Consider the following 72,089-nt stretch of genomic DNA (forward strand, 5'->3'; position numbering starts at 1 on the left):
CTTAATGGTGAATGGGATGAACTCTTCTATAAACAGAAATGGAGAATTAAGTAGATTAAAAATCAGAATCCTACAATATGTTGTTTACAAGTAATAAAATTGAAACAAAGAAACATACAATGTAAGGGTGAACGCTAGAACAGAATTTATTATGCTTCAGCTGAAACAAAAAGAAAAAGCAGGGATAGAAATTCTTTTTTTAATTTTTTTTTAATTTTATAATTATAATTTTTGATAGTACATATACATAGCAATTTTTTTTACAACATTATCCCTTGTATTCACTTCTTTTCCAAATTTTCCCCTCTCTCCTTCTACTCCCTCCCCTAGATGACAGGCAAACCCATACATGTTAAATGTGTTACCGTATAAGGGATAGAAATTCTGATCTCAGATAAAGCAAAAGCAAAAATAAATTGAATTAAAAGAGATAAGGGGAAAAAATTACATCTTGCTAAAGGGTACCATAAAGAATGAAGTAGTATCAATACTAAATATATATGCATCAAATGATACAGCATCCAAATTCTTAGAGAAGTTAAGCCAATTACAAAAAAGGGATGCCCAAACTATACTAGTAAGGGACCTCAACCTCTCCTTCTCTTACTTAAATAAATCTAATCACAAATTAAACAACAAAACAAACTAGGGAAGTTAATAGGATTTTAGAAAACTTAGATGGTAGAGTTCTTGAAAAAACTGAGTAGGGATAGAAAGAAATATATCTTTTCCTGAGGAGTACATTGCACCTGCACAAAATTTGACCATGTATTAGGATATTAATACCTCACAGAAAAATGCAGAAATGAAGAAATCATTTATGATTTCTTTTCGGATCACAATGCAATAAAAAAAAATCCATTCAATAAAGGGCCAGGGAAAGACTAAAAATCAATTGGAAAATTAATAATCTAATTCTAAACAATTGGTGGGTCAAACAAGAAATCATAGAAACAATCAATAATTGTATTAAAGATGATAATGAGATAACATAACAAAACCTATAGAATGCAACCAAAGCAGTTCCTTGGAAATTTTTTACATTTTTATATAATTACACAAATAAAATAGAGAAAGGGAAGATCAATTAATTGGACACACAACTTAAAAAGCTAGAAAAACAACAAATTAAAAACATCCTATTAAATAACAAATTAAAATTCTGAAAACCAAAGGACAGAAATTGAAAGGAAGAAAATCATTGAACTAATTAATAAAACTAGAAGTTGGTTTTATGAAAAAAAAAAAAACTTTGGTTAAATTGATTAGGAAAAGGAAAGGGAAAAACCAAATTACTAGCATCAAAAATGAAAAGAGTAAACTTACCACCAATGAAGAAAAAAATTAAAGCAATAATTTATAGCTATTTTACCCAACTGTATGCTAACAAATCTGACAAGCTAATTGAAATGGAAGAATGTCTAAAAATAATTAAATCATACAGATTAATAGAAAAGGAAATAAATTACTTAAATAATTCCATTTAAGAAAAAGAAATTAAACAAGCCATCAATGAAGTCCATAAGGAAAAGTATCCAAGATCAGATGAATTTATTAATGAATTCTACCAAACATTTAAAGAACAATTAATTCCAATGCTATGCAAACTATTTGAGAAAATATTCAAAGAAGTAGTCCATATAAATTCCAACTATGATGCAAATACGATGCTAAAATCTTAACCAGTAAGAACCAAAACAGAAAGAAAATTATATACCTATCTCCTTCATGAATATTCTTGCAAATTTTAAATAAAATATTAGCAAAGATATTTCACCAACTTATTAGCAAGGTAACACACTATTACCAAGTGGGATTAATATTCAGGAATGATTCAATATCAGGAAAACTATTGCCATAATTGACCATATTAATGACAAAACTAACAAATCATACAATAACCTCAAGCTTTTTTTAATTATTTAATAGTTTTTATTTACCAGATATATGCATGGATAATTTTACAACATTGACAATTGCCAAAACTTTTGTTCTAATTTTTCTCCTCCTTCCTCCCTCCCTCAGATGGCAGGTTGACCAATACATGTTCAATATGTTAAAGTATAAATTAAATACAATATATGTATACATGTCCAAACAGTTGTTTTGCTGTACAAAAAGAATCAGACTTTGAAATAGTGTACAATTAGCCTGTGAAGGAAATCCAAAATGCAGGCGGACAAAATTAGAGGGATTGGGAATTCTATGTACTGGTTCATAATCATCTCCCAGAATTCTTTTGCTGGGTGTAGCTGGTTCAGTTCATTACTGCTCTATTGGAACTGATTTGGTTCATTTCATTGTTGAAAATGGCCACATCCATAAGAATTGATCATCATATAGTATTGTTGTTGAAGTGTATAATGATCTCCTAGTTCTGCTCATAATACATTTGTTATGCTAAAGGAATGCTATACATTATGTTATACTAAGGAATGCTATACATTATGTTATACTAATACATTTGTTATGCTAAAGGAATATCATCTTAGACAGGAGGCAAAGATTATCACATTAAGGCTACCATTTCCAGACAGGCAATAGGGCAATATTTCTTTGTTTATCAAGTTGTCAGGGTCTTAGGTTTTTTAGGGCAGCACATCTAGGAGTGTAAAAATGCCATCTGTATTAGGGCATAAAGAGCAAGTAACAAACGTCTAACTTCAGAGTTTCAAGATTATATTTCTAATGGTAAAGAGGGGTGTCCTTCCACTTCAAAATAACTATAGACAAAATAAAATATTTGGATGTCTACCTGCCAGACAAACCCCAAGTATTTCATAAAACCAACTCTTAGTTTTATATATTAGTTGAAGAGTTTTCTTACTTTCAATTTTATTCTCTCCTTTGATTTTTAGAATTTCTAATTTGGGATTTATTTTCACACCAATAACATCAGATCTAATCAATTATTTATGGGTAGGCTAAGATAATATAATAGAAATGACAATTCTACCTAAATTGATCTATTTGTTCAGTGTCATGCCAAATCAAACTGCCAAAAATTATTTTATAGCACTAGGAAAAAAAATAACAAAATTCACCTAGAAGAACAAAAGGTCAACAATTTCAAGAGAATTAACACACACAGACACAAAGGAAGATGGACCTGCAGTTCCAATACTAAAACTCTATTATAAATGCCCGTCATCAAAACCATATGGAACTAGCTAAGAAATAGAATAATTGATCAGTAGAATTAGTAGATACAAATGACAAAATAATCAAGTGCTACAGTAATTTGGTATTTGCTAAATACCAAAACTCTAACTTCTGGGAGTTTGACAAAAATTGCTGGGAAAATTGGAAAATAATATTTCAGACCATATTACACGCCATATCAAAATAAGGTTGAAATGGGTATATGATTTAAGCATAAAGGGTGATACTATAAGCAAATTAGTAGAGCAAGGGATAGTTTACCTATCAGATCTTTGGAGAAGGGAGGAATTTATGACAAAAGAAGAACTAGAGAACATTATGAAATGCAAAATGGACAAATTTGAATATGTTAAATTAAGAAGAGTTTACACAAACAGAACTAATGCAGCCAAGATTTAAAAGGAACCAGAAATCTGGGAAATGATTTTTACAGCTGGTTTTTCTGATAAAGGCTCCATTCCTAAAATATATAAAGAATTGTGTCAAATTTATAAGAATGATAGTCATTCCTGAAGTGGTAAATGGCTGAAGGCTATGAACAATTTTCACATGATGAAATTAAAGCCATCTATAATTACATGAAAAAATCTAAATCACTTTTAATTAGAGAAATTCAAATTAAAACAACTCTAAAGTACCACCTATACCTCTAAGATTGTCTAAAATGATAGGAAAAGATAATGATAAATGTTAGAAGTCATGTGGGAAAACTGGGACACTAATGCATTGCTGATGTAGTTGTGCAATAATCCAACCATTCTGGGGAGCAATTTGGTTGCATGTACAAAGGATTATAAAAATTTGCATATGCTTTGATCCAGCAGTATCATTATTGGATTTGTATCCCAAAGAAATGAAAACAGAGGGAAAAGAGACTCACATATGCAAAAATGTTTGTAGCAGCTCTTTTTGTGGTGTCAAAGAATTGCAAAATGAGTTGATATTCATCAATTGGAAAGTGACTAAATAAGTTATGGTATATGAAAATAACGGAATATTATTGTTCTATTAAAAAATAATGAACAGACTGATTTTAGAAAGACCTGTAAAGATTTCATGTAAATCTTATGCTGAGCAAAATAAGCAGAATTACAAAAACATTATAAATAGCAATAGCAAGATTGTCCAGTGATCAACTGTGATAGACTTGATTCTTCTTGTGGTTCCATGATCTAGGAAAAAAAAATCAAACGTTGGATGAAAAAAAGTTATCCACATCCAGAGAGAGAACTATGGAGATTGAATCTAAATCAACACATGCCATGTTCACTTTTTTCTTTTTCTTCTGTTTTGTTTTTCTCTCATGTATTTTCCCTTTTGTTCTGATTCTCCTCTCCCAAAATGATTCATAAGGAAATATGGGGGAAAATTATGGTACATGCATAACAAAAAAAGAGAGAGAGAAATTAATGATTTAATGAAAAAATGAGTGCTAAAATATCTTGATGTATAGTTAGGAAAAAAATAAAATATCTTGATAAATATTACCAAACCTGATCTAAAAAATTCGTACCCTCTCAATAAGAAGTTCAAATTCCATTTTTCCATCCTTTTTCTGCTTCTCTTGGTTCTAGATTGTATTTAATTTTTTTTACATCATCTCCAGAATGGAAGAGAATTGTATTACATATTCCCCTCAAATAGTTTAACAATGTTGTTACTGAGAAGGAATTGTTCTCTTTGAGTTCTTTGAGGATGGGGGATAGTCAACAGACTTTATTCCTTTTAGAGTTTTTTTAAAAGATGTATATAAGATAATTGTAAAAATTGTTTTTTAATTGTAAAAAGTGAATTTTATCTGTTATTTTCTTATATCTACCACAAAAAAGAAAACATTTGTAACAAATATGCATAGACATTGATGCCAACAAGCCTGTCATTTCAAATTATAGAGATGCTAGCAACAGCAATAAGACAAAAACAAAGATGTTATAAACATAAAATAAGTAAAATGTAGCTACATTTTTTCCTAATTGGAAAAAAATATAATATCATAATTGGAAAATCACAGGTAATCATAAATATATAGTATTCAAGACAATTAATAGCTTTAATAAAGTTGTGGGCTACAAAAATGAATCCTCAAAAATCACCTTCATTCCCATATAATAATAATGAAATCCAAAAAGGAAAAATGAATGAGAAATTCCTTACCAAATCACTATAAACATATAAAATAACTGGAGATCAATCTACAAAAGCACACAAAAGACAGTTTCAATTATAATGTGTTCTTTAAGAAACATCTTAAATAACAATACTAATGGTAAAATCTCATGACAACCATGCCATTATACTAAAAATGAAAATGCTTTTTTTCCCTCAAAGTTAATTTTATTACGATAAAATTAAAATTGTATATTATCAACATTTTATGGAACTTAATAAGAATAATAATAAATAACAACAAAATTCATTTGAAAAAATGGGGGAAAATGGCAAAACATGAAGCAATCTAGAAGTTAGGCTTAGACCAAGTCTTTAAACTATCATCCAATACTTTAAAAATCATTATGTAATCTTAATTTTAAAGGTTGGAAAATTTAAAGATAAACAAGAAAGAGATTACGTACCTTTCACAACTACAAGTAGCAGGAATGTATTCTTAACCATACAAATAATAGAGGAAATTATAAAAGATAAAATGCAAAATTTTGATTATATGAAACTGAAATCTTCTACATAGACAAAATTAATGTACCTAAATTGAGAAGGGAAGTAGTAAAATAAGATCTTCATATCACTTTTTTCTTATAAATTTTTGGTATCCAAGATATATGAAAATTAACATATACATAGAACAAGAACAGTCAATAGCCATTCCTTAAAAAAAAAAAAAAGTATTAAAAGAATATGAACAATTCTCAAAAGAATTGGAAAATATTCATATCCACATGAAAGAATATTCCAAATCATTAATAATAAAAGTGCAATGTAAATAAAAGAACCCTATTTTTTTAACCTTTCACCATGCAAATTGACAAAAAATGACAAAATATTATAATAATTAATATTGGAAGGGTGTGGTAAGAGAGGTAAGATGGTTCAATTGTTGTAAGAGCTATAAATTAGTAATATCATTTTGGAATGCAATTAAGAATTATGCAAATGAAGTAAAATACCCATATCCTCTGGCTCAGAGATTTCAATAGTGGGCTCTTACTCCAAGTAGACTATTGATAAAAAATGAAAGTCCCTATAAATGCCAAAATATGTATAGCAGTACTTTTGTATCAACAAATAAATGGAAATAAAATAGATAACCTTCAAATGGGATATACTTTAAAAAATAATAAAGTAAACATTGTGGTTCATGAATGCAATGGATAATAAGACTTTGTAAGATATAATGAATTTGATGAATGTAGAGATGAATGGAAAGATGTATGATAATAAAGGGTGAAATAAGCAATATATGCAATGACTACAATAATGCAAATGGGAAAAAACTTACAGAAAAAGAAAAGTCAATTTTATAAAATGACAAAGAACAACATGTGAGAGAGAAAGACAAATAGGCACAGAGACATAAAGACAGAGACACAGAGAGAAAATTTCTCCAATTCTACTTTTTTTTTTTTCCCCCAGAGGTAGGAGGTCCACAAGTACTGTACATTGTACATTATCTTCAGACTTTTTTTTTCAATGTATTACTTTTGTTTTTTTCTTCTCTTTTTTTAATCTTTAGGAATTAATTTTTATATGGAATGGAAGAGGTGAGGATAATAAGGAAAAAATATAGTAATATAAAAAACCAAAAAAAAATCTATAACATAAGAAATATGCATAGTCAAACAAAAGAAATTTTCAAATTGGCCCCCTTCAAAAAACATGTGTCACACCATATGCTGACTTCATTGTCTCTCTGTCAGTTAGTAGAAAGCATATTCCATCATTGGATCTATGGAAAAAAAACAGTCATTATGTCGATCATAATTCTTTAGCTTTTCAAAGTTTTTGTTTTTGCAATAATTTTATATAAATAGTTGCCTGTTCTGTTCACCTCCTTCATCATCAGTTCATATAAGTTTCTCAGGTATCTCCAAAACCATTCCATTCATTATTATTTTCAAAAAATTATATTCATCACATTCATATATGATAATTTGTTTAACCCTTTTCCAATTGATAGGTAAGTCCTTAATCTCTAGTTTTCTGTCATTATACAAAGGGCTGTTATAAATATTTTTATACATATAAGACCTTTTTCTTTCTATGATAAATTTAGGTTATACTCTTGGTAATGATATTTCTGGATTAAAGGTATATATTATTTAGTAACCTTGGACTTTGCCTCAAATTACTTTCTTTAATAACTATGCTAACTTACAGCTTCACCAATAGTTTATTAATATGCTATTTTTTCCCTTAGAAAACTGCCTTGCTCATATACTGAGCATTTATCACTTGTAAAATTCTTATAAATTTGAATCAGTTCCTTAAGTCTTGGAAATGAGATGCTTATTGTTGAAATTTGCTGCACAGATTTTATCCTCCCACTTACCTGTTTCCTCTGCAATTAAAGGACAACTTGTATAATCCTGTCCAGTTTTCCCAGAGGAAGATGAAAGATAGGATAATAGAAAGGAGGGAGGAGTACTTCTTTGAACTTTAAGATTCAGCAAATGATATCAAAGTTACCCACAATGATCAATGATGAGGCTTGGGAGAGGAGACAAATTTACACAACTCACTATGTGACAGCACAGAATGGGGAAGAGAGATTTATTTAAATGATCCAAAAATAAGGCATTTCTACAGATGCTTGAATAAATCTTTCATAAGGAGGATGGACCTGTGGGATAAAGGTTTAAATCACAGAAGTTGAACTGGTATATGGCAAATGGAAAGATGAAGGGTTGTGGCATTTTCTAGTCTCTGAACTCAGGTGTCAATCCTCTCAGAAACCTTTAATTTGTAGTAGTCAGTCACCAGAAATGATTTATTACGTGCTTAGTATGCTTCAGGTACTATGTTGAGTGTTGAAAATACAAATGCAAGAAGAAAGAAATGTATTCCCTGCCTTCAAAAAACTTTCATTCTAGGTTAACTACAATTAATTCTTGATACCATATAAAAAGAGGTTAAAAAGGGGAAGGAAAAAGGGACAAAGGTACCAGGTGCAGCTCCTACTTCTATTAAGGGAGAAGAAGTTGGGAATACAAGAATACAAGCTGGAGAAGTGTAAGATATGCATGAGCACTCTCCATAAATCATTCAATCAAAGGAAAAGATCAAAGATGTAGAAGATATGTCCAGGGTGTGAATTCCAGAGCTAAAGTCTTCAAGATGAAGAAGTGCGGTAGGGTAGAGGAAGTATGAAGTTTGTAAAGAATTTGAAGGGAAAAAAAAGACAAGGAAAAAACAAATTGTGCTTTCTCCTCAGAGATTTTAAGCCTTGTGAACCATGAGCACTTGTAAAAAGAACTGGCTCAACATTTGTTTCAAATTCTATTAAACTTTTATGTATATATGTATCTGCAAGTACTGCTAGTAGATATTGTCAAGGATACCAATATGATAGAACATTCTTAGGAATAAGTAAATCCAAGTGATTTGAGAAAAGTAAGATTCATAATTCTTATGGGAATCAGAAAAAGTTTCACAAATGAAATGATACCTGAGATAAGCCATTCTGGAAGCGAGAAATTCTAAGAGGGAGAAGTGACATAGGAACATATTATACACATACTTTTGAAGAAATACTCAAAGTTTCACAATTTACAAATTCCATATGAATGAGGTAAATGAAGTAGAGAGATGACAGGTACAGTGTATCTAACATATTTCTGTTATATCTTCTATTCTTTCAAAAATACTAAGGGAGATTTCCAAATTAAAAAAAAAAAAAAAAGACAACTGTATTATTTGGAATCTGCCTTCACAAAGGCAAAACACGTATAGTGAGTAGTATAGATAATGCTACTTTCTCTTCCCTCTGTTGCTTTTTTTTGTTAGCTCTCAGCTTTCTATTATCTTTTTACTTTTTCTGTGTCCCTAACATATAGGTAAGTGCCTAATATATAGTATGTACTTAACTAATGTTTATTGATTTACTGATGAATCTGGACGTAAAACCAGCAGGACTTAAACTTTGTAACTATATAGCACAGTAGTTAGAGCCTGAACCTGGAGTTGGGAAAATTGAAGTTAAAATCCATCTACAGATATCTGACAAACTTCATAACTTTGGGCTCACACTTAACTTCTGTTTGCCTCAGTTTCCTCAATTAAATGAGTAACTCTAAGGGTCATCATATAAATTAAACAAGATATTTATAAAGTGTTTAGCATAATGCCAGGGTAGTTAGGTGGTACAGAGGGTTGAGGAGAGGACCTTGGAGCCTTCCTGAGAAGGCCTGACTTGTCTCAAACACTTAATAGCTGTGTGACCCTAGGAAAGTCAATTAATCCTTTTATTGCCTCCCTTTCCTTATCTATAAAATGAGCTGGAGAAACAGACCACTATCAAGAAAATTGCCTTGAAATGGGGTTACTAAAAGTAGAACATGACTGAAAAATTATTGAAAACCAACAACAAATATATAACGTTATATAGTTATGTAGCCATAATGATAATTAACTATATTTGTAATTATATTGTTATATAGTAATATATAAATATAATATACTTATATATCAATATATAATTATATATAATGATAATATAGTTATATAAAAATGTAACTATAGTTATCAATAATTATATAACTGTATTGTTATATATTATTCTATATATTATGCCATGTGTTAAAATGTCACATATCAATATAGTATATGTTATGTATATACATATGTGCATACAAACATAAGCAATACAAATGTGTATATGTGTACCATTTTCATGCATGCAAATCTATTCTATATGGTATAAATAAAAAATATATGTCATTTTGTATTGTGTATATATTTATATGTAAATATGTATGCATGCATGTATGTATATGTGAGTATACACACACACATATAAAATAATAACAGACTTGTTGGCCAGCAGAGTAGAGGGCGATAATCACACTTGATGTAATTATGTCACTACTATGCAAAGTCATTCAAATCCAATTCACTTGTAGGTCATGGCATCACCTCCTAGACATCACCAGAGCAGACAAATAACAACAATAACAACATCTCTATTCCGATTCATTTGCAGTCCAACTGCACTGACTCATAGAAGAAAGGTACATTTGATTGCCCAAATGCTGTTTCATAACTCTTAAAAGGATTTATTTTCTTTTTGGAAATAGTGACTGAAATGTGATTTGGTAGACAAAGGATCCCCACTGTGCGTTAAACAAAAGGTATAAGGAATTCTCTATCCCTAAATCAAACAAGATCATGGACTTTGTGTAATGTGCTCTCTTGGCAGTTACAATTACTAGTCTGTCCTAGACCCACCAGAGTACCTTTGACCACTGTGCTTAGCAGTGTGAACTCTACCCGACTCGCCTCCTCTGAGGCCTTCTAAGGTCTCTGGCCACAATCTCTTGAGTCTATAGCTTAATAACCGGTAGCACACTCAAGAACAGCCACATGTAATCTTAAAAGCCTTTATTATACCTACTCACATAATGCCCTCACTGATGCCCTGACTTGTTGGTTCCCGAGTGAACACCTTGTCAGAAGACCCACGTGTTCACTACTAAAATCCTTACCTCTTTGGCTACCCATCTTGGCTTGGCCACCCAGGCTAGGGAGCCAGGGTGAAGAACGCCAGGTTAAAGAGAGCGATTGCTGCCTGCAGTGGGCTTACATAGGGCCTGTGAGGTCACACACACAGCCAATCAGCGAGAGAGTCACCCATTATGAAGCTATCTCAAAATGGACAGGATTCCACCTACAAGGCAGTCCTAATATCCAATGAAATTACTTCCGGGCCTCAATGATGCACTGTGGCGCAGCCCATTTAAAGGGCCCTTACAACTTTGAAACTGAACTACATTAAACATTGAACTTAAACTTAGTTTGGAGATGCTCAGACTGACCTTTTTTCCCTTTATTTTGAAGCTAGCCTAGTATAAGTTATTGGCTAATAGCCCCAGTGCCTGTGTGCCAAAAGAACCCAGCTAAGTTCTGTCTGAAATAGGCTTTTTGCAATTGAATTCTTCTAGATAAGAGTAGAAAGAACCAGAAGATAGACCTGAAGAAGTGATGGCTGGCAAAGGATGGAGGTAAGATAGCTAGTATAGGGACAAAATATTTAGTGAAAATAATGTATTGAACTTAGGAAAACAATGTGATTCCCAGAGGAATGTGTTAGAGAAGACTATGATCACATTACCAGAAAATGTCAGTGTGAGTTGTCCAAGCCATATATATGCTATGAATACCCTGAGTGTGCACCTTCCACCAATGCTTGTTACCTTTTTAAAGCCTGTGTATGGGTTCAATATGGCAACCCAATATAGATAGGGTATGATTTAATTTGTAGAGTAGAACAGGATTGGGGCCAGAAGAAATATTTTCTTGTTACTTTTTTGTTATGATTTCAAAATGATTTTTAAATCTAATACAAGCTCAGGGTGGTTGGGAAATGCCAATACATTATTTGGACCTCTGGTGAGCTATGATTTTGAATGGCTACTGACCTATAAAATTCTTCAAATCTTGGCAGCTAAATATCACAGTGGTAGAGTAATGAACCCACAGTGAGGAAAACGAGTTTAAATTCAACTTCATATACTAGCTATGTGCGCCTGGACAAACTCTCTCTCTGCCTCAGTTTCACTATCTGTAAAATGAGGATAATAATTATATCCACATTCCAGACTTCTTGTGAGAATAAAATCACATAATTGCAAAATGCTCTGCAAAATTTAAATTGCTATATAATTGTTATAGTATTAGTTATATTTTATATTATTAATATTAATTTATTGGAACCACATTATGAGAGAATATCCCCAAGTAGTACTTTAAGAACAGAGAGTGCTTATGGAAGCTTTGAGGGAAAGGGTTTCAATTAAGTATCAGAAATATAATACGCACTGACAGGTCTAAGAATTGAAGGTTAAAAACCATTGTTACAAGACAAAACAAACAAAAAATCCTCAGCTGTGTAATAAAGGGACTTTAAGAAGAGGGCTACAGGTGATGAGTGGGAACGCTAGGGCAGCAGAAACTACCTAAAAGAAGTTGAAAGTAACAACAAGCTACGATAATTTACAAGAAACTTTTTTTTTAAAAGCTGCTCTTATTTGAAAAGTGCAGTTCTTCACTCTCTACAAATAACTATACTGAATATCTTTTTTTTAAAAATTGCCTTAAGGAGCAATGCTACATTTTCTCTCTGCTCAATTCAAAAGGGAATCAAACTCCAGAAGCTAACTTTGGCCATTTAATTCATCGTAAATCAGTGTCTCCATCAGTGTGTCAGTGTTGCACAGGCAACATATAAAAAGATTTCCTGATCATTAACATCCTCATTTTGTAAGGGAAGAAAAGCATCTTTTTTATTATTTTTTATTTATTGCCATGCACAGGAAATCTATTAGAATTGGATTAGGAACAACATCAACATATAAACAATACTATTGCAACAAAGAATGGGTAACAATTTCCTATTCATTAGAACCATCATAAATTTTTGCTCTGGCTTTATAAGCCAAATATGATATATACATGCAATACCATATGTTCTAAAAGCATGGTGTCATAGAAAGAGCCCTGGCCTGGGAGAAAGAAAATGGGGGTTCTCTTAATCTCATCAGATTGGCTCAGAGGGAATAACATAGACACTCAAATTGAGGATAAAAATCTATCTTATTCTATAGGAAAATAGGATGGAGAAGAAAATAAGAGGTGTTGAGAAGAGAGAACAGAGTAGGGGAGGGGGTTATCAAAAGGAAAACATTTGTCTCTCATAGTTGATCACCACAATCTTACTGTTACTATATACATTGTTCATCTAGTTCTGCTCACTTCACTCAGCATCAGTTCATGCAAGTCTTTCCAGGCTTTTCTAAATTCAGTCTATTGATTATTTCTTAAGGAATAATAATATTACATTATATTCATATGCCATAATTCAATTAGGCATTTCCCAATTGATGGTCATTCACTCAAAATCTAATTCCTTGCCACTACAAAAAGAACTGCAACAAAAATTTTTGCACATGTTCCTCCTTTTCCCACTTTTATGATCCATTCTCCATACAAACCTAGTAGTGAAACTGCTGGATCAAAGAGTATGCAGAATTTTATAGTTCCAAATTACTTTCCAGAATGTTTGGATCATTTCACAACTTCACCAATAATGCATCACTGTCCCAGTTTTCCCACATCCCTTCCAACATTTATCATTATATTTTCCTATCATCTTAGCCAATCTAAGAAGTGTTGCAGTGTTACCTCAAAATTGCTTAATTTCTCTCATCAATCATGATTTAGAGCATTTTTTTTCATATGATTAAAAATGCCTATAATTTCTTGGTCTGACTATTTATCAATTGGGGAATGACTTGCATTCTGATATATTTGCCTCAGTTATACATACATATATATATATATATATATATATATATATATATATATATATATATATGAAATGAGACCTTTATCTGAAACACTAGCTATAAAAATTATTTCCCAGATTTGTGGTTCCTTCCTAATCTTGGCTGTATTGGGGTTGCTTGTGCAAAATATTTTAATTTAATGTAATAAAATGATCAATTTTGCATTTTATAAGATTCTCCAGTCCTTGTTTGGCCATAAATACCTCCCTTCGACAAAAATCTGATAACTAGACTATGTCTTGACCTCCTAATTTTCTTATAGTAGACACTGATGTAGTGATGAACTAATTCAAGCATTCTGTAGTGCGATTTGTAACTATGGGCTGGAAAATGATGCATACCATTTGACCTAACAATTCCACTATACTTTGTGTACCAAAAGAGATTTCTTTTATTAAAAAAGGGAAAAGGACCTATTTATAGCACCTCTTCTCTTGGGGTAAAGAATTGGAAATTGAGAGAATGTCCATCAATTGGGGAATGGCTGAACAAATGGTGGTATGTGATTATGATGGAATACTACTGTGCTATAATAAATGTTTAGTAGAATATTCTCAGAAATATTTGGAAAGACTTACATGAGCTGAGGTAAAGCTGTATGGTATCTACTGTGTGTATAAAATAGTATCAATAATATAAAATGGTGAGCTGTGAACAGCTTATTTATTTTCAGCAACATAATGATGCAAGACAACTTTACTTATGATGAAAAATGCTATTCATCCGGGGGGGGGGGGGAAACTGATAGTGTCTGAATACAGATTAAAGCATAGTTTTGTTTGTCTTTTACTATCATTTTTCTTGTTGATTATTTATTTTTGGTCTATGTTTTCTTTTATAACATGACTATTTTAAAAAGGGTTTATATGACTACACACATATAACTTATATGAAATTGCTTGCCTTTTCAATGCAGGATGGAGAATGAGTGGGGAAATTGGAAGTGAGAATATTTGGATCACAAAGTTTTAAAAATAAATGTTAAATTTTTTTAACATATAAATGGGGAAAATAAAATGCTAAAATGAAAAGGAAACGGGGGTTCTACTTTGCCAACTAACAAAGTGTGTGATCTTGGACAGCTCAGGTTATCTTTCTGGACCTCAATCTCCTCTATAAAATGCAGGACATAAATCCAGTGATTTTTCAGCATCCTTCAAATTCTAATTATTTTTGAGCTTTTATTTAAAAAAAACTGAATTAAAGTAGAAAGTGGCTTTATTCCAATAGAGTGAAAGTAATTATGAATTCCAATAACTTTTTGGAGATGTCTCATGTGCATCAGAAAGTCTAAAATATTCCAGAGGAGCAGTAGTTGAGAGAAGAGATAGACACAATAGGATAACTCAAGTTTATTTCCATGTTTTCATCTTGGTCTCTCTTATTAAACTTTACTTATTGATTGATATATTTATTGTTGTTCAGTAATTTATCAATCATGCCTGACTTTTTGTGATCCCATTTAGGGTTTTTTTAGCAAAGATACTACTGTAGTTTTTATTCTTTTCCTGCTAATTTTACAGATGAGGAAATTGAATCCTGTATCTGAGGCTAGATTTGAACTCAGAAAGAGCTCCTGACTACTAGCCTGGGTTTCTGCCTGCTGTACTACCTACTCTATTGATATATTCTTTTATTGACCTAAAATGTTACCCCTCACTGTGACTAGTACAAACTTCTTTCTCTATCTTTAAGCTATTAACTCCTCCATACCCTATCTCTCTCAGATGATAATTTTGCCTTCTATTTTCCCGAGTAGATCAGAGACATAACATGTGAGTACCCTCAATTTCTAGATCTAAAACTGTGATTTCTTTGATCTTCACTTTCCCTCTTTTTATTGCTTCTTATTGCTTCTTCTCTTCCTTTTCTAGCCTAGCTGAATCATAGAATTCCATTTGTTAGAAGGGACCTAACACATTTTTTTTAATCCAAGAGTAAGACATTAAATTCATCTACACTGAACTTTTATCTTATTAGATTCAACCCAATAGATTGTCACTTTTTGGATCCTAATTACAATTTTAATAATCTCAAGAATCTAGGAAGCTTTGTTTCATCTGTAAATCTTCTTAGTCTTTTATTCAAGGATAAAATGAAATAATATTTGTAAAGTGCTTAGCTCAGTCCCTGATATATTGTAGGTGCTCAATAAAATATATGTTCTATTACTTTCCACTTCTTAAGTTAGTCATAAAAATGTTTAAGGGTCAAGTACAAAACTTTAGAACCCTCCTTCTAAGAAGGCATTAAATTATTAACAAGTACTCTGAGTTTGACATTTAACCAGCTTTTAATCTGTTCAATGATCCCATTATCTAATCCACATTTCTCCATCCATTCCACAAGAAAAGGAAGAGATAACTGCAAATGTTGTGATAAACTCTAGGTAAACTTTATTTGTAATTTATTTGTAAAATTATTTGTAAATTTATTTGTAATATCTTCCTGATTTACTGGACTAACAATGTTTGTCATTCATTGATTTGATGACATTTCTTAGTCCAATTCTTCATAATTCCTTGGAATTATGTTCCATTATTGGAATTCTATAACCTGTTAGCACTGTCATGGACTTCTTTTGTTCTCTGAGCAACATGTATGAGTAGTATTCTATAATTCACTGCTGTGAAACAACACTGGTAGAATATTAATATTAAAAGAATGAATCTTTATTTCATGGATAAGTGTGGAATCATTAAAGGGATTTTGCAATTTTAAGAAAACAGCCCAATCAGTTTTCTTCCTCTTTTGATTTTAGACCAAACTTGGTATACATTTGAAGCATCTATTAAAAATAGAGTAAGTAACTAATAAACATCTGTAAAAATGAATTGACCTAAAGTGAATTGGACATATACACACAACCAGAAATTCAAGGATTCTTCCCATTCTGTTATCTACCATAAACAGTGGAATGTATCCCAGAACCAACAGGACAGGAAAATGATGATCATTCATACATATATTCATATATGTTCATAGTTAAAACATTCATCTTTCAAAATAAAAGTTCTTGAATCAGATTTGGACCTATCAATTCAAATATAATTTAGATTAGCAATGGACCATAGAATATGCCAAATGGCACAAGCACTGAACTATTGGCAAGGTGGATGTCTATGACAACAAATGTGAATTCAGACACTGCAAGTATGGGGAAACAATTTGGAAAATTGGAAATTCCTTGTTCACATCAAAAATTGTGTGCCAGTGTACCCTTATTATATTAGTATAATATAGTAGATATCAGATGATATTGCAATATGGAGAAATAAGCATTGTCTTTCCTGTACAAAATTGTAGAAAATAAATCCCACCATATTTTGACAGTTTATATCAGGATACTTCTCTTTGCTCCCTTACGAGTCAGACTCTACCCCATGTATCTCTCTGACTAGAATGTCTATTGATTCCAAAGGGTATTTGCTATATGAAGCTTAAAGTTGTAGTCCTAACATGTCAAGAGTGTTAATTGATTTAACCAAATCAATTTGACAATCTGAACTAACACCTTTTTGGCAGTAGAACCAATATAGTAAAGAAGAAACAGCAATCCATCTAACTCTCACAATATTTCCCTTCAAAACTTAAAAACACTCCTTAAATCAATTTTTGACATGACAATCAACAAAAGGACAGATTGAGATGCTTTTTCAGCTTAAGACAAATTAGGAAGTCAGAAAAGATGTTTGGTGCACCTAGGTTAGGACCTGCTTAGCAGATTTGGAAACTCTCAGCCCAGAGATGGTAAGGGGGACACAACTAGTCAGAAAAGAATGACAGGAGACCCTTTGCTGGAACTTAATACAGCTGGACTGATTGGCAAATTTATTGTGTATGGCAGTTCTGGGTCACAGTTTCAAAACAGAGGGGAGCTTGTGCAGTTGGTTTGAAAGGAAAAGTGGCCTTTGTTTGATAAAGACTAGAGGGCAGATTAGGAGAATAGTGATGATCTCTCACAAGAACACTCTACCTTGGGAGCACTGAAAGCTGGCACACCCCCAGAACTAGCTTGAAAAAAATAGGACAAGCAAAAGGCCAAAGCTCTATAGAGTGTCTTCTCATCCTCAGGTGAGCAGATCTTAGCATTAAAATAAAATTTAAAGTCAAGAAATAAACTGAAAAAAGCAAATCAAAACAAGAACAACAAGAACAACAAACTTGATCACAAAAAGCTACTATTGTGGTAGGGAACACTTAAGACACAGAAGAAATCATATTTCAAAAAGTAACCTAGGGAAATTGCCATGAAACTCACAATGTGAGTTTGTCTGATAAAGGCATTATGTCTCAAATATATGGGAAATTGAGTCAAATTTGTCAAAAAAAAAAAAAAAAGATACTCCATTTGATAAATGATCAAAGGATATCAACAGTAAATTTTCAGAAAAAGAAATAAAATCTATGTATAGTTATATGAAAACATCTCTAAATCACTTTTGATTAGAGAAATGGAAGTTAAAATAGTTATGAAGTACAACCTTATACTTATCAGAACTCACAAACTGTGGAGAGGATGAGAGAAAATGCATCAAGTAATGCCCTATTCATGAAGTTGTGAACTGGTCCAACCATTCTGGAGAAAAATTTGGAACTATACCCAAAGGGCTATAAAGGTGATCATACCTTTTGACCTAACACTGCTAGGTCTGTATCCCAAAGAGATCACATAAAAGGAACTTTATGTAGAAAAAATATTCATTGCCATTCTTTTTGTGGTAGAAAAGAATTGCAAATTGAAGGGATGTTCATCAATTGGAAATAGCTGAACAATTTGCGGCAAATGAATTCAATGGAGTACTATTGTGTTATAAGAAATGACAAGAAATGAAGCAACATTTTCATAAAAAATGCTATGAATTTAATAAAATTATGCAAAGTGAAGTGAGAAAAACTGGGAGATCATTGTGACAGTAATAGCAATGCTGTAATGATGATCAACTGTAAAAGACAGTATCAATAAAATACACAAAATTATATCAATGCAATAATATAATATAAATAAAATAATAAAAGACCATTCCAAAGGACTTGTGATTTTAAAAAAAGCCATGTGCCTCCAGAAAGAAAGAGTTGAAGAACTCTCAGTACAAATTGAAGTATAATTTTATTGTTTTCTTTTACTTTTTAATAATATGGTTAATATGAATATGTTTTGTATGATTTCACATTTATAATTGATACCATTTTGTTTGCTTTCTCAGTGTATGGGGAAGAAGTGGAAGGGAGGAAGAGAATTTGGTATTTAAATGAAAAAAAGAAAATCATTTTTAAAATAAATAACAAAAGTTTAAAAATTAACAACATTTCTTATTTGGTTCTCAATGATGAATCTGTCCAATAGATTCCATGACATCTCCATCATCTGCAATCCAATCATCTGACTGCTAACATTACTCCTCAGGGATATTGACTTGAGATTCTAAGTTATTTTAAGCTTTCTTATATGATTTTTCAGTCCTGGCTCACTGGCTTTTCTGCCTTTTGCAATCAGATCAGAGAAAGGAATAAGTTTACATCTTAGCAACTTTCATGTCTTTAATGGTGAGGTCTCAAATTCTTCCTTTAGACTATTTCCCTTTTTTTTTTTTTTTCCAGTAGCAACCAGGCATTACCACCAGAAAACTTGTTCTATATGACTTCACTTTTGGTATAGAAGGGAAATTTTATCTGGAATAAAAAAGATGTAGGAATCCCTTCTCTGGAATGTTTAATCCTATGAATATCTTTTGAAAACTAGCTCAAGACTTGAATCTGAGAGGTGGGTGACGGAGCCAAATGCAAAATAAAATGCAATCAGGAGATTGCAGGGGCACAAGAAGATAATTTCTTTTCTTCAGCTGAACAAGTATATCACTTTTTAGAGGACCAGCAAATAAGTTAGTCTGAGTCATTTATTCATAAAACAGGAATCAGGAAGTCATTAAGAGTTATGAAATGTAATACAGGAATTAAAAGATAGCAGCAGAATTATTTCCAAGCTGACCATTAAATACAAGGCCTAATGTTGGACTTATTAGAAATAGACTGCTATCTATTAGGGCTGTCAAAAACTTTATCCCTGTAGGTTACATATTGTCTTACAAAATACAAATTAATATCGTCTGTGTTGCATTGTATTTCTATTCATTTTGTTAAATATTTCTCAACTATATTTTATTCTGGTTCAGTCTACATTTTGAAATACTGTGGTAAGCATGTGTTCCAGTGTATTTTATGCTTTTGATTTAAATGACACTAAATGATACATTCTCCCCCAAATTCCCATAAGATAGTTTTAGTGTTCCTCTTTAACTAAACCACCAAGGTATCTGGCTTTGAGAGGACAATTCTTTTTTTTTTTTTTTTTATTATATATATATATATATATATATATATATATATATATATATATAATAATATTATCCCTTGTATTCATTTTTCCAAATTACCCCCCCTCCCTCTATTCCCTCCCCCCGACGACAGGCAATACCATACATTTTACATGTGTTACAATATAATCTAGGTACAATACATGTGTGCGAATATCATTTTCTTGTTGCACAATAAACATTAGAATCCGAAGGTACATACAACCTGGGCAGACAGATATTAGTGCTAACAATTTTCATTCCCCTCCCAGTGTTTCTTCTCTGGGTGTAGCTACCTCTGTCCATCATTGATCAACTGGAAGTGAGTTGGATCTTCTTTATGTTGAAGATTTCCACTTCCATCAGAATACATCCTCATACAGTATCGTTGTTGAAGTGTACAGTGATCTTCTGGTTCTGCTCATTTCACTCAGCATCAGTTGATTTAAGTCTCTCCAGGCCTCTCTGTATTCCTCCTGCTGGTCATTTCTTACAGAGCAATAATATTCCATAACCTTCATATACCACAATTTACCCAACCATTCTCCAACTGATGGACATCCATTCATCTTCCAGTTTCTAGCTACAACAAAAAGAGCTGCCACAAACATTTTGGCACATATATGTCTCTTTCCGCTCTTTAGTATTTCTTTGGGATATAATCCCAGTAGTAGCGCTGCTGGGTCAAAGGGTATGCACAGTTTGATAACTTTTTGGGCATAATTCCAGATTGCTCTCCAGAATGGCTGGATTCTTTCACAACTCCACCAGCAATGTATTAGTGTCCCAATTTCCCCACATCCCCTCCAACATTTGTCATTATTTGTTCCTGTCATCTTAGCCAATCTGACAGGTGTGTAGTGGTATCTCAGAGTGGTCTTAATTTGCATTTCTCTGATCAGTAGTGATTTGGAACACTCTTTCATGTGAGTGGATATAGTTTCAATTTCTTCCTCTGAGAATTGTCTGTTCATATCCTTTGACCATTTATCAATTGGAGAATGGTTCGGTTTCTTATAAATTATGGTCAGTTCCCTATATATTTTGGAAATGAGACCTTTGTCAGAACCTTTGTTTTTAAAAATATTTTCCCAATTTGTTACTTCCCTTCTAATCTTGTTTGCATTAGTATTATTTGTACAGAAACTTTTTAGTTTGATGTAATCAAAATCTTCTATTTTGTGATCAATAATGATCTCTAGTTCTCCTCTGGTCATAAATTCCTTGAGAGGACAATTCTTTCAGGGAATATTCAAAGATGGGGTAAAGGCACATTCAAAAGTCTTCCATTCAACAATTTTGCCAAAGACATAGATAATGATAGATTATATATGATTTTGGGATAACATGGATCTTATACATTTAATACAGGCTTATTAACCAATTTTTGGATTGAAATAAAATAAAATAATAATAAATTTATTCACCAAACATCTCCCATAAGAAAGTACTGTGCTTCCCTCAGGGAATATAATGACTAAAATAATAGTATCTATCATCAAGGAGTCTACATCGAATTAAGGGAGGGTAGAGACAAAATAGTAAACATATAAGAAATGCATAATACTCAAAAACAATTTCAGTGGAAGAACACTATCCACTGGGAGGGAAGAAGGATGTTCTGGAACAACTTAATCTGTTTTTCATTTCTCTGTATATAATCATTAATATTGAAATCCTAAACAGAGTCTTAAGAAGACTGACAATGTACAATATTCATCATATTTAAAATGGTCATTTTTCATTCTTTAAATTCTAAATCAAATAGATGTGATTGTATGGTTCCATTTTACCTTTTTCATGTGGTTACTCTGGACCACATTACCTCAAATACCTCAAGCAATAGTTGCAAAACTTGTAGATAGTGCCATTATACTGAATTATGCACTTCATACAAATGATGTGGGCATGCAAATGAATTGATACTTAAGTTTTTCAAGGCAGCTAAAGTTTATATTAAGAACACAGAAAACCATAAAGATCTTGATATAAGCTAATATAGAACTTGATTTCTTTGTCTATGCATGTATGTTCAGGAATTAACTTGATGGAATACTTCATCCACCTCCAAAAGATCTCAATCACAACTCAACTATTATTTCTTATTCCAGGAAACTCTTGTCCATATCTCCTAAGTTTTTCCCCACTCAATGGGTCAAGGATATTTTTCTCAAAATTTCTTAATATTTCATTGATAACATTAAATATATATATATATATATATTTGTGTGTGTACATATATGTGTATATATATTTGTGTGTGTACATATATATGTATATATGTATAAATTAATCCTCAGATTTGATTTTTTTTATTGTGTATTTTTTAATAGTTCCAATAAAGGGTTTTGTTTTGTTTTGTTTTGTTTTTTTGTGGACAGAAGATGCATCTCCCAGAGCCACAGAGGTAAGAAAAAAATTCTTTGGGGAAATGGGGGATGATGCAAATAGAAATCTTTATTATAGCTTTTTATTGACAGAACATATCCATGGGTAATTTTTCAACATTGTCCCTTGCATTCACTTCTGTTCCAATTTTTCCCTTTCTCCCTCCACCCTCTCCCCTAGATGGCAGGCAGTCTCATACATGTTAAACATGTTAATCTTAAATACAATAAATGTGTACAGATCTGTACAGTTCTCTTGTTGCACAAGAAATATTGGATTCAGAAAGGTAAAAATTACCAAATAAAAATGCAAGTAGTTCACATTTTTCCCAGTGTTATTTCTCTGGGTGTAGCTGGTTCTATTCATTACTAATCAACTGGAACTGAATTGGATCTTCTCATTGTCAAAGATAACCACTTCCATCAGAATATATCCTCATATCATATTGTTGTTGAAATGTTATATGATCTCCTGGTTCTGCTCATTTCACTCAGCATCAGTTCATGTAAGTCTCTCCAAGCCTTTCTGTATTCATCCTGATGGTTATTTCTTATAGAACAATAATATTCCATAACATTCATATACCACAATTTACCCAGCCATTCTCTAATTGATGGGTATCCATTCAATTTCCAGTTTCTATACAAAAAGGGCTGCCACAAACATTTTGGCACATACAGGTCCCTTTCCTTTCTTTAATATGTCTTTGGGATATAAGCCCAGAAGTAACACTGCTGGATCAAAGGGTATGCACAGTTTGATAACTTTTTGAACATAGTTCCAAATTGTTCTCCAGAAGGTTGGATCTGTTCACAACTCCACCAACAATGTATCAGTGTCCCAGTTTTCCTGCATCCCCTCTAACATTCTTCATTACTTTTTCCTATTATTTTAGCCAATTTGATAGTAGTGGTATCTCAGAGTTGTCTTAATTTGCATTTCTCTGATTAATAATGACTTGGAACATCTATTCATATGACTAGAAATAGTTTAAATTTCTTCATCTGAGAGTTGTCTGTTCATATCCTTTGACCATTTATCAATTGGAGATTGTCTTGATTTCTTATAAATTAAAATCAATTTTCTATATATTTTAGAAATGAGGCCTTAATTAGAACATTTGAATTTAAAAATATTTTCCCAGTTTATTGCTTCCCTTCTAATCTTGTTTGCATGAGTTTTGTTTGTACAAAAGCTTTTTAGCTTTAAGTTTTCTATTTGTAATCAATAATGATCTCTAGTTCTTCTCTGATCACAAATTCCTTTCTCCTCCATAAGTCTGAGAGGTAAACTATGCTATATTCTTCTAATTTATTTATAATCTCATTCTTTATTTTAAACCCATTTTGATCTTATCTTGGTGTATGGTGTTAAGTGTGGTCCATGCCTAGTTTCTGCCATGCTAATTTCCAGTTTTCCCAGCAGTTTTTCTCAAATAGCGAATTCTTATCCCAAAAGATGGGATCTTTGGGTTTGTCAAACATGAGGTTGCTATAGTCATTGACTATTTTGTCCTATGAACCTAACCTATTCCACTGATCAATTAGTCTATTTCTTAGCCAATACCAAATGGTTTTGGTGACCATTGCTTTGTAAGATAGTTTTAGATTATGTACAGCTAGGCCGCCTTCATTTGATTTTTTTTTTTTCATTAGTTCCCTTAAAATTTGTTTTCAAGAACCTTTTGACAAGATAAGATAAGATTAGAAGGGAAGCAATAAACTGGGAAAATATTTTTAAATTCAAATGTTCTAATAAATGCCTCATTTCTAAAATATATAGAAAATTAACTCAAATTTGTAAGAATTCAAGCCATTCTCCAATTGATAAATGGTCAAAGGATATGAACATGAAAACAGGTTTATGAGTCATCAAACATGAGATATGATTAAAACATATGGAATTATGCTAATTATGGAATATGCTAAGTATGAAAATAGTTACAAATAGATTGGCCTGTCACCCAGATGAAGCATGAGAAAACAAGGAATTAAAATTCTGATTTTCAATGGAAAAAAGTTATATCCCTTATATTAGCTACCAAGAATCTCCAAAAAAACAGATTATTATAAACTAATTACAATGTATTGGAGTACATTAAACATTGAAAGTTCTTTATAGAACTTAGAGTTAATCTTGGATGATATAGGATCACAATCATTAGGAAGGAACCTCTTGGCTATTTAATCAAATTATATCTAAATAATCCCACAAGAAGAAATCTTAAAGTTCCTGACTTGTATAAAAAACCTATTATTTTCAGAAACAGATTATTCCACTTTAAGATAACTTTGTGCAGAAGTCTTCCTTTGTATCAGGCAAATTCTACTTTTCAAAGACTTTCCTTTTTTCTCTTAATTGTACCCTCAGAGATGAAGCAGAACAAGTTTATTCTTTCTATATAACAATTCCTCTAATACTTCAATTCTACCCCCTACTTCTTAGTCTTCTCAGAAGTAAATATCCTTATTTAATTCAACAAATATTCTTATAATATATCAAAGTTACTCACCAACCTGATTCATCTTGGTTGATCTGTACCTAATAAATATCTTTCTTAAATATGGTAGCTAGCACTGAATACAATCATATGGATGTATGCTGATCAAGTAGGATACAAGTTATTATTTCTCTTGTTATAGACCATTAATGCTCCTTGAAATTAAATATAATTTTTTCGCTGCCTTATCATACCTACTTTATCAAACTGGATATCTATATCATTTTTAGAATAATCAATTGCTCATTTCATTAAAAAAAACAAGTAGCTAGTAAGGGCATACTATGCATTAGGCACTGTGCTAGGTTCTGAGAATATAAACATAAAGGTGAAAGAATCCATAATACAAGGAAGTTATATTCTATTGGGGGGCAATATATAAATATGTAGGTATAGACAAAATAGATAAAAGGAAATAAGGAGGAAGAGAAAGAGGAAAACATCTTTATTGTTATAGGTAGGTCTCCTTTGACCAAACTAAATTCCAGATTGTCAAACATAGTAAATACATTTAACCCCTGCCACACAAAGACAACTCAGATATCTAGATAAGTGAAGTTTCCCATAACAATTATACCATGCATAAATGCCCGCCTGATTATCTTTATTCAAATATTTTCAATATGTTACAAGCTTTGTGATCCTACCAAACCACTTAGTTTTCTCACTTGAGATAATGTATGTAAAACTCTAAAAATGATAAATTGCCATATAAATATTATAGTATAAATACTATGAATAATAATATCTTATTAAAATATAGTACATATTTCTTTACTCTCCACCTTTTCATTTGATGCTCTTTTTGAAGAAATTGTCATTTTGGTATTGTATTTCAATCATTATATTATCAAATTTACATCTTTGTGTAATCACCTCTTGCTCATCTCCCTTGCTAACTACAGAATTTTGAAGCCATGAGTTTTTCTGCATAAAGTTTATATTCATTTAAAATTATGAATTTTATCGTAGGGCTTTTTTTTTTTCTTTTTTGGTTTGTTTCTCCTATAAATTATTGGGCATCTCTCTTGCTACTATTTTCATATTGTAGCTACTCTCAATGATAACTAGCTTGGCAGACATACCAATATTTCACTATATAAAGCCTTTAAAATTATTTATAAGAGTCCAGGAAGAAATATATGTACCAGTCCTTATTTGGTGATCTTCATTGTTGGATCATCAATCTAATAATTTTGAAAACTGCAGAAATTTAAACCCATTTCCAGGTACTATTTACTTAGGGAGTTTTTTACTTCCAATATTTGGCTTTCTCTTTTGAAGCCCCTACTTTTGACTGGAAGTAGTAAGAACTGATGTCCTTAAGTTCCTTAACATTTTGCTCAGTATTTATAACTATTAAAATTATTAACAATGCTTTTGATGCTCCCTTTTTCATTTTTGTTTCAGTTATTTATGTTTTGTTTCTAAGTAAATTACTAGAAGTGGATTGTTAGGATTCTTACAAGGTGCTAAGTCGCAGGAATGAATAGAGACAATAATTATCTAATTTAGCATGGTTCAGTATGATTGGTTTAATCTACACGAAGATGTTATGGGCCAGAACTTGAAACAAGGTATTCAGTGGAATTGAGGAGACTCTGGTTAAATCTAGTTTAGCATTGATTTAATCCTACAACAAATAATGGTTTTCTCATGATAGAATGGAGAATGATTACAATTTAAAGAACAGAACATTAGATTTTGGCATCCAATGTGGAGCTCAAACCCATGACCCTGAGATTAAGAGTCTCATTCTCTACCGACTGAGACTTGCATGAAATAATGAAGAGTGAAATGAGCAGAAGCAAGAGAATGTTGTAAACATCAACAACAAGATTGTTTTCAGAATAACTTTAAACAACTAAGTAATTTTGAGTATTATGAATACTATCTACCCCCAAAGAAAGAATTGCTAAATAAAAGCATTTATAGTATGCTTTTACATAAATATATTTAGGTCTAATGACAACCTTCTCCAGAGTGACATGGGGGAAAAGGGAGGGAAAAACTATACTGCAGAGAACAAAAAAAAAATTTAGAAGGAAGTACAGAAAAGCATAGCTTTGATAACTATGTAGAGTATTTATTATATAGTTTTTCAAAATAAACCTCCCCCTTTCTTTTGATTTAGAACATAGGGTGGCATGAACTCCCTGACTTCTCAAGGAGATGAGAACCCCCAAAAAGAAAGTGATCACACTTTCCCTCACTGCTCAAAAAAGAAGTGAAAACATCATAAAAAGGAGGTGGTCACATCCTCCCTGACTTCTCAGGGAGATGAAAACATCAAAGGAAATGGGAAATCAAATCAGATTAGTGGGTTTCTGAAGGGGCTCACTTAAAACAGGTATACATAAATCCATCAATATCAGAGGTATTACACATAATTACACAAATTACATTAGCACATAGTAACATAACACATGAGGAACATATCCATAAGTCCTAGAAATAGTCCAAAAGGAATCCATTGTCCTTTAGGTCATGTGCCAGGAATCCAATAATTCTTGCAAGTTTTGAAGTCCCACAATAGTTTCATCTTGTGTTAGGGAATGCAATGATTCCTGTTGGTTTTCAATTCCTGCAATAGTCTTTATCATCAGCCATGCTCTTTCAGTGTCAGACGTTTCTTAGATCTTTGTTTTGAGGTTTTTCTCCTTTTCTGTCTCTCTCTAGGTGCTTTTTGCCACCCATTTGTTTCCTTCTCTGTCTGTAAAAATACAAGCAAACCCTCTCTCCCAGTCAGTTAACCTATCTAATTCCCTTCTATTTACCACTTTCTAAATCTCTTCTCATCATCTGGCAATTACATTGGAGCTGTTTGCACTGGAGACTGCCCTGTTGGTTTAAAAGGCCTGCATTCTCCCCAAGTGTAATCTCTAACATGTGATTGATTTTTGCCAGATTGATCACATCAGAGTCCTGACCTTCAAAAGACTCACTGAGTGTAACATTAGCTGCCATCATGCCTCACCTATCTTTTGATTGAGGTCTTGGAGCTGGGCCCCATCTCTCATTTCTCTGGGTCAATCTACATTCTGAGGCCCAGGGGAAGCCCTTGTGGCATTTTGGACATAGGTTTTAGGTCTTCTCTCACCCTGTCTTCTCACTCTATCTCTATATCTACATTGGGCTCTTAGATGTCCAACTTTTCCATACTGAAAACATCGACGAGTTTCTCTAGAAGACCTGTCTTTCCATGTTCATCATAGTCTGAGTATAATAAGCATTTGTGCTCATTGTAGCACAGCATCTTATGATCTCCTCTAAAGGAGCATGTTTGTGTAGTCCCCATATAATTATTTTGCAAACCTCATTGGCATTTTCCTTAGCCAAATATCTGGTCATTATTTCTGTAACTGCATTTTCTCCAATGGTTCTTTTTACAGCAGTTTGCAAATGTTCCACAAAATCTACAAACGTTTCACTGGGACCTTGCTCTATTTTTGTGAAGGCTTCACTTCTATCTTTCTGCATGGGGAGAGAATCCCAAGCTTTTATTGCAGCCTTAGAAATTTATTCATACACTGCTATGGAATAATTCATCTATTCTGAATTCTCTCCACACTGACCTTCACCTGCTAGTTGATCAAAAGTGAATTGTGTGTTAATTCCTGTTTGCCTATTGAATCTAACTTGAATCCTACATAATTCATGACACACTAAAAGCCACAACAAGTTTTTCCAGGTTCTAAACATGTCCTTGCTATGGATTTCCAGTCACTCGGGGTTAGGATTTCATAACATAAATTATCTAGAAACATCTTAACATAAGATGATGTAGCCCCATAAAGAGTGCAACCTTTTTTCAAATCCTTAATTTTATCCAAATCAAAAGGAGTGTATCTTCTCCTTTTTTGACCTGAAGAGTCAAGCTCTTCAATCACAGGGTATGCATCTATAAAATCAGATATATCCTCTCCTTCATTTTTTGCCTTAACCAATGCTTTTTCTAATCTAGTCATAGCTGCTTCATAGGTGGTTCTGTTTGTGTTACTGCTCCTTCCCCTCCTCCTTCTTCCTCCACTCATGAAGGGTTAATTGAGGGAGGAGGAGATTGGAAATAATCCTGTTGTGAAGTACCATACTGAGAATTATACTTAAGTCCATTCGTATCTGATTCATCCTTTTCTCCTAATTTAGTTGACACCTCCTCCTCCTGCCCTTTCTTCTTTTTCCTTATTCTATAATTTATATAATTTCCTAAAGCCAGTTGTATTAAATTGTATGTATTAAGTGTATCTTTGGAAATTGAGTTAGGTTCATTTTTGTTGTAATATTGACAAAGTTGCTCTCCTACTAATTTCCATTCTTCTATATCCATTTTTTTTTCCCATAGATACTCCACAGTTTCTAAAAGTTCAGTGATCTGCTCCAAAATTATAATCAATCCTTGGCTTTTCATAACCTTGACAATGCTCTCTAAACCTTTTTCTTGAACAGAAACATAAAATTTGCCCCATTTCACTGAGATTCTACTTTAGCTCTTTAACAAAGTTTCCTTGTTCTACTCACCCTGATTTCTGGGTCAGAGAGACTTTTCCACTGAAATCAGGATTCTGTGTGTCCCATGTTCAGGCACCAAAATGTAATGTTCTTTTCTCTAAATTACAATCATTCTCTAGGTAAAATGAAATGTTCTGTTCTCTAAATTGTAATCGTTCTCCATGAGCAGGTTTCTTGGGGAGCTTCTGGAGGCAGTCTTAGTTTCAGTTCAGTTCAATCACGCCATTTGCAGCCAGGGATTAAAGTCTAGATCCTTTATTTTCTCCTTTATGTCTTGTTTCCTTCCTTGGGCCTGGTTAGCTTTCTTAGAGGCCTATCTCTCTCCTTGGTTCCCTGAGACCTCTTGTCCAAATGTCTCCAGCCAGCACTAAGGTGGAAAAGGGAATGAATCTTGACTCCACCTCCAAGAGTGGGATTGTGGGTATTCGTGGGCTTGTAAATCTCCTGGAAGTCAATCCCAGTTGTGAATCTCCCAAAGTCACCTTTGGTACTGAGAGCTTCTCCCTTATTTGTTCCACATTGAATATACACCAATCATTATATCATAAGGAAACCATTATTTATTGTAGGATTAAATCAATGCTAAACTAGATTTAACCATGTCTCCTCAATTCCATTTAGTACCTTGTTTCAAATTCTGGCCCATAACATCTCCTTGTAGGATTAAATCAATCATACTGAACCATACTAAATTACATAATTATTGTCTCTATTCATTCCCATGACTTAGCACCTTGTAAGAATCCTAACAGTGGATAGTATTCATTTTACTTATTGAATTTAGGAGATTACCTTTATCATTCTGAACCTAGTTGTAGCAACTAGCTACAAGAAAGTAGCAACTTCATAACATTAAATAAATTGGGTCTAAGTCTTTCATTTTAAAGATAAGGACAAGGCAACGAGACAGAGTAACTCACCCAAGATTATCTCCCAAATGGGCAGGAAATTGAGGTTGACCCCCAGATCTTTGAACTTTGAAACACTTTAACCTACTGCACTTTATTTCTTTTTCTCCAGCAGAAGGCCCTCAAAATTTGGATAATCATTTAACAGATATAGCTAATTTCAAATAACATTAGTGCTTTTAATAACTGAGCTATTTCTTCTTGGACAAATGGGAGTTTTTGTTTCTACCTTATTGTTCTACATTCTTAAACTTTGATTCTTCCTAATGCCTTTCTATGAGGACCCTGAATTTCCTAATCTCCTCAACCATTTCCCAGTGCTATTTATAAGAAGCAGCAAAAGTCTGAATAGTGAAAAAAAAGAATGTTTCCTTTTTTTTTTTTTTTTTTTTTTTTTTTGCTCAAAAACTTACCTATATTTAAGTATCATAAAAATAGTTTTCTTTGTTTCCACAAGTCATAACCAGAAGCAATAAAATAGAAATCAATAAGCCGGGAGTTAAGAGACTTTCCATCATTTCCACAGAACTTAAGCTTTCTTTTTTTATTTGTAGTTCAGAAGATGCCAACTGCAATATAAATCAATGCAGAACACTCTCCATTGGATTACTAGTTATGGGCTCTCTTGATAAGGAGTGAAGAGGAAATGAAGTCCAGTGCTACCAGGTACCTACAGTCAGGGCCAGCCACAGGCAAAATTTTTAAGTAGGTTGAGTTTGTCCTCCCTTCTTCCCTCAAGTCATTGCTCTCAGCTAGCCCTTTAGCAGATTGTAAAGTATTCTTTTCTTAAGTCTTAGTGATAACTAAGGTGTTAATTTAAGACCTACCTAAACCTCTTCCAGGTCCTGTTCCTTCCTAGGCCCCTTGCTGTTAGGGTTATTTGCATTTTAAAATAATACTCTTAAAGACTGGCAAAAATATGTAATATCTAAGGGTTAGTATAGTATTTTATTTTTACCAGATTACCTGTTCATCTCCCTATCATATGTCAAATTGTGTGAATTCCAATAATATTCAGATTGTCTACTGGCTTTGTCACTTTCATTGAGATTTGATGATATCTTTTTTTAACCATATATATCTTTGATAATACTTTTAAATAGAATTATTTCTTTATAATTCTTTTTTTTTTTAATGTGCTACAACTCACTCATAAGCATCATATTCCAATTCCTCACCCTTTGGTTATATCCAATTTCAATTCTTCAAAAACTAAGTTTTTTTGCACCTCATAGCCATATGACTAGTCTTATGACATCAAGAAAAATATTTGTGTTTTATAAAATGAAGCTATTTCAGAAAAAAATAATCTGTGGGTAATGGGAAAGAATGAAATTCTCAAAGGTAATCTAGCTTGTTCTCCTTCCATTTTTAAAGTTAGGAATCATTGTCTATTTACCTCCTTAAGGCCAGTTTTTCTCATGACTTAGGAAAAAATGGAAAATTTTTTAAAATATAAGATCTTATTATTATTGTTATGAAATATTATGTTAGAATGTGTGTGTGTGTGTGTGTGTGTGAGAGAGAGAGAGAGAGAGAGAGAGAGAGAGAGAGAGAGAGAAAGAGAGAGAGAGTGAAAGAGAGAGCTCTATGAGTTGTTATTTCAACAATATGTTGTAATGTAGACCATAGGCATATTTTTTCCTTTCATTTTTTTTCCCTTTGTGATTATGAATCTCTTTTAGGAAAATTTGTAATGCCCCAGGTTTTATGGGAAGGAGTAAAGTACTTTCTGTAAATGGAAGAGAATCTAATCTTTGGGGAATCCCTCTTTCACTTGTGTTGAGGTGGAAGACACCAATATTAGGATCCCCTGGTCAGTGTCCCAGCTTTGGCAAAAGAATTGACAAACTCAGTTTGTCTCCAAGTTAAGGGGCAAATATTTATTATGCTGCTGACCGTGAACTAAGTTCCAAGGGAATTTAGCAAAGAATCGTGTTGCATTCCCAAGACCAGGCAGTCTTAGGGTTATTTCTACATCCTCCCTAGGAGCAACACCACATCATTTGGACTTTGTGCTGGATCTCCATCATGACAGTGATAAACTCTCCTACTGAGTATACATATTTTAGTTTTGTTAATCTTGACTAGTAGTCAATACTACTAATACTAGATATATTAGTAATCAAAGAAGTATAGGAAAAATGTTATCTGTTGTTAGTTTCAAGGAATTCTATGTGATTTTGATAATAATTTTGATAGATATATTTGAAATACTCCCTTGTAAGAGAGTTTTTAAGGGAGCCTTTTGCTCTACCAAATAATTTTGTTAGTTTATAGGCAACAAACAATTGGCACAATAAAATCTCACATTTTCTACACCTTTCTATAATAATATAATGAGAAATTGTATCATGTGAAATATCACTTGTTCTGAAAGTCTTCCTTTTCCCATATATCCTCATCAAGAATGCCCTCACCAAGTATGCAGGTTGTTCTCATAAAATTTATATAGATATGAAAGGAGGAGTATGGATTGCCAGTTAAAATACAAGATCTTTATGAGTACAGATAATTTCATTTATTGTATTTGTAACCCCACAGCCTGGAAGAGCTTGCTTGACATATAAGAGACACTATGTGCTTATTGACTGATTGGTTGATGTTGCTTGTTGATTACTAATATTCTTTTAGTCACTCTTTTACTTTATGGCCAGTTTTTATCAGGACTTAGAAAAAATGGGAAAAATTTAAAACTATAAGGCCTTATTATGTATTTGAGATTTTCCCTGTTATCTCTCCTTCCTTCAAATATCTTGACAATCATTTCTTCAACCAACTCAAAATTATTCTACTTCAGTATAGACTAATTCTGCTGCTATATCCTTTTTTTCACATTACCAAATAGATTACAAAAGAGTCCCTTAAATTAAAACCATCATTTTTTCCCCAGACTCATAATTTCTTTCTCAAAAGCATGGTTCCCAAAACCTTCCTGATAATTAGGATAAAGGGAGTGATTTTTCTTCAGGTTCCATAATTTTTTGGGAATTTAGTATCAAGGTCATGTGAATTGCCTTGAACTTCAACTAGCCTCAAGCCAAAATGCACTTGTACCTTTACACACAAACACACATACCTCTTCACATATTACATGGAATATATGCAAATATCAACACAGCATAATTCATGTGTACAATATTTCTGAATAACTAACTAGCAATAATCATACGTGGCAGGTTATTATATATATGTGTGTATGTATATCCACATATATATTCATAAATATATATATATATATCCATATGTGTCTATGTATTCAATATATGTCTATATAAATCAATGTCTCTATAATAAGAACAATGAATAATGAAAAAAGTATTCACAGATACACAGAATTCCTCTCAACTCTGCTATCTTATTTTCTCTAGATAAAGCTTTTGGCTAGACTAAAGGTTTTTATTGTTAAGTGACCAATAAATGTTTGATGTTGATTGTTAGGGAACTCCCAGTGAAGAAACTCTTCTTTCAAAAAAAGAGCAGAAGCTACATTTTTATAGAGTTGCCTAGGGCATTGAGAGGTTAATTTAGTTCCTCAGAATCAAATAGCTAATGTGTTGGAAGCAGATCTTGGATGGCACTCTTTATATTGTGCCATCTCTCCATAAATAAATACAAATCCTTTAAATTATACCAAATAAAAAAACTCCATAGTTTATATTTACATGTAAAGCCAGCCTTTCTTAGGATTTAGGAAGAAACACTTGAGAAAGTTTAAAAAATATATAAAATATTATAATTGTCATAGTTTATATTCTAACTCTCTTAACAATAGAATTATCAAATTACAGGAATGTCCCAGCTGAAAAGGACCTTAGAGGGCAGTTAATCTGATCCCTTTCTATTACAAATGGGAAACTCAAACCAGACTCAAACTTATTCATGTTAGGCAGGAAAACCAGCACAAACATGGATGATGAAAGTCAGATTTTGCTTTTGGTGGAATTCTGGTTTTCATGGAAAATCCCTGGATGTTGCCATTTTTTTCCCCTCCTACTCCCCTTGATACTCTTCAGATTGTCACCTTATGGTTCCTATTCAATCTAACCTTTAGAATACTCAGCAGCAGCTGCAGCTGAGCATACTTATCGTGTGAACCTCCTGTAATTTCCTGAAGATGAGCTCTCATCTGCAGGTGCTGAGGTCTCCCATGACTCATTCTCACGTAGTCCTTTCTGACTGCTAATGAATGTAACCTGCCCTAACTTTCCCCCCTTTTAACCCCATGATTAATATGCCCTTATTCTAGCAATGAAACCTTTTTTCTAGGATTCTGTCTCCTAATAAACGCCATTCCTACCTCTCAGAAACCTGCCCAGTATTTAGCACAATAACTGCCATATAAAAGGCACCAATAAATATAGATTGATTGATTACTTAAAAGGTTTTTCTTTTTGGTATCAGAGCTCTGTTTTCTAGACCCCAGGGACAAAAGCACCTGCTATTGTTTAAATGTGCATGATTTTATATGTATATATACATATATATGTATATATATACACTCATAAAATTATGTATGTATGTGTGCACTTATATACATCTGTATAATTATTATGTGTATGTGTATATATATGCATGCATATATATGAATAATCCCATAATACTAGAAAGAAAATGTGCTTCTTTGAATTTTATATTGAGCATACCAGCAGAAATCCAGTTGTACAAATATTAAATGCTAATGTTTGTATTCATTGTAGCAAAGCTAATTATGAATGGTCTTAAGTGTATATTACCCATGTGTTTTTTTTAATTGATTTAATCTATATACATATTTATTATGCATATAGATTATGACTGGTTTTATGTGTGTGTTATCCACAAGGGTTTTTTAATTGATGTAATCTATAAACATTTATAATTATATATATATATATATATATATGTATATATATATATGTATATGTATGTATATATATATATATATACATATATATATATATACATATATATATATATATATATGCATATATGTGTTAGGATTTTTACAAGGTGCTAAGTCACTGGAATAAAAAGAGACAATAATTATCTAACTTAGCATGGTTTAAGTATGATTGATCTGATCCTACAAGGAGATGTTTTGGGCCAGAACTTGAGACAAGGTAATGTGCTTAGTTCACACCTTTAAAGGAGTTCATAATTTTAAAGGAGTTCACTCATTGGTTCAGACATTAGACTTCACACCTTTAGAGAGCATCTAAAAGGACAAGCCCACTGGAAGTTCCAGGAGATTCACAAGCCCACCCACATGCCATCTCTCTGGGAGGAAGAGTCAAGAGTATTCCCACTTCCATGTTTGTGCTGGCTGGAGACATTCGGACAAGAGCTCTTGGGAACCAAGGAGAGAGGAAGGCCTCCAGAAAACTAGCCAAGCCCCAAGTGAAGGAGATAAGATTTTGTAAGAGACAATAAAGGATTTGGACTTTAACTCCTGGCTGTGTTTGGGATTATGAAACTGAACTGAAACTAAGGTTGCTTCCAGAAGCACTCCAAGAAGCCTGCTCCCAGAGAATGATTATAATTTAGAGAAGAACATTACATATATGTATATGCATGTATGTATATAAATACTTCCAGAATACTAGAAAGAAAATGTACTTCTTTGAATTTTACATTGAGCATACCAGCAGAATTCCAATTGTACAAATATTAAATTCCAATGTTTGTATTCATTGCAACAAAGCTAATTGCTCTTATGTGTATGTTACACATAAGGGCTTGTTTGTTTAGTTGATGTAATTTAAGTTCTACACACAAAGAAATATAGATATATATGTAGAGATAGCTCTCTGTACATACACATTTATATCTCTCTGTGTGCATTTTATTAATATGGGGAGCTCTCAGATGAAATAACTTCTGTTCGAATTGCAAGTCAGCTCTAGCCCTTGTAATGTCTCCTAGGAGAATGAGAGCTTGACCTGTGCAGGATCATTTAATGAGTTGAATGAGTCAAAGACTTGAGTTCTACAGAGCAATCCTTGATTATGAGAGGGACTCTCTTTCCATCATACCATACTGTCTCCTTTCTATTTAACATATACTATATGTGTGATTAATACAATTTTAAATGTTTATATATAGGTATGTTTATATCCATGTGGACATAAGAATAGCACCTATCTACCAGAGTTATTATGAGTAAAAAAGGAAATTATATTGGTAAAGTGCTTCACAAAACTTAAAGTGGTTTAAAAATGCTAACTACATTGTTATTGTTATATACATACATATATATATATATATATATATATATATATATATACGTATGTAAATATGTATGTGTATCTAGAATAATATAATTAGTGCTGGATATCATCTGAGAGGTCTTGTCCAACCTACTAGTTTTATAGAGGAAAATGAATCACAAAGAAATTAAAGACTTGCCAAAGATCAGATTGTGAAGTGTAATTTAATCCTGTCTTCTTAAACCCAAATCCAAGTCGAGAATTTATTTTTTTCTTTTCTTTCTCTCTTCCCCCCCCACGTATGTTTATACAAAGCTATAAGATGCATATATTTACAAATATATATATATATATATATATAAATAATATGTATATAAAAATAATATAAAGCATATATACATATTAAAGTATGCAAATACACAATTGTTGGGATAGCATGCTCTGTAAACAAATGATACTATTGTTGAATGTATTATTATTTTTGTTGTTGCTTCCATGTTGAGAGAAATCATTTCTCTCTTGGAGTAATAACTAATTATTGAATCACAAATAAGTTTTTTCCTTCATCCAGAGTCAAACATGGGGGAAATCTTTCTCAAGGACTTACCCAGCCAGGATGGCTGAGATTTAATCAAAAACGATAAAAGAAATTCTAAGTTTAGGGGAGTGGGATGATTTCTGCTCTTTGTGTTTGCTCAGACAGGTCTAGAAAAATATGGATTCTCCTATTTGGCAGACAGGTAATATAGAAATTGATAAGTCTATTTGACCTCTAGCTCTTCATTAGAATACAACCCAGCTTTTCATTATATTATTCATTCTTTCATTAGTTGTTAACCAATTAAAGTTGCTTGCCACCCTCAAGAAATCCAGTTTTCCAAGGGAGTATAAATTATGAACCTAGCATCATAAAAGGATTTTCATATTTGAGAGTGTTGCTGACCTTTTTTTATTAATAACATGCTAACTTTATTGATAAATTTATTAAATTACCAAGAAACTGTCTTTCAAACATTTTAAACATCTGAATGGAAAAGGTACTATTAACTTTTAGTTTACATAAATAATAGTATGTAAATAAATAAATAGTCCTGTATTCTTAGCAGTTACAGATCTTCTTATTTCTTTGTTTCTACTCTCTACATCCCCCATCCCTATCACTGTCTCTTTATGTAACTATAGATAAGACACTTATTAGTGTAATGATGATTTACTGACCCAATTCAGAAAATTATTTGAGAAAATGTTAAATAATATCAAAAAAACTTCTTTGATACTTAGCAAAGATCTCTGATTTCATACCCCTCCTTGCATTACTACATGGTTTTAGGAGTGATTTTGGCCAAAATACTGTTCAACAGTAATCAAAGTAGCTACTCCAAACCAATCTAAAGCCAATTTTTAAAAAAAGTTGGTAGTGGGTGGATAGGGAAAACCAACTAAATGAGTATCCGTTTTTTTGGAGCAAATCCCAGGATTATAGTGTGGCTAAAAACTGGCACCAAAGTTATGCCAAAGCCAAAAGCTTCCTATGAAAGCTATGTATTATGACTCTCTCAGGATAAGCATAAAATCCTTTGCATTTGAAATTTTGAGTCAGCAATAACAGTAATATTTGCTGTTTAACTGCAGAATGGGTCAATTGGAATTTAACACATCCAAAAGGTTGGCCAGTATTGGGATTTTACTGATTTGCAGAACTTAGCATAACACTCCGGAAAAGCATAGAAGAAGAAATGATAGCCAGTATCACAACAGTTATATTTGTTCCCCTGCCCTTCATCATTTCAGATTTGTGTTATTCTAGTCACAAATCCTTTTGTAATTCTTGATTTTCAGTGTTCAACAACTGAATGAATTCAATGATCTAACACCCTCCTTACTGAATTCTTGGAATATGGGAGGCAGGGGACCACAAATCTTACTTTCTGGTTTATTTACTCATTCATCTATGACCAGGAGAATCCTTATGTGATTTCAGCACTCCCAGTACTGTTGTCCTCAATCTGTGATAAGATCACTATCTATGTCCTATTACAATTTTCCTCAGATTCAAAAGATTTATTAAGATGCACTGAAATCAGTTATTTCTTTCTCCAATCAATTAGCACTTATTAAGCACCTATTATGTGCTAGATTCTGTATTAAACATACCTTAGAAAAGAGTGAAAATATACTCCAATCTGAGTGTTAAAGTTCAGAAGTGATATTATACACATAATACAGATGTCCAATAACTTTTCATCTTACTAATTTAATCAAACTTTATTTTATCATATTTAATGCTCAAATAATCTGTGAACAATACACTAGACCTAAAAGAAAATAATTTTAGTGAGATGGGACACATAATTCAAGAACAGCAGAGGCTGAGGAAAAGAACCTATTTGCCTTATCAGTTTTGAAAGTCAGCTTTCCCTATAACCACATACATACACATACACAGATATATATATATATCTATATATATATATATATAGATATAGATATATATAGGTATATCTATATATATCTATATATATATAGCTTAGGTGGAATGAATGAATGTAATAAATATTTTAATATTTCCATGATCTCAAAAATGTTGCATACTCCTTGAAGTAGAGTTTAATGCATACACATTTTCTCTCTTCTTTTCCAGGTCTTCTTCCACAACTCTTTTCCAGGTCTTCCTAGAAATCCTCAATTTAAGATCTACTCAATGTGTTTGGAGATAGTGGTTGTGGTTGTATTTTCTATTTTGACAATTGTACCAATATAGGACACTCATCTGAGTGGCTAAATCTAGGCACCTTTTTTTTTTTTCTCAGTTTATTGTTTTTAAATTAGAAATTGTTAAGGGAAAGAGAAATAGAGCTGTCAACAACTTATGGTAAGGAAGGTTGCCTCAGTTAATTCCTACATCTATTAAACTTGTAAGAGTGATTTACAAATGACTGCGTTTGAAGTAAACTGTATTGTGTAAATATTAAATTGAATAATTTCAAATCATTTTAATCCCAGGAATCCTAAAAGAAAACTCAAAATCCAGGTAGTCTCATAAAATATCTATACCATTCTCTCTCTTGCTTAGGAGATGAATACTATCTGATGCCTTACTTACTACAAGATTTCTATAGCAGCCTGTTTGACTCTTTTATTTGCCACAGATAATTATCATTCTATTGTGTTTGATAATACCTTAATAGAAAGGGTATTGTTTAAAGTCAACCTCTAGCTCAGCAAGCCATGTGACTGGTATTGTTCTCAACTCTATGGGAGTCAGTGTTGACTATAACATTGCGACCCACCTTACAATTGACATTGTGTGAAATTATTGTATTCTATCCTTGGGTATATCTTTATGTTCCAGGAAAAATAGAGAAATTGATCTTTTGTGTCATATAGCATTTTTCTAAGCTATGTGGAAAAGTTTTAAGTAACATTTTATTCACAGTTCTCTCAAAGGATATTTTTTGACAAAGATTTTTACAATTTGTATACTTTATTTTTATGCATGGCAGGATATCTTAAACAAGAATTTTAAGTGTGCTAAAATACAGTTAATAAATATTAGTTTTGTGTGTACAGGTACTAGAAATAAAGGGGGAAAGATATTAGTAAATCCAAATGGTGAATAAGAAAAACAACAGGTAGAATTTTTGAAAATGCAATAGAATGTTAAAGGAAAAAAGTAATGGAATAGTTTAGCTAACCAATAGAACAGATAATATGACATATAGAAGAACTTTTCTGTGATCTCCTTACAAAGCTCAATTCACAAATCCCATGTAAGAGCAAAGATATAAATAATATCCAGTATAGAGTTCTAATTTCTTATATCCATCAATCTCAAAATAGGTTCTTATTGTATCAGAAGAGATTCCAAAATGCTGAGTAAATTTTATGTTTGCAGCGTAGCTTTTATAGTCACTTCTTGTATTATACAGTGTTCAGTTTACATTTCCAGTCACCTCTATGGTGAATCTGGAATTTAGTTTACATTAATAAATACCTAAAATTTTAATGAGAAAGGAAAGGAAAAAAATATCTAATGAAATAGGAAAGTAAGTAGATTAGCTTGAGAATTGACTAGTTTTTGCTCTCTCACATAGTCAGCAATTTTAGTGAATGTGCCCTTTTAACAAAAGTCATTATTAGAAGTATGAGGTTAGATCTTATAGGAATCTTTATCTTTACAGGATCTTTATCTCTCCCTAGAAAGCTAGATCATGGATTTTTTAGAACTTTTAGGAATAAATCATCTTTCAAATTTCAGAACCTTATCAGAAAAAGCCCCCCCCCCCAAAAAAAACAAAACAAAACATGGATAACAATAAATAAATAAGCATTTATTAAGCTCCCACTCTGTGTCAGAAACTGCTAAATACTAGAGATACAAAAAGAGGTAAAACCAGTCACCACCTTAAGAACTCATAATCTAATTAGGGAAAAGTTGAAGCTATTTGTTTTTCTTTTTTAAAAAATGGGGGAAATTAATTTAATTTAAAAAGAGAGATTGGAAAACCAAACCAAACTGCCGATTTGAAAAAGGGAAGAGTTTTTAAAACATTATTAAGTTCATCCTGGAGAGAATTACTGCCTTTCCTGATTGGACATAGTTAAGCTTTAATTTCAAGACTTCCAGTTCTCTGTCAGTGGCCTTGTTAAATGGTAAATGGCTACAAATGTTTTGGTTTTAAATAAGCCACCAAGAATACTTTATCCACAAGCAGAATATTTCCAATGAAAGAAGGATGAATTGAGAAATAAAGGAAGAGTAAACAATAGGATGATGATAAGAATAACAAAGACTTGTCATAGGCTGTTAGTTTAGATTCTTAACTTTGCTATTTTATAAGGGATAAGGGTAGAATATAAAAAGAGGGATGTAATCAATGTCTTTTCTTTTTATAACATAGTTATTTCTGGATCATATTATATTATATATATGTATATATATATATATAATATATATACACACATATGCCCCAAACATACATACACCGAATTTCCCTTTATAAAAAAGGAATATATATGTACGTGTATATGCTTATACAAATTTTTTAAAATAAAAAATAAGGAAAAACAGTTTGATATTTTGGAAATAAAGAAAAATAGTTGAATCAAAACAATTAACAATGACTATATCTGTCAAAATATCCCATGCTCTCGCCATCTTTTTAACTCCCAGATTTAAGCCAAGAGTTCTTCACTTTTTTATGTCATATATTCCTTTGGAATGGGGTTATATCTAGGGAGGTTTTCCTCAGAGTAACACCACACACACACACACACACACACACACGTATAACTTAAGGAAATTCTATATTTTAATTAAAGGCGAGTGAAAATAGAGAAATAATATTTTCCCATCTCATTTCAACCTCATGAAATCTATAAATGCCTGATCTAAAGTTTCTAACAATCTGACAGATCAAGTTTAAGTCTCTCAATTTACTGATGAGAACATTGAGTCTCAAGGAGATTATATCACTTTCATGTATAATGAGGAAAAATACTTAAATTAGTTATGTTGACTCTAGATCTAATATTCTTTCTTCTATACCATTTTACACCTGTTAGGCAGGTAAGTTCATTTTCTGTTCTCCAAAGGTATTATTGGCTTTTCAGTTGACCAAGAATTTGGTTTTCCTCTTAGTCATCTTTACATGTATGTTACTGCAACCACTGTTAATTCTTAAATGTTAAAGGAAAATTTAGAGAAAATCTCCAGAGACTGATTAGTGTGTCCATTTCTCTCATTTTATAGTTAAGAAAATTGAAGGCAGATAGGTAAATGGCTGCCTCAGTGTCACATAGCTAATATTTGAACCCAGATCTTCAGACTCCAAATCTAGTGTTCTTTTCAAAACAACATATTACCTAACAAATTGTTTTTAATCTAATAAATTACATTATCATTTGAGTTTTGGTTTTCTTTCTTTGTTTGTTTTTTTGCATCATATTAGACAAGAGATATGCAAGTCGAACTTGTTAATTTTATACATGATTAAAAGAAATGAATGTCTTACTTAATATGGTTACATAGATTTTTTTCTGACGAAACTAGGGATTGAACCCAGATCTCTTGACTTGAAAACAATAAAAACAAAACTGTGCCTATTTATATGATGTTCATATGAAAACAAATAGGAAAAAATTCTTCAAAGTGTAGTTTTTAAGGATTCCTCTCACTTCATTAGAAATATCCCCAGCTGATGGGTATTGTTGAATACTAGAGACCATACTAGACCCCAGGGCAGCAAATTGCTGAAAAGTAATAGAAACCAGAGCTTCCCCTTCTCAAGAAACATTTAATGTTATGCAAAACCTACCATTTCTGGAGGTTGTATCTCTAATGAGACTCACTTCCAGTTGAAATGTATTTAATTCCTTTTTGGACACCTGCCCCCTGGTGCTGCATGGTGAATTCAGATGGCAATTCATTTGTCTAGGTCAAAACAAAAACAAAAACAAAAACATAGTTTTTGCTGTTTGGCTGTCTTCTTTAGGTTGAAAATTCTCTGAGTTAAGTCTACAAACCTTACAACTATATAGTTTATGAGTTTAACCTTCTATAGGCAATCATAGGAAGCAACTCAAAACAAAAACATTTCATGAAAGAGTATAATAAGGACAAGAGCAACAAAACATTTTTGAAATAAATCTGGGACACATTCTAAAGAAAGCACACAGAATCCATTGGAAGAGTGGATACACACAGGGAGCACAATTAGAGAGGTTTTGTGTCAAAAACGTGTGTTCAAGCACTTATGGAAAGTGTACACATTTAGAGAACACATGTGATTAAAACATACATGGATGAATAGCTTATTCCTCTGCCACTATGGCGTTACTGATATCTTTCAATGGGGTCATGATAATGTTCCTGCTTTCATTGGTCTCAGTCCCTGATGAAAGCTAAAATTGGTCAGCATTGGATCCTGTTCTGGATACTGCCAGATGTTACTCTCTATTTGACATCTGGTCCTTCTAATTCTTCTAGTTTCTGGCTGCCTTAGCTGAAATCTTCCAAATTCTTGCTAACTAGTTTTCTTGAAAAAATTGAAACCTTTGCCCTAAAACCATCAAAGAACCCTGCTGCTTTGCTACCTTAGAGTCTAGGCTTTGAAGCTCCCCATTTTTGGAACAAGAGACTCTCAGCCCCAGGTTTTTTGAACAAAGAGCAGGGTTATTCCAACTATCTATAGCCCCTAGGCTTCATCTTTTCTTCCTCCTCTTCATCTCAGTACAGTACTTATTCTCCCTGAAGGAGTCTCACATATGGCATCTTTTCAATAGATATTTCAAAATTCTTTGCCTGAAGGCTATGCTACATACTAAATAGTATTTGCTTAAGAATTTGCAAATGTGTCTGGAGGTTTAAGGGTCCCCAGATTTTAAACCCCAAGTCTCTCCCATTTGCTCATGTACATGAGGGAGCAAGAAAAAAAAAAAAAGGTGGCAAGGTAAACTCTGAGTTTTTAAAAACAGGTTTGTATTCCTGATTCCTTCGTATGCAAAAAGAGTCAAATAGCACTTATTAAGTGATTACTATGTGCTAAATATTGCAGCCAATCCAAATCAGAAAGAGCTTTGAATACTTCACTAAGCAGATCAAAAGTGATTCTATATATAATAAGGATCAGGATTAGGATAAGGACTAAATATGTAATTTCTGTTATATAGAAAACTCCCAGATGAAGAAATTTCAACTGTTGATGCAGGTTGGGGCAGCTTGGTAGAACAGTGCATAGAGTGCTGGGCCTGGAGTCAGTAAAACTCATCTTGCTGAATTCAAATCTCAACTCAGCCACTTAGAAGCTGTGTGACTGAAGACAAGTCACTTAATTCTGTTTATCTCAGTGTTTCATCTGTAAAATGAGCTGTAACCATTCAAGTAGTTTTGCCACTAAAACCCCAAATGGGCTTAAAGAATTGGAAATGACTGAAATTACTGAACATCATCATATGCTTATAGTGTACATTGGGATTTACATGCTGGTCTTTTCAGCTGCTAGGACAGCTCTCTGGCCATTATTGAGCTTTTTCTGGTACATTATGTTACTAGTAATACACAAAATTAGACAATAATTAGTGATGAGGTTGGGATGGCAATACCTAAATCGAAGTAACAGTGACAAATACTCAATGACCATTCTCTTTGGCAAAAGGCTGGTTTATTTAAGGGGAATAAATTACAAATAAAATGAAGGGATATAATAGATGATAGGAATGGTAAATATGAAATAAAGTTGGGAGAGCATATAGTGAGCAAGAAAAAAGACATGTTCCCCAGGGGAATTCACAATTAAACCGGAGGAAAAAAACATTCTGTGAGTTTGGAATAAACCATTGACTGGTAGATTAACCAGAGTTAACTAGAGTAAGAAAAATCACCATTAGAGGGAAGGCAATATGAAAGGAAGAGAGGGAGAGAGAGGGTAACTTCATAGTGGATTTAGTCCTGAAGAAAACTTAGCAAATATCTTCATCATAAGCATTTTCTTTATAGGGGAAATACAGCCTTGGAGGTTTTCCAGGCATGAATGATGCTCCCTCAGGAGGAAGGAAGGATCAAGAAGGAGAGAAAGAACCACGAGCTCAAAGGTGGAGAATCAAGGAGCCAGATGGAATGCACCTGGCAAGACCAGGTCCCAAGACCTATCTAAACATGCTGATCAGTATCTCAAAGGCACAGAAAAGAATTTCATCTTCATAATCACTGAGTACAAACAGAAGATAATCTGGGAATTGGCTATATCTGATAATAGCTGGTTGGACTTCTTTCTGACAGGGGAAGTTAGTTCACATCACTTAGTATCTCATACACACATGATTTAAGAGTTTTTGCTTCAGGTGGTAAAAATGCTTGTTCATAAAACAAGGTGTATTTTAAAATGTGAAGGAATTAAAATGTATGGAATTTGATAAAGCTCTAGTTTTAGAAAAGGAAGCCTCATGACTCAGATTACATAGTTTTCTCAATGACTTCTTTGGAATATAAACAAAAGAAACCTAAGTCCTTCCAACTATCTGCCAAGTTCAATGGTTAGCATTGGCTATGCTGCTGTAGTAAAATGCAGTGACCGCATTAGGACCCTGAGTACCTGGAGTCAGGATAAGTAAAAGTCTTTATTCTTGGTCTTTAGAGGTAGAAGAGAGAGTGGAAGCAAAGGATCTCTGCAACCTCACTGCCTCTTCCCTCTCCCCTAAGTGATCCTGGCTAGTTTCCCTTCACTTCCAAGTCCCTCCCACAATTCTGTGTATACACCAAATGATTGGGCCAGCACAGGATAGTGGAAAGGGCCATTTTCCAAGCATATTCCTATAGAGTATTGTCCAATCAGTAATTAGCCTTAAGTGTCATTGTCACACTCTAGTGCATTAACTCAAGAGTTTCAGCCCTTTACAGTAAAAGGTGTCAACAATAAAGAAATTATAATGAAGATTAATATTTTAAAAAGTAAATGTTGTTAGAATCTCAGTTACAAGTTGTGGCAAGGTTGCAGACTATTGCACCTTCCTGTGATGACATTTATTCTTGGCTTATGACAAAGGTCTATGGTGGATTTTAATCTTATAAGGAATATTATCTACATATAATATATATTGTATTTAAGTATCATAGTTAATGATGCGGGCTGTAGCCCCTTTAAGATTCCTTTCTGATCCCCAATCCCCATGGCTGACTTTTGATTTATAAGACCTGGTCAAAAGCACCCTTCTGAATTCCAAGGGGAGATATCTGGCTCCCAGCCCCCATCAGATCTGAGCTAACTTGGGCTGTCCCAGTCTCCATTTTAATGATCTGCTCAGGTTTCCCAACCCCAACTGGCAGGTTCTGGCCCTCGATGGGTTCAGTGAGCAACCAATTTGGGACTCCACCCATAGGTCCCTTTAATCAAATAAAAGAGCCAAGCTGGAATCATCTCTTTGCAGATGGTCAAAACATGCAAGCACCATGCTTTGCATCACAGACTCTCTGTCCACCACTTATGGTATATTTCTCTCTTTATCTAACTCCTTTTACTAACCAGACTTTAACTTTACTTCCAAACCTTACAATAAATCTCTTTTATCAATCTAGGTTTTCAGGCCTGTAAATTCCTTTACAGGGCCTCTTGTGCCACCACTAGAACTCATTTAACTCTGTATCCTTGTGCAGAATCCAGAGGGATTGCAGGGGAGCTCTATTTGACTTCCTATAGCCTGAACCTGCCACTAGACCTCAATTAACCCTAATTTCATTTAGATACCCCTTATCTAGACCTTATCAGTTAAGAGGAGGCCATAATATGTGTTTCTGGATATTACTAATTCTTACAATTATCAAGGAAGAGGTAAAAGGGAATATGCATCAATTAAACATCTACTACATTCCAGGCATTATACTAATCATTTAACATAATGTTTCAGTTGATCTTCACAATGATTTTGTAAGATGGATACCACTATCATTCCCATTTTATAGATGAGGAAACTGAAGCAAATAAAGACTAGATGTATGAACCTGAACAAGTTAATCTTTTTTTCTCTTTCAGTTTCCTCAACTATAAGACACATAATGATATTTACCTCCAACAATCAAATGAAATATTTGTCTAATGATTATCACCATGACTGTCACATAGTAGATACTTAATAACTTTATTCTATTCCTTTTTTCTTTCCTTCCTTCTTTCCTTTTCTCCTTCCTTACTCCCTCCCTTTCTTCCTTCCTTTCCCCCTTCCTTCCTCAAGTATTGCAATTAACTTACTCAAATAAATCATTTAGAAAGCTTTTACTGTTCTGTAAGTGCTAAACGTTGAGGAAAATTAATGGGGAAAGCTACTTACCTTTCCTGTCTCCCCTAAGTTTATATAAATATGTCTAACATATCACAATATTTTTTATTAAAGCTTTTTATCTATAAAACATATGCATGGGTAATTTTTCCAATATTAATCCTTGTAAAAACCTTTTGATACAAATTTTCTCCTCCTTCCCCACCTCCCCTAGCTGGCACGTAGTCTGATACATATTAAATATGTTTAAATACATGTATGTATATGTATGTATATTTATACAGTTAATCTTGCTGCACAAGAAAAATCAGATCAGAAGGAAGTAAAGGAAAAACTGAGAAATAAAAAAAAATGCAAGCAAATAGCAACAGGAAGAGTGAGCATACTGTGTTGTATTGTATACTCTTTTCCTGTGGTTCTCTCTCTGGGTGTAGATGGTTCTCTTCATCACTGAACAAGTGGAAATAGTTTGAATCATCTCATTGTTGAAGAGAGTTACATCCATCAGAGTTGATCATCATATAATCTTCTTGTTGTCATGTATAATGATTTCCTGGTTCTACTCACTTCACTTAGCATCAGTTCATGTAAGTCTCTCCAAGCCTCTCTGAAATCACCTTGCTGATCATTTCTTACAGAACAATAGTATTCCATAGCATTTATATACCATAATTTATTCAGCCATTCTCCACTTGGTGGGCATCCATTTAACTTCCAGTTTCTAGCTACTATGAAAAGGGCTTCCACAAACATTTTTGCACATGTGGGTCTCTTTCCCTCCTTTAAGAACTCTTTGGGATATAATCCCAGTAGAAATACTGCTAGATCAAAGGGTATGCACAGTTTGATAACTTCTTTGAGCATAGTTTCAAACTGCTCTCCAGAATGGTTGGATCCATTCACAGTTCCACCAACAATGTATCAGTGTCCCAGTTTTCCCATATCCCCTCCAACATTGGTCATTGTCTGTCACCTTAGCCAATCTCATAGGTATGTAGTGGTATCTCAGAGTTGTCTTAATTTGCATTTCTCTAATCAATACTGATTTAGAGCACCTTTTCATGTGACTACAAATAATTTCAATTTCTTCATCTGAACATGGTCTGTTCATATCCTTTGACCATTTATCAATTGGAGAATGGTTTGAAATATTTTAAATTTGAGTCAATTCTCTATATATTTTAGAAATGAGACCTCTGCCAGATACTTTGGATATAAAAATGTTTTCCCAGTTTATTGCTTCCCTTCTAATCTTGTCTGCATTAGTTTTGTTTGTACAAAAACTTTTTAACTTAATATAATCAAAATTACCTATTTTGTGATCAATAATGATCTCTAGTTCTTCTTTGGTCACAAATTCCTTCCTCCACAAATCTGAGAGGTAAACTATCCTATGGTCTTCTAATTTGTTTATAATATAATTCTTTATGTCTAGATCATGAACCCGTTTTGACCTGATCTTGGTATAAAATAGTGTTAAGTGTGGGTCTATGCCTACTTTCTGCCATACTAATGTCAGTTTTCCCAGAAGTTTTTGTCAAATAATGAATTCTTATCCCAAAAGTTGGGGTCTTTGGGTTTGTCAAACACTAGATTGCTATAGTCATTGACTATTTTGTTCTGTGAACCTAATTTATTACACTAATCAAGTTCTCTATTTTTTAGCCAGTACCAAATGGTTTTGATGACTGCTGTTTTATAATATAGTTTTAGATCTGGTACAGATCTTCATTTGCTTTTCTCTTCATTAATTCCATTGAAATTCTTTACCTTTTGTTCTTCCAGATGAATTTTATTGTTATTTTTTCTCTAGGTCAGTAAAATAGTTTCTTGGGAATTTGATTGGTATAGTGCTAAATAAATGGATTAGTTTAGGTAGTATTGTCATTTTTATTATATTCGCTTGGCCTATCCAAGAGCATTTGATATTTTCCCAGTTGCTTAGAATCTGACTTTATTTGTGTGGAAAGTGTTTTATAGTTTTGCTTATATAGTTTCCGACTTTCCCTTGGCAAATAGAGTCCCAACTATTTTATACTATCAACAGTTATTTTAAGTGGAATTTCTCTTTGTATCTCTTGCTGTTGGATTTTGTTATTGATGTATAAGAATGCTGATGATTTATGTGAATTTATTTTGTATCCTGCAACTTTGCTAAAGTTGTGGATTGATTCTACTAGTTTTTTAATTGATTCTCTAGGGTTGTCTAAGTATACCATCACTGAAAAGAGTGATAATTTGGTTTCCTTGTTACCTACTCTAATTCCTTTAATCTCTTTTTCTTCTCTTATTGTCAAAGATAGCATTTTTAACACAACATTGAATAGTGAGCAACTTGTTTCATCCCTGATGTCATTGGGAATGGTTTCAGTTTATCCCCATTACATATGATGCTTGTTGATGGTAAAACCATCAACAGATCATCAATAGATGTTACTGACTGTTTTAAAGAAAAGTCCATTTATTCCTATACTTTCTAGTGTTTTTAATAGGAATGAGTGTTGGATTTTAGTAAATGCTTTTTCTGCATTTATTGGGATAATCATATTTTTTTTTGTTAACTTGGTTTTTGATATAGTCAATTATGCTAATAGTTTTCCTAATATTGAACCAGTCCTGCATTCCTGGTATAAATCCTACTTGGTCATGGGTTATTATCCTGGGGATGATTTTTTTGTAATCTCTATGCTAATATTTGATTTAATATTTTTGCATCAATATTCATTAGGGAGATTGGTCTATAATTTTCTTTCTCTGTTTTAATCCTACCTTATTTAGATATCAGTACCATATATGTGTCATAGAAGGAATTTGGTAGGACTCCTTCATTCCCTATTTTTTCAAATAGTTTATATAGTATTGGAGTTAATCATTCTTTAAATGTTTGACATAATTCACATGTAAATCCATCTTGTCCTGCAAATTTTTTCTTTGGGAGTTGATTAATAGCTTGTTCTATTTCTTTGTCAAAAATGGGACTATTTATGTAATTTATTTCCTCTTTTGTTAATCTGGGCTATTTATATTTTTGAACATATTCCTCCATTTCACTTAGGTTGTCAAATTTGTTCGTATGTTGGACAAATTAACTCCTAATTATTGCTCTAATTTCCTCTTCATTGGTGAAACATTCTCCATTTTCATTTTTGAGACTAATGATTTGATTTTTCACCCTTCCTTTTTTTAATCAAATTAACTAAAGATTTATCTATTTTGTTGGTTTTTTTCATAAAACCAACTCTTAGTTTTATTTGTTAATTCAATAGTTTTTTCTTTCAATTTTATTGATCTCTCCTTTTATTTTTTAGAATTTCAAGTTTTATATTTGATTAAGAGTTTTTTATTTGTTCTTTTTCTAGCTTTTTTAGTTGCAAGCCCAATTCATTGATCTTCTCTTTCTCTATTTTATGCAAGTAAGTATCTAGAGATATAAAATTTCCCCTTATTATTGCTTTGGCAGCTTCCTACAAATTTTATTATGATGTCTCATTATTGTCATTGTCTTGGGTGAAGTTATTAATTGTTTCTAGGATTTGCTGTTTCACCCATTCATTCTTTAGGATGAGATTATTTAGTTTCCAATTACTTTTTGGTCTATTTTCCCCTAGTGTTTTATTGAATATAATTTTTATTGGATTGTGATCTGACAAAAATGCACTTATTATTTCTGCCTTCCTGCATTTGATTTTGAGGTCTTTGTGTCCTAATATATGGTCAATTTTTGTATAGGTTCCATGAATTGCCAAGAAGAAAGTGTACTGCTTTCTGTCTCCATTCAATTTTTTCCTAAGAGCTATGATATCTACCTTTTCTAGTATTTTCTTTACCTCTTTAACTTCTTTCTTATTTATTTTGTGATTTGACTTATCTAGTTTTGAGAGAGCAAGGTTGAGAACTCCCACTATTATAGCTTTGCTATCTATTTCTTCTGGCAACTTCTCCTTTAGGAAGTTAGATGCTACACCACTTGTTTAATATTTAATGTTACTTATGTTTAATATTTATATTGCTTCATTATCTATGGTAACCTTTAGCAAGATGTAGTTTCCTTCCTTATCTCTTTTAATTAGATTAATTTTTGCTTTTGCTTGATCTGAGATCAGGATGGCTAGCCCTGCGTTTTTGACTTCACCTGAAGCATAATAGATTCTGTTCCAGCCTTTTATCTTTACTCTGTATCATTCTGCTTTAAATGTGTTTCTTGTAAACAATATAATGTAGGATTCTGGCTTTTAATCCATTCTGCTACCCATGTCTTCTTTAAGGGAGAGTTCATCGCATTCACATTTACAGTTAATACTAATTCTGTATTTCCTGTCATCTTATTAACCCTAAATTATACTTTTTTCTTTTCTTTTTCCCTTTCCCTCCTCCACAGTATTTTACTTATGAGCACTACTTGCGTCAAATAGTCTGTCCCCTATAGAGACCCTCTCCTTTTTTTATACCTTTCCCCTACTAGTTCTGTTTTCTTTTCTATTTAACCTACCCGTTCCCTTTTCCCCTTTCCCCACCCACTTTTCTATAGGGTGAGAGAAGTTTCTTGGTGAAGCCAAATATCTCTTAAATTCTTTAATCCAAATCTAATGAGAGTAAGATTCAGACAATATTCATCACCTTCCCTTTTTTCCCTCAATTATGATAGACTTTTTTTGCCTCTTCCTGAGATATAATTTCCCTCATTTTACCTCCACTTTCCTAGTTTTTTTTTTTTTTTTCTGTTACAATCCCCTTTCCACCCCTAGTTTCTTTTTTATATTATAACAGTAAAATCAGATTATACATGTACTCACTATGTATACCCATAACAGAAATGCAGTTCTCAAGAGTTCTTTTCTTTTTACCTTTTTATGCTTCTCTTGAGTTCTATATTTGGAGGTCATTTTTTTTTTTTTTTGTTTAACTCTGGTCTTTTCATCAAAAATAAATGGAATTCACCAGTTTCATTGAAAGTCCATCTTCTTGGATATCTTCAACAAAGAGAAGATCTAACTCAGATCCAATTGATCAATGATGGACAGAATCAGCTACACCCAGAAAAGGAACACTGGGAAATGAGTGTAAACTGTTTGCATTTTTTTTCTTCCTGGTTATTTTTACCATCTGAATCCAATTCTTTTTTTGCAATAACAACAACAACAAAAATTTGTTTCTGCACACATATATTGAGGATATACTATAACATATTTAATATGTATGGGAATGCCTGCCATCTAGGGGAGGGGGTGGAGGGAAGGAGGGGAAATTTTGGAACAGAAGGGAGTACAAGGGATAATGTTGTAAAAAATTACCCATACATATGAACTATCAAAAAAAAAGTTATAATTACAAAATTAATTTAAAAAAAAAGTCCATCTTCTTCCCTGTAAGAAACTGCTCAGTTTAGCAGGACAATTTATTCTTGGCTGCATTCCATATTCCTTTGCCTTTTGCAATAACAGATTGCAGGCTCTTCAATCCTTTAAAGTGGAAGCTGCTAGGTCCTGAGTAATCCTTATTGTGGTTCCTCGATGTTTGAAGTGTTTCTTTCTGGCTGCTTGTAATATTTTTTCCTTGATACAATAGTTCTGAAATTTAGCCATGATATTACTTGGAGTTTTAAGTAGGGGTCTCTTTCAGGAGGTTTGGTGAATTCTTTCAATGGTTATTTTACCTTCTGATTCTATGATATGTGGGCAGTTCTCTGATGATTTCCTGAAAAAATAGTGTCTAGGCTCTTTTTTTTCATCATGTATTTCAGGGTGTCCAATAATCCTTATATTGTCTCCCCTAGATCTATTTTCCAGGTTAGTTGTTTTCCCAATTAGGGATTTTATATTCTTTTCTATTTTTCTTTTTCTGTTTTTTTTTTTTTTTTTTTTTTTTTGCTTGAATGATTCTTGTTGTCTCATTGAATCATTCATTTCCATTTGTTTAATTCTGAATTTTAGTGAATTATTTTCTTCATTTACATTTTTTACTTCTTTTTGTATTTGTCCAATTGAATTTTTAAATGAGTTGTTTTGTTCTATGGATTTTTTTTTCCATTTCACAAATTCTGTTTTTTAAGGAGTTATTTTCTATTTCTGTTTCACAAATTCTGTTATTCAGGGACTTGTTTTCTTTTTTCATTTTATCAAACTTATCTTTTAATGGGTTATATGCCTTTTCCAAATCCTCTTGCAGAGTTTTCATTTCCTTTCCCCAATTTTCTTCTAGCTCTCTTAATTTTTTTTATTTTTTTTATTGTTTTTCTCTTTTTAAATTTCTTCTAGAAGAGTCTTGTGTGATGAGGACCAAGTTATATCACTTTTTGGGGTGTCATCTGGAGACAGTCTACCTTTAGTCTCCTTAGGGTTTGAATCTATTCTCTTTCACTATAAAAGCTATCTAGGGTCAGAGTTTTCTTTACTTTTTTACTCATGTTTTAAAATAAAGTTAAGGTTTGCTTTTAGGGCAGGGGAGGTTTTCCAAGCTTCCTCTATAAGCAGACTGCTGGGTCCATGCTGACTCATTCCCGATGCTGGGTGAATGTGGCCAGGTTCCTTGAGATTCCAGCATTTCAGGGTTCACTATTGACTTTTTGTATTTGTGTTGGGTGTTTTCTAACTTCTCTGCCGATCTACTGGCTTGTAATCCAGGGTAGAGTGGCCAACACTGCTGTGGATTCCTGTATATTCCCCCCAGTAGATTCTCTACAACATGGAGTCTACACCCTGCTTGGGGTCCACTCTACCCCATGGAGTCTGCACCACATTGGGACTCTGTGCTGTCTGTTCTGGTGTTCTGTGCTCAGCTGCTTGTGCTTGGCTGCCTCCCTCTCAATTCCAATTGAAACAGATCTTTTTTGATGATCTTTGAAATTATCTTCTGCTGGTAATTTGTTGTACTCTCAAATTTGTGGATTTTGCCAGTTTGGAGCTAATTCAGAGGCTGGATTTGCTAATTAGGCTGAGAGCTATAGGACAAGGTGACAAAGAAACTTGTGTCCTCTCTGCCATCTTGGCTCTGCTCCCTTTTTTTAATCACAATATTAAAAAAAAATTAATGACTCAAAGGAAGTCTTTCATTTTGGTAAGATCTCTTATAGAAAGTTATAGAAGAAAATGGATAAGAATTGTATGGTATGAAGAGAAAAAAGAATGGTTGTGATTTCCTCTGCAAGTCAGATCATGGACCCATTGAATTATTGATGTGTACATTGTTTTAGAAAACATTATTCTTATGGGGCATTATAAGTAGAAATTATTCATCAGACCATATGTGACAGAAGCCACAAATCTAAATCCGGTTCCTAAATGAAAAAATAATATTTTGTATTTGATCTAATTTATTTTGAAACTTCATTTTAGGACTGATATTGAATTATAGAAAATCAGGCCACCTGGCAGTTTGATAGTATTCACCTGTTAGGTTCTTACTAAGTGCTAATGAGATAATGAGGTATTAGGTTATTACTAAGTGCTAAGTCGGTACTTAACAATTATCTAGTTCCGGCCTTTACTGGGAGTTTTACTTGTGAACTCCTGGGGAGGAGCAAGTTCATTGGTTGAAGTAATTTTTTTCCAGAAGGGTTGCGTTATCCCACACCCATTCTCTGGAAGGATAAAAGATGGCAGAACTCCAGAGAGAGAGTGTGTCTTGTCTGGACCAGACTTGAGGCTGCTCTCTGCAGAAAGGGAAGTCACTACTCTGCACCAGAGTTAACGGCAACTGTGTGGAGACCACGGTTCTCTACAGGAAGAAAAATCTGTCCAAGAGATTTGAGTTGACACAGCAGATCTCCTCCCAGAGAACGATCGGCAGTTACTGGAGACAACAGCATGTTACATTCACCTAAGAGTTGTCCACAGTCATTTTTCTCTTATTTTCAGTCCTTTTGGTGGCATGATTTTCTAATTGTGAGACTCAGTTTCCTTGTCTATTAAATGAAAATGGGGAACGTTGGACTAGTTGACCTTAAAAGTTCCTTTCAACTGCTAACAATTTTTTTTTTTTTTTTTTTTTTTTTTTTTTCTGAAAAAGTAGAGTGTAGGTTATTGGAGGGTAGATATTATTTCCTATTTTTTTTTTTTTTGTATTTCCAAGACTGTTTAGAGAATGAGTGATTAATAAATGCCAGTGTAATTTTTTAATTGAATCAGAAGAGGTGGTGATATCCCATAGTTAATTTTGCTATGTGTCAACATGGTCATATGCCAGCATTCTTAATCAATAATATGCTCTTTTCCTTCTGTCAGTAGTATTTTCCCCCTACCTCTCATCTTTTGGAATTCCCATTCATTGTTTCAATTCCAATTCAAATGTCACTTCCTACATGAAATCATTTCCTAGCTGTTTGCTATGGCAAGAAACTCCAAAAAGCCATGCAAAGGGAACTATAGAATCTCTCTTTGAGATTTTCCTTATTTCCTGAGAGCTCTAGAACCTAGAACTTAATAGTATGTTAAATCAAATGAAGTTGTCCCTGATCCTCTGTCTCTGAAAAATAATATTCTCTTCATTCCACACAGACCCCACACAATCCTTTCTTCTACAGTTTCATTAAAAAAAAAAAAAAAGTATCAAATTACTTTGTGCATTACAGTTATCTTTATTTGTAACTTCTATTCTCTTTCCCACTTTTGCCTTCTATGCTAATAGATAACTGTATTGAACAGAACCCTGTCCTGTCTACACTAGGTTTCTCTCCCCAAACTTAGCACAATTCTCTGCCCACAGCAAGTGCTCAATACATGATGACTGAATAAATAACCATTTTTTTTCAGTTCAATACCATCACCCTTGTCCTTTCCATCTTCACTCCTACCTAACTACTGGCATATTTTAGCCCCAGGATCCTCTGAGAACCTTCAAGTACAATGTTTTATTTTGTGTGTGTAGTTTCTATGTCAATGGCTGGAAGGTAATCAGATTTTTATAGAGCTTTAAAGGTCCTTTTCTTTTTCTTTTTTTAAAGCAAAATCTATAATGATTCCCAGATGACTTCTGTAAATGGATTTGAAACCTTTGAAGAAAAGCTTGACAACTTAACACATATAAGCCAGCATCTACCCTCGTCCCTATCCCTTAAGGGGACATCCAGAACTCCCCTGTCATTTTGTATTGTTCATGGGTTCTCAACTAAGATAGTTGTGACTTTAGTATTGTTGCTGATTACCATAAAAAAATTAAACAAAAAACAACAGCACTTATGCAAAGGGAAGAGCTATTTAAAGTGAACAGTAGGCAACTTTTTGACATTTTCCTTATGTCCTAAGAAGCCTATATTCCAGCTCATAGTAATAATAATTGAAATCTTAAGAGCATTTATGATTGACATAGCACTTTACATATATTATCTTATTTGATTTTTTATAACATCCTTGTAATATAGATACCACTTATAGTATAATACCCCTTTTATAGATGGGGAACTTGAGGCTCAGAGAAGTTATATGTTTTCTCAGTAGCCAGAATTCAAAACTGAGTTCATCCTGACATAAAATTCAATGTTTTTTCTACTAATAAAAATATCTAATATTTATGGTATTCTAAGTTGGTAAGGGATTGTGCATATATTATCTTATTTGAACTTTACAGTAGCCCTATAGTTAGATGCTATTATCATATGCATTTTACAGATAAAGAAATTGAGACGTATAGACATTAAGTGACTTGCTCATGATTACATAGCTGAATAAATGTCAAAGGTGAAATTCCAACCCTAAATTCATCATTATTTCTCTTACACTATTGTACCTTGCAAGTATTTGAACCTATTGGTGAGTAAGGGAAACTTCAAGGAAAGACAAAAGGGCATAAGACTATTAATCTGATCATCAAAAGATAGTAATCATCAGATTGTGAGCTCTGTGAGGACAGGGACTGTCTTTTGTCTCATTTTATATCTTCAGATCTTTGCTCACTGTCTGTTGTGAAATAGCTGATTATTGACAAGGGCAATTCCTAGTTCTGATCCCTTCAGGCTGCTTTAATTTTCTCATCAGTAAAATAGGAATAATGATAATTATAGGACTTCACAAAACTGCTATGAGAAAATGAATGTTTCTTTTAATTCTTAAAGAGTTATATAGGATGTCCCAAAAATCTTAGTACAAATTTAAGCTTTAAAACCTTAAAACTTACATGAGCTTAAAACCACACTAGGCCTTTTGTAATACTTTACATAAATAGGATAATTATCATTCGAGTTCTGTCTCTCTTCTCAAATAAGGGTTTTGTTTTTATACATCTATTAAAATTCATTGGAACTAGTTGTTCTCTTGGTCAAAAATAGATGAAAAAAAATGAATAGTATAAGGTATAAAATTATCATTAACATCATCATCATCATCACCATTAATATCTAGCAGTTAATGCTTTAAGAGTTGCAAAATTCTTTATATATATTATCATATTTTATCATCATAATAATCCTGGGAGTTAGGTGCTATTATTCTCATTTCAAGGCAAACAGATTATTTGTCTTGTTTATTGTTGTTTTTCACTCATGTCCAAATCTTTGTGGCTCCATTTGGGGTTTTCTTGGCAAAGAGACTGGTGAGAGTTTTTTCATTCTCCAGTTCACTTTACAGATGAGGAAACTGAAGCAAACTTAAATGACTTACCCAGACTGACATAACTACTGTCTGAAGTCAGATTTGAACTAATAAAGATGAGTCTTACTAACTTCAGACTCTGTGCTTTATTCACTTTGTTATTTAGTTGCTCCTAAAGTGATTTACTCAGGATCAAATATCAAAATAAATGTTTCTAATGCAATTAATTAATATAAAGGCACAAAAAAAAAAAAAAAGTAGATTGAAATCATAGCATTGGCTACAGATTGTTCCTCTCTAGGCTTAAAAAAGTATTAGGCATAACCTCTAACTTGATAGACATTGATATAAATGAAAATATTTTAATTTTTCTAGTGGAATGCCAAAGTGAATAGAGAGATTTTGTTCAGAAATCGAACTGATTAAACCACTCTGCAGGAAAAGGACATTAGGGAATCAAGTTCCTATTACATTAGTAAAATACCAAGGAAGCTGAAAAAAAAAAAATCCCAGCATTTTGTTTCAAATCAAAACCATGACAGTGGATCCAGCTGAATAATTTAATAGACTAACAGGGTAAGAAGAGAGCTCAAAAGCCAATCCAGTCCAAATTGTATGTGATAAAGAAATATCTTCTACAATATAGCTAACAAGTGGACATTCAACTTCAATTTCATTATCTTAGATGAGGGAGAACTTCCTTAACCAACTGATTTTGGTATTGTGCTTCATGTTGAGCCAGGATATTATATGTTTCTGTGTGTGTGTGTGTGTGTGTGTGTGTGTGTATGTGTGTGTGTGTGTGTGTGTTCATTCTCTCATAAAACTTTTATTTCCCTACTTATACTTGTGCGGCCAAAGTATCCGGATTCTCATTATATCAAGTAACCATATAAGTAAAATTTTCTATTGCTACTATAGTAGCAGGCAATTTAACTAGAACAAAATAAATAAGTTTATTGACATAGAATAAACCTCATATTTTTGTACTTCTAAAACTTTTAATATACAATATGTTGCTTTTGCTTATTTTTTATACAAGTGAGTTCACAAGATTTTGACATATATTCTTTACTTCTTTATTATATAATCATACTTCTCAAAGTAGATTTTTAAACACTTTTTTTTCAATTACACATGAAAAGATAGTTTGCAACATTTATTTTTATAAGATTTTGAATTCCAATTGTCATCTCCCTTCCTCCCTCAAGCATACCCCCTCTCCCCCAAGACAGCAAAATGATATACAATATTGCTGTCACTATGTACAATGTTCTCTTCATCCTGCTCACTTCATTCAGCATCATTTCATAAAAGCTTTTCTAGGTTTTTTCCAAAATCTGCCTGCTTATCATTTCTTAAAGCATAATGGTATTCCATTGCATTCATATACCACAACTTTTTCAGTCATTCCCCAATTGATGGGCATTCCCTCAATTTCCAATTCTTTGCCACCACAAAAAGACCTGCTATAGTTTTGTACATTTAGGTCTTTTTTTCTTTTTTAATGATCTCTTTGGGTTACAGACATAGGACCTGTGGGAAATTTATAAGCATGACTCTGACAGTATATTTTCCTTAGTCGCCTAACCCTAATTTGAGTTCATAAATTTTAAATAGGCTATAATTCAGGCATTTCCTAACATGCTATAGAATGTTTATATCGAGGTAGCTTTTTTTAAAATATGCAGTTCTTAACCTTTCATAAAATATGGCATGGAATAAAGTTGCATTGTAATATTCCATCTCTATTTGTAAAGTTTTAATATTTTAGAACAATTCTTCTTTCTTACTGTATAAATAAAATTTTCAGAGTTCACCATTACCTTCATGGAGATAAGTTTTTCAGTCCCAATGGAAATAAAATCACATTCCCCAGATACTGCTTTGCATAAATAGTTTATAGTCTGATGAAATTTTAGATAAAGACATGATCCTAAAACGATGGGCAGAACACCTCCAGAGTCTTCCCAATAGACAATTAGCAATCAATACTGAAGCCTTTGACCATTTGTCTTCAGATGAAACTAATACCTCTTTAGCAAAAGTGCCAACAAGAAATTCTCATTCCTGTAACACATGTATCACACACCTGTGTCATAAGCTCATGTAGACATCTGAAAGAAGTTGTAATATACTCTAGAAAGAAACATGAATTCTACAAGTAAACATTAACTTTTTCTAATCTTCAATAATCTAATATTTTTATTTTCTTGTTCAAGAGAAGTATTTTTCTTCATTCCAATGGTTATCTCCTGGTGTACTCATCTTCTTAAAATTCTTCTAAATTCATAAAAACTTACAATGAATTGAAGATGGATTAGTAACACCCTCTCATCTGTCAGATCTCTGAAAATCATTGCTTATCTCTTGAAAATATATTTATGTGTTTTGAAGCAAAAGTTTATGTTAGATTATTTTTTTGTTTTTGTTTGGAGTTTAATTTATTTTTGGGGGGGGATTTTTTATTTGCTTGTTTTCAGTCATATTTTCCTTTGAAATTGCATTATTCATCCTGTTTCACTGTGGGTTTGAACAAACCTTGAACTTCCTTATTTTCTCATACAAACACTATAGCAATACCTTTCATCATCAGTGAATGTCCTCTTTAAAAGCTACAATTTAATTTATTACCTATGAGTAATATCTATTTTTAACTACAAAATTAAAAAACAAAATAAAACAAAACAAGAAAAGAGAGTGATAAAAACTAATAAAAAATGAAGAAACAAAGGATTGCATTTTCACCTAGTTAAAGTCAGGAATTCTGACTTAGCTTAATTTTAATAAAACACACATGAGCAGTAAGATCTCACAAAATGTAACAAGTATTAAAATTATGCCTTGTCCCAATCAATTTCCACAACATTATATATTATGCTACCAATCCCAATCTATTCCCAAACTTCTCATCGATTTTCTCTTTCTAAGTACTATATAGCTTTAATAAGAAATTTGAAAGGAACAATATTTCTATGTAGCAACAATATAATGTACAACTGCATACCATAAATTTGTTTCCAGAAGTATCTTAGGATTGTGAAAAACACTTGATAATGGAGGAGAAAAAAAAAAAATCACATCATAGATTTAAAACGAGGTAAATAGTAAGTCATTTAGTTCAACCTCTTCCTTTTTTAGATCATATTAAGATTCAGAAAAGTTAATTACTTGTCCGAGATTATGTAGATAATTAAATGGTAGGATCATGATATGACCCTATATTCTCTAAACTGAACAGTACTCCTATGTTCCTTCAAGATACACAAATGTCTTAAATTTCATGTCCATCTCATTCAAAAGACCATATAGGACTTTCACATGATTTCTTAAAATTCCATCTGTATTCCACAATGAAAAGAATCTAACTTTGGTTAAGGTCAATAGCTTCTTCAGTTGGGACTTTAGCTAACAAGGGATTGACTTCAATCAGGTAAATGATCAATGGTTTCAGCATTGATTGATGATGAATTGTCAAGAACACTCTGGAAGTATTCAGCCCCTGTTTCTAGGATCCTATCTTTATCACAAATCAATGTGGATCTATCAGCACTGAGTACTTAAGATTCATCATAGGTCTTTGGCCCATAAATATCCCACAGGGCTTCATAAAAGTGGAACCCACCACAAAGACATGCTCTCATCAAAAAGGATGCTGTGCTTTATGAGAAAAAAAAAATTGAAGGAGCTCAAAAGAAATGTGAGATGTGCAAAAATGTTCACAATGACTATTTGTGCTCATCCTGTGATAGAACATTTGGAGAACATATTGGTCTGATCAGCCATAGTTAGATATACTATACCTTGACTTTAACAAAGTGATATCATTTTGATCCTCTTTAAGAATGAAAAACAGCAACCAAGGTCAATAACTGTTTTCCAGAAGCTTCTATATGTTCTCCAAAGTTGGAAAATGCTAGGTAATGATGGCTTTCAAAAAAAAAAAACAACAACAAAAAAAAAAAAATCACAAAATTAAAGACCTGGACAACCAATAACTCTACCTTGTTCCATCAAAATAATGGACAAAGAAAATTCTGGATATTTAAAAAAAAAAAGCAGTTTTAATTTAATATGCATATGTATGTACTTTAGCAATTAGAACTATCTATACAGGATAAAGCCTGAGTATTTAATTCAATATTTTCATATCTGCTGAGCCTCCTCAGCTAAAGTTTGTCCATTTAAATAAAGAATCCATTAAATGTTGTTTATTGTTTTGCAGAATTAGCATGTCTTTGCATAAAGTTGACACTGATCACATTATTTCCTAGGAAGACAAAAGACAAAAAGAACAGTAAAGAACAATGGCAATAAAATTAAATTCATTGCCCATTTGTTCAAAGAAAATTCTCAAGGGCTCTTGAATATAGATGAAATTGGCTACCAGTAAAGAATACATTTCCATGTGTGACAGAAGACTGGTTTCTGCAATACCAGGTAAGACATTTATTTATTTGAGGGAACTTCAGTGGATTACTACAGAGCAGTATAGGACTTATTTTGAGCTAATGTCACATTTCTTTACTATCCCCAAGTATCAAGATATGTTACATTATCTAAGTGTTTAAGTGACAAATGTTTAATGTTTAGTGACAGCTTTCCTGATGAAGCTTAAAGGAATGTGGGTAAAGGAACTAATACAGAAACAACCTAATGCAGTAGGAAAATCATTCTTATGTTATTAGAGAACTCCAGTTCAAAACCCACCTCTGATACTTACTACTTTTATTACTTTGGACATTTAACCATCACATGTTTTAGTTGCCTCATCAGTAAAATGAGAGTTGGACTGAATGGTCTCTGAGGTCTCTTCCGATCAATCTATGATTGTATAAGAGTTGGACAAATGCCAGGATCTTATAAAAATTAAAGGTCTAGAAACCAGGAGATAAATGAAGATTCTAGTCAGATAGGGCAAGAAAAAGATGAATGACGAGGAATCAAGAAGCTCACAAAGAGAAAGGTCACCTTTTTTAGTTCAAAGCAAACGTGAGTCTAAAAGCTAGAAGTTAATAGAGGCTTAGTTTTTTTTTTTTTTTTTTTTTTTTTTTTACTGTCTCCAGTACTGGTGTATAGATAACGAAATCTATTTTAGGTCAGCCAATGAAAGAGAAGCATTTTTCCTCAATCTTGAGGTACAACAGCCTAATCACTAGGCTAGTGATAAGCAATGTACCCAGCATCAGCATATGATTTCAATATTTGTGTGTGTATAATATACACATATATACATATAGTAGTTTACATATATATGTATATATGTGCATATTATATGTAAAACCACATACAGATTTATGCATACGTATCACACATATACACATATGTACATATACTTTTGTGTATTTGTGTTGTTATGCCCTAGATAAAATTATTTTGGCCACCACACACCCCTTCCTTGCCTTTGGGACTGGGAGAATTGAATCAGGAAAAGCCTTGAAGCTCTGACCACTTTACATACCATTGTGTCATAAACTCCTGGAGCATTATCTCAATCCTTGGTGGGATAATTCCCCCTCCTTTTGTTTTATTGCCTCTTCAGCAGTCTCCAGAGGTAGACCTACTTATCTTGACTGCTATCCTATCAGAATTAAATTATGATCCTTTCCTGGAATTATGGCTTGTCAGTCTTCCCAACATCTCTTATCTGCCTTTGTTAAAACCCTAGTTAACTAAAACCTTAATATAAGTTTCCTGCCTCAGTTCCTTGGGGCTGTGTGCTTTGGACAAGAATCTCATTACAGCCAGATAATCTAAAACTCTCCATATTAAAAGATTAAAAAACAATCTCTGTCTTGCCTCAGTTTCTTTGGATTGATGGGGTTGAGGTCCCTTTAAGATTCCTTTCTAATTGCCCAACCCATGGCTGATCTTGATTCACAAATCCTGGTCAAAGGTACCCTTTGAATATCCAGGCCCAGCCCCCACCCTCAGCTCAGCTTCCCCCAGCCCTCACCTGATTTGAGCTAACTGAAAAGCCCACCAGAACTTGGAACTGCCCACAATCTTTTGAGTGTAAAAGAAACGAGCCAGAACACCCTTTTTGCAGGAGCCCTCCCAGCCAACACAGGGTATCCTTCCAGCCATGTAAGGGTTCCTGCCTGCCCAGCAGCCACCTCTGGCCCTGGCGTCTAACTGAACTTTACTTCCAAATTACTACAATAAACCTTTTATTTATCAATCTAGGTTTTTGGGCCTGTAAATTCATTTTACAGGGGACATTGTGCCTCATGGGATTATCTATGCGCTGAGAAATGGGGTTCCCCCTTTCCTTTCCCTCATTAGTATTACATGCCGTGTGTGTGTGTGTGTGTGTGTGTATGTATGTGTGTATGTATACATATATATGTATATATATAGACACACATTCTCTCTGTATGTATGTATGTATGTATGTGTATATATATATACACACATGTATGTATGTGTATATATATATATATGCACACACACATATATACATATAGGCCTACCATGAATTCTTATCATTAATTATAACAATGAATGGAATTTTAAAAAATACTGACAAATCCTGAATAAAGTGACTTTTTCTCTGTAAAATCACTTAAACTTTCTCATTTTTAAGTAAGGCATTATCTTCTTTGATCTATCCATATGATAGGATATGCATGAAGATCAAATAGATAAAAAAATTGAGATGTAAAGTATCAATAAGATTTAAGAGAATATTATTTTACTCAGTTTAATCATCGAGATGTAAATTTTGTCTTTTATTGGGCAATATCTTGGAAGGAGCCCCTTCAAACTCGGATTGGAGTTCAATTCCTAGACCTTAAAAGTCAGTACTAATGGCACCCAAAGTTTTCAGACATATAGCCAAATGTTAATGGAAAAGTGTTAGAGTCAACAGACTGATTTAACTAATTTCACCCTCTGTAAAGTTCATAACTACATCTAGACATACTAAAGTTCTGTGAAAGGCTCAAAATCAGTCTCAAGATAGCCTTCAGTATGCATATGTCCTTAGGCTATAGGCCAAAATGTTTCTGGCCCACAATGAATTAAAAATTGGATAGTAAGAAGACTAGTACAGTGATAGTGTAATGCACTTGATGATTTTTTGAGGCAGTGAGTGCTTTAGCTTAGGGACTTGAAGACTTGAGTTCAATTCTTATCTCAGTCATTTAAATAGTTTTGTGATAAAGAGCAAACCACTTAACTTCTCTCAGACTCAGAAAAAAATACTACACATATACATATATATATATATATGCATATAAAAGTATGTACATACACTTTTGTGTATTTGTGTTGTTTTGCCCTGAATAAAATTATTATGGCCACCACACCCACACCCCTCACCTTCCTGGCCTTTAGGACTAGGAGAATTCAATCAAGGAAAAACCTTGAAACTCTGACCACTTTACATACCCATTGTGTTATAAACATGTGAAGATCAGATGATATAAAGTCCTGTTTAAAAAAGAAAAAAGAAAGAAAGGAAAGAAAGAAAGAAAGAAAGAAAGAAAGAAAGAAAGAAAGAAAGAAAGAAAGAAAGAAAGAAAGAAAGAAAGAAAGAAAGAAGAAGAAAGAAAGAAAGAAAGAAAGAAAGAAAGAAAGAAAGAAGAGAGAGAGAGAGAGAGAGAGAGAGAGAGGAGAGGGAGGAGGGAGGGAGGGAGGGAGGGAGGGAGGTAGGGAGAGAGAGAAGAGAGAGAGAGAGAGAGAGAGAGAGAGAGAGAGAGAGAAGAGAGAGAGAGGAGAGAGAGAAGAGAAAGAGAGAAAGAAAGAAAGAAAGAAAGAAAGAAAGAAAGAAAGAAAGAAAGAAAGAAAGAAAAAGAAAGAAAGAAAGAAAGAAAGAAAGAAAGAAAGAAAGAAAGAAAGAAAGAAAGAAAGAAAGAAAGAAAGAAAGAAAGAAAGAAAGAAAGAAAGAAAGAAAGAAAGAAAGGAAGGAAGGAAGGAAGGAAGGAAGGAAGGAAGGAAGGAAGGAAGAAAGAAAGATATTTAAAGCACCATTCTCCTAACTATGATTACTTTGATCCTTAGATGATCTGTGTTTTTATCAAGGTAGAATCTATCCTCAATCAAACCAGTCACAACTCTTGCATTCCTTTTAATTCTGTAGGATTCTTGTCCATGTCCTATAACAAATCTCAGTATTCTTGGGGCTACTAGTTCATCTCCTAACATGTGAACACCAGAGAAGCAAATGGATTATTTGAAAGTTATCTTAACTCTCATTTCATGATTACTCTACATCATTTTCTTGTCTTACATTTATCTAGAAAAATTCTTTATGTCTCTTTGTCCCTAGGGAAGGAAGGAAGGAAGGAAGGAAGGGAAGGAAGGAAGGAAGGAAGGAAGGAAGGAAGGAAGGAAGGAAGGAAGGAAGGAAGGAAGGAAGGAAGGAAGAAGGAAGGAAGGAAGGAAGGAAGGAAGGAAGGAAGGAAGGAAGGAAGAAAAGGAAGAGAAGGGAGGGAAGGAGGGAAAGAGGAAAGGAGGGGAGGGAGGGAGGGAGGGAGGGAGGAAAACATTTTATGTACTTACTATTTTAAATACATAAAATGTTTTCTTTCTTTCAATAAGTACTTAAAATATTTCCTTTTTTCTTTCTTCTTCTGGGTGCTAGGCCAGTATAAATAATATTCTCATAAAAATGTACATAAGACCATGGAAAAAGAATAAGAACAAGATATTTAAGCAAGTGGAGGACAGGAAAAATAAACAAATATACAGTAGTTGTTTTTTTAAGGACCAGAATTAAATTATGATTTTTTTTTTGATAAACTGATAACCTTTTTATTTGTTTCTATGTCAGTTGCCTTCTTGTCCACCACCATGGGGTGTGGATTAGTACTTGTGGTAAGAGAGATTCTGAGCCCTTTCAGAACTGCTTTCTACCTTTGATGTCCACCTGATTCAATGAACTTTCACCTATGGCTCCAAGAATTTATAGCATATGCAGTGGCCATACTTCAATAAACCATTTTGGAAAACCATCTAAATCAGATTGTGTGCAACTGAGGGATGTCAAACCCATCAGTGAGTTAGGGAGAGTGTATATCCCAAGCACATAAAGAGGTCCCCTGATGCAAGGGATGAATGAGCACAATTTGTTCCATATGCAAAAAGCACATGCATAAAAGTGCACACACTTATAGCCCACACAAAATCCAGTAGAATTGAGATATGAACAGCTTTTGTTATGAGAGAACTCAGTAGGTATCACATCCAACTAGAGGTTCTTGAATGAAACAAGGCTGGCAAATGAAAGTCAATTTACTGAATTTAAAGCAGGATACACATTTTTCTGGAGTGGCCACAGGGAAGAGAAGAGCCATGAATCTGGAAAAGATTTTTTCAATCAAAACTAAACTAGTCAACAAGTTTTTATGCCTAACAAAAGAAGTGACACAACAGTTCATGGCAATGCAATTGTCACTTGCAAGAAAATAGTAAGCCATCATCATCAGTACCTATGCCCCAACTAAGAACCCTGATGAGATTAAAGAAAAATTTTATGAAGACCTAGAGAACCTTATCATCAATATGCCAAAAGATTACAAGCTTATATTTCTGAGGAGCTTTAATGCTAGTGTTGACTTAGATTACCAGACATATCAGGGATTCTTTGGAAGGAATGAAGTTGGAAATAGCAGCAGCAATGCTCACTTACTACTGTTTTACTCATGTTTTTCATAAGCTCATCATGAACTTTGCTTTCTTTTTAGCTAAACACAACAAAACTTCATGGATTCACCCTCATAGAAAATATTAGCATTTATCACACTATGTGATTACAAGGGGAAGAGACAGGATGTGAAAGTGACCAAGGCAGTATGATGCAAAATGATGAACTGATCATAAAATTATCCTTTCTAAGCTAAATATTTCCATGCAACAAAAATGGAGGGCACAACTAAGCTAAATATTTCCATGCAACAAAAATGGAGGGCACAAGGCAAAATCTGTACCAAAAGACAAAATTAACTGATTACATTAGAGGTATTTTCTGAGCAGGAACAATTTGTTGCTAGCTTGGAAGGAAAGTTTAAACAATACACAATCAACTGTAGTGAAGCAAAAAAGGAATGGGCAGCTTTCAGAGATCTGGTGTATGTTCACTTAATCTTGGCAGTATATCTTTAAGGACACATACAGTGATAATGAGGTTGACACAAGCATTGCCAAAGCTAACTTAGTATTTCAGAGATCCCAAAGGAAAGTGTGGGAGAAAAGAGGTATTTAGACAGATAACCAAACTGATAGTTTAGAGAGCTATTGTTGTAGGCATATGAATCCTGGACAGTATACCAGTATCATACTAGGAAACTGATTGTTTCTATTTGAATTGTCTTAGAAAGATTCTAAACTGAGGTCCTTTTCCAAAATACACTTCAAACTCTATTAAAGAGAATGCAATTCCATTGGGCTGGCCACTTTGTTTGAATGCCAAGCATACAAATAGACTTTATGGAGAACTCCCACAAGGCAAGTGCATATCTGGTGATTAGAAAAGGCAATTAGAAAAGTTCCTTAAGAACTTTGGAATTAATTGCATGACATGGGAGATAGTGACACAGGATCACTCAGTATGGGGTACCCTCATCAGAGAAGGTGCTGGGGTCTGTGAGCAAAGCAGAATTGAATTAGCTCAGAAGAAATATGAAATGTGCAAATTTAGAGAATCTACCCAAATGTTCATGTGGATTATTTGTGTCAGAGCACAAATATGGTAGAACATTCTGAGCTCATATTGGCCTGATCAGCCATAGATGGACACACTATAATTTGATTTTAACATAGTGATGTCATCTTGGTCCTCTTAGAGAATGAAGAGAAACAAACAAAACAATCTTATTGCCCATTTTATACTCTTCCCAAAAGACTCTTCTTCCTAAAATTAATTCTCTTTAAAAATACCTAAGAGGTTCATTTGTTGTTAGTAGAGAGAATAGAAAATCTGGGCTAAAGAATCCCTTCAGAGAATAATCTTCTCTTTCAAAAGGATTTTAAGAGTAAGAAATCCATAAAAGCTAGGGAGACTTGTGAGAATCAAGAATCTGAAGTGGCTTCAGAAAGACAGAACCTAGACTTGTCAGTGAAAAAATTAATGGGGTTAGCAGGTTGGAAGATGCCTCTTTAATTTAGCATTAAATCTTAGTTTGTTACTCCCACCATTTTCTTTCTACCAAATGTATATAGCTAACACTCACAACTACATTTGACACATCTGACATATGTATCAGCAAAGTCAATCACTAACATTCACTAAAAGTCATGCTCTTATGCAATTTCACTAAAAAAGAGATAAAACAAATGCCCAAGAATACTCTGGGGCTTGAGAAATACTTCTGAGCTAAAGCTGTGATTTTTTTTTTTTTAACTAATCCCTGAAGAATCAACTTACCCTCCCCCTTCTTATATTTGCATATCTTTAATAATCAATAGAAAGCATGGTCTATTGCTGGTGATCTATTCTGGCCACCCTTCACAGGCATTATAATATTAAATAACATTTTATTATCTTATACTTGGCACTCTCAAAGGATGACATTCTCACTTGACATGTTGGCATAGATATCTTCCATTAATTTTTTTTTTCTTTTGTATGCATCAATGTGAGTTCTTTAGCACTTGTAAATTTCTGCCTAAATCTAGGAATTAAGTTTTGTTTATATTTCTATTAAATTGTATCTATCCTTTAGTAGTTAGAACCAAAATAATTTAAAAATGTAATCTGAATCAAATGGATTATTGTGGAGTAAGCACTAATTATATACAGGGTCCAACTAGACCAAGTTGATATAAACATTAGAGAATGACAAAGGTAATCTCTGCCCTTGATGTATACCACTTAGGAAACATGGAGGAAGCATCATGTCTGAGAAACAAACTAAGAAAACAATTAAAGGGATGGAATTATATATATACTATCACTTTAAATATTTTTCTTGAACTAATTGATGAATTTGTTCAAAATGTTGGGTTTAGTCACAACGTCAGACAGTATTCTTGATAAATAGAATTGAATAGTCTGCACAGTGAAAATAAAGTGACAGTACTTTTTATATACACTTCCTGAATTTATATCAGAACAATAGAATCTTAGTAAAAAAGATTTCCACATAGGATAAAAAATACAATATACTATAATATGGAAATGTAACTATTTTTCCATTTTAAATTATTTTATAAACCTGTGAGCAAAAAAATGAAATGTAATGAAAATTGTTTTTATATTTATTCAAAGCCAAATACAAAACAGTTATGACAGTCACAATCAATATAAATTCTTTCATTGTGTTTACCTAATTTGTTTCAACAAGGGAGTGTTCTTTCTGAAGTATATTTCAGTTTCTATATTCAGTTGATCCTAGGAATCTTTTGTTTAGGGAAAAATGTGTATAATGGAGACTCAGAGGGAAATTGGGCAATAAAGGATAATCTATTAAGTTGGTAACTTTATGTAGATAAAACTCAAGCCTTCAACGCACAAAAAGGCTGTGAAAAAAAAACAAAAAATCAAGGGGTTTGGAGAGTCTTTTCCTATAATAGTGGTGACTTTTCAACTTAGTCAACTATTTCAGCACTGAGAATATAGATGGACACAAGGGCCAAGCAAGCAAAATTATCATAGGGGAAAAAAGATGATTGACGATGCACCAGTTGCAAAACAAGCTTTTGGTATTTCCCTTCTGACACAGCGTCTGTTGTCTACTAGGGCAATCATATCCAACAGTAATTGTCTAACAATTGTTCTGAGCTGAGAAAATAGTTCTGATTACAGACATTAACACGTTTAGGCATTAAACTTCCTCACTGTAATTACCCTTGAGCCTATTCTCACAAATGAATTAATATGCTGATCACTTGGACTAATATCACCAGCAAAAGGGTGATGAATTGCTTCCAAATCAGATAAAATCAAGCATGACATCATTTAATTAATTTCATGGAAGTGATGGGGGGTAGGAGGGAGGCAAAAAGAAAATGTCTCCACTGGGGATTTCTTCACCAAATGGAGAATAACCGTGGTCAACAAGATAGGAAGAAATGGGTGATGGGCAGTGTCACCGAGGACCTTCAGTGAGATAACTGGTATATATTGATTTCTTTGTCTATCCAAATGTCTACTGGGTGCTTTGAGATGGGATGGACTTTGTGTATAAGTGTCCAGTTGGATGGCATATTAATGGAATCTCAAACATCAACTTGACAACAGAATTAAAATGCAAGATGTGTGTTTTGATTTAATGACACAGCTCTAATGTTGAGAATATTTTAGTGCTGCAGGTGATTTACTTGAATAAAAAGTTACATTTTAAAGACCTTTCAGTTTATAAAGGGCTTTGTTCATAACAACCTTCAGAGGTAAATAATGGTACAGGGCATTCTTATTCTTATTTTACAGATCAGGTTGCTGAAACTTGCAGAAATTAAATAACTTGTCCATGGCTACACAGTAAGGAAGAGTCAGAATTGGAATCCAGATTTTCTGATTCAAATCTGAGGTTTTTCCACTCAAAAAAAAAAAAAAAATCAAACAGTCTCACTAAAGGCCAAAAAGAAGTGGAGCTGGGCAGTATAAAATCTGTATAGATATAAAATAAATCATTCTGCCACCCATTCCCTGCCCATATTGTGTACCAGATTTTAAAAGATGAAATGGCAAGATATGAGAAAAGCAAATGGTTCTGATTTGGATGGAGGAGTTTTTTTTCCCAGGACATTGCCAAAAAACAGTGATCTATCTCCCAGCCTTCAGGCTTGAAAGTGGTTTCCAAACAAAAGGAAGCATAAGCAGAGAGATTAACGAATCAATAAGTGGTTGATTTATCTAAGATCTTTTTTTTTTTTTTTTTTTTACTGTCTCAGCTAGGCCTCTTAACTATGCATTTCTTTGAAGGAAATTGAATTACTAGGTGGGTATTATTGTTATTATTTTTTTATTATTATTTTGCTCAGGCAATTGGTGTTAAGTGACTTACCCAGGGTCACACAGCTAGGAAGTGTTAACTATTCTAAGGCAGATTTGAACTCGGATCCTCCTAACTTCAGGACCGATGCTCTATCCACTATACCAACTAGCTACCCTGGATATTACTTTCAAAGGTTACAAATTTCTAATTTCTAACAAAGGTTACTATTTCTAATTCACTTAGAATTTTGAAACTAAGTTAAAGTGTAGAACAGAAATATGAATGTTAATTATCCTTCATGTTCCAGGAGGAAGTAAACACTTTAAGAACTGGAAAAATTTATTTTGTTTTCTTTCATATTTAGAAAAAGAAAGCTCATTTAAAAAAATACAAGCAC

General features: G+C 33.0%; 1 long non-coding RNA gene across 2 annotated transcripts; it reads left to right on the forward strand.

Annotated features, from left to right (window-relative positions):
• Positions 1-11,046: 11,046 nt before the first annotated feature.
• LOC141564846 (uncharacterized) lies at positions 11,047-45,228 on the forward strand. 2 transcript variants are annotated; one of them, XR_012488759.1, is made up of 3 exons: positions 11,047-11,333; positions 30,889-31,000; positions 45,020-45,228. It is a non-coding gene; the product is annotated as an uncharacterized LOC141564846 (long non-coding RNA). The 2 variants fall into 2 exon arrangements; XR_012488758.1 differs by lacking the exon at positions 45,020-45,228 and adding an exon at positions 39,164-39,429.
• The last annotated feature ends 26,861 nt before the right edge of the window (positions 45,229-72,089 follow it).

This window comes from Sminthopsis crassicaudata, chromosome 3 (genome assembly GCF_048593235.1).
Source record: "Sminthopsis crassicaudata isolate SCR6 chromosome 3, ASM4859323v1, whole genome shotgun sequence".
NCBI classification, from domain to species: domain Eukaryota; kingdom Metazoa; phylum Chordata; class Mammalia; order Dasyuromorphia; family Dasyuridae; genus Sminthopsis; species Sminthopsis crassicaudata.